The 72,089-nt window shown below is 37.8% G+C and overlaps 2 protein-coding genes across 2 annotated transcripts; one reads left to right on the forward strand and one right to left on the reverse strand.

The window, feature by feature from the left end:
• Nucleotides 1–38,982: 38,982 nt before the first annotated feature.
• Nucleotides 38,983–44,752, reverse strand: LOC121377823 (spidroin-2-like). Its single transcript, XM_041505955.1, has 4 exons — nt 44,720–44,752; nt 43,327–43,886; nt 41,798–41,850; nt 38,983–39,191 (listed from the first exon to the last, which is right to left on the reverse strand). The coding sequence occupies exons 1-4, from the start codon at nt 44,750–44,752 to the stop codon at nt 38,983–38,985; spliced, it is 855 nt and encodes a 284-aa protein (XP_041361889.1).
• Nucleotides 44,753–50,971: 6,219 nt separating this feature from the next.
• LOC121377922 (neuropeptides capa receptor-like) lies at nt 50,972–52,066 on the forward strand. Its single transcript, XM_041506053.1, has one exon. It carries the CDS (start codon nt 50,972–50,974, stop codon nt 52,064–52,066), a length of 1,095 nt encoding a protein of 364 aa, XP_041361987.1.
• Nucleotides 52,067–72,089: the final 20,023 nt, after the last annotated feature.

Here is a 72,089-nt window from a genome sequence, read left to right on the forward strand (position 1 = left end):
TATAAGATATATAATAAAATTGTCTTTAAAACTATCTAAAAATCTCAACGTTTCGTTTAAAAACTTTAAACTTCCTCAGGGGAATAAAACACAAATGAAATGAAGTTAAAAACAGACTGGCTATAAGTGAACAAAATATAAAACAACACAAACTAAATAAACAAAGGGAACTAATCAGGTAAATTGGTCATGATTGGGACTGATTAAAACAACAAAGGGAGAGTCAAGAGCTACCCAAAGCCACTGGGATGATTTTCATTTAGTCCATGTGGCCAAACTGAGTTCAGTCTGTGAATCCAAAGGGACTCTGCCATGTTGAGTTTCTTTTTATCCTGATTGGATACTTTTTCAAACAGGTGACAAACATAATAATGTTCAGTGTGGAGCTACATGAGGGGCTTTAAAAGTTTTATTGTATTTTATATTGTGACGGTGACCTGAACGACGCGTACTAAAGGGGGTGACTGTCTGACCTACATACTGCATGCTGCATTTAGTGCAAGTCAGTGAATAAATCACAAAATCTGATTGGCAATTCAAGGTGTGTCTAATGGGGAATGAAACATCGTCTCTGTTTAGAATGGCTTTAGAAACAGTCATGGTATCACATGATTTACACGTTGGTCGATGACAGGGTCTGCACCCCCAAGTACTACACATGTCTCTGTTAGGTTGAGGCTGTCTAAGTTTATTCATTTTGAGAATATTGTCAATAGTGGTGTTTCTTCTCTCTGCAATAATCAGTTGATTATTTTTCATCACTTTGGTCATGTTTTCACTGGTTTTCAGAATACTGTCTACTATGACGAGGGTTATTACATTGGACGAATAACCAATACACAATCAGGGCTTCTAGAATTTGTATAAAATCCACTAGCCATGGGATCAGTGATTTTTTAAAATGTACTAGCCACAATTAAAAATTCACTAGCCCTACTTTACTGTAAGTTAATATAATTTTACTAAATACTAGTAATAATCGGATATAACACCTAAAGAGGGAGATAGAGCTCAAAAACACTAACATTGGGAGATGGGCTGGGGGCAGGAGATGCATATTTACAAAACAGACTTAACTGCAACATTTGACCAGAAATAATTCACTAGCCGTTGGGCATGGCAATAGTAGTTATTTACTAGCCCAACATTGAATATCACTAGCCATGGGAGTGGGGCTACCATAATCTAGAAGCCCTGACGATGCAAGTGTAAAGTGCTTGAAGGTGATCATATTTGTATGAAATTCCTTCATGAGTGTAAAGTGACTTCAACCTTTAAATGGCCACGGACAAGGTCCTCCCAGACTGTCGGAGTGGAGTGCTTAGAAAGTTGTTTCATCTTTCTTGGACCTTTAACGGTTGAAGGACATGAGCCTTTTATTCTGCCACAGTTGCAGGATGTAAAATCCAAATATTACAAAATAAAGCTGGCAAATAAGGACATTACAAGCTAAGTAGATTGTGTGTCTTGTATGCAGCAGTGTGCATATGAATGACAGGCAATCTTTCAATGTTAATTATGTAATTACACCATTACATGCAGATTCAGATCAAATATTATTTCCTAATACAATTATGAATTATTAATTTTTTTTTAAGATTAAGAGCAGTCTCAGTTTATTTAACTGAAATCTAAATGTTAAAAAAAAATGTCCCCTCCTAAACGAAATTGCCATTTTCACACTGCATTGTTTGAAAGCTTATATTACTGCTAATACTAATGCAATCAACATTATTTTTAACTAGTATTCTAAAAAACATATTGAAATTTCTTTTCTAATTCAGTTATAGACATTCTGTTTGAAGATTAGTATTTAATGGTTTCTGTTTAACATAAATCATTTTTAAATAGAAGAATATTGCTAAAATATTACCAAAAATCATAAAAAAATCGTTGGCCTTATTAATGAAAACATAGTTAATCTCAACAGTTTCCTATTTAAAAAAACACCTCAGTTTATCTTTAGAAATGTATCACATAAAAGCTTATGATTATGCAGTACCTATGTGTCCTCATATTTTTATGCTGTGCATGTAATCATATCACTGATTACTTTATAAACCGTAACAGCTGTAGGTCCATTTTTTTTTGCGTACGCACCCCCATAGTCTGCCGAGGTCCATTCGTGGACGTTTGTGCTCAACAGTACGCACATTTGAATATTTCTGACGTCGTTGACATTTGAAAGTAAATAAATGTCTGTCACATTCACAGAAATATTCGTAAAAATAAGGTTAAAATTACCAAAGAAAGAAAGATGGAAATTAACCTACTCATAAACGCGGCACATTTCTTTATACCTTTTTCTATGATTTTCAAAGGCAGTCATTTGAATCGGGGAATCGGGAACTCTATTTACATGCCCATATCCACAGAGGTTCAGGCACGCCTATCCCGGGTCCGGGCTCTGACTTCGCCAGTGAGCGGACCCGGGACAGGAAGGGGTGGGGAAGGGGGTAATAATATGAAGAGGGTATTTAGAAATAGTGCTTGCCATAACATCAAACCGGAAGGACTATAAAAGATGTAAATCAAGAGGAGAGAAAGGCGGGGCCAAATTCACCAACCAAATGGCTGCCGATTCGCATAGGTCGATAGCAAAATCAACCGATCTGCCGATTAAGTTTTCGCCTTAATGTATTTAGAAATATCGTTGTTTAATTAAAAAAAGCCGACAAAAGGAGACATTCAAGCTTTCACTACAGGGTACATTTACGATGACAACGTGATTTAAATCGACGAAACAATTTTTACTGCAGTAAATCGAAGCACAAGAACCCGGAAGTGACGAACGTCGAATGCAAGCAAAAGAATATTTAAAACATCCTATGCTAACTTTTGTCAGAACTGACAAATTAAAATGTCTTGTTTGTTTCGTTTTTCTTCTTTTTCATCTTAATTTTTGTTGTTGTTTTATATTAATGGAATCCGGATATGCCGAGGAACAAGAGAATAGAAGGCGCGGCGACGACCCGGCCTCGATTTGTTTAAAACCGTGGCGTCTTTATTTTCGGTCTGACTGCGTTAAATTTATTGTTTTAAAAAAAAAGGGGGGGGAGGGGGCAGGGGGGAGTGAGCAGTAACATTAAAATACAAGGCATATGGGAATGCTATCAGTGTATTATCATTTTATGCACGAAAGGTTACAAAACTATAGCAGGATACAGACGCATGTGCTAAAATTATGCAAGCATGGTTTAGATTGTGGGATTGCGAAGTTTATGGGGGTATATTCTTACATAGCTGCACTGCTTTAACCAAACGATATACGGCACTTGCCCTATTTATGAAACCAAAGCCATACACGAAATTTAAAAAATAAAAAAATAAAAAAATCACAACTGGCATAGCCAGAGGGTGAGTTGGTGGGGATCACATCTTTGGGCCTCCAGTTATGTATACGAACATATTGGCCCGTCTTCGTTCTAACAAGACCTATTAGGGCTGTGTACTTTAGGTGCCCGATCCCCTCTATAAAACCAGGCTGTCTAGCACACCCTTTTGAAAAAGTTGGACACAATTTGGAATGAAAATGTGGTGCTCAGTTTGTACGTGCATTTTGTGTTCTATCAAAAATAATGTAAATCTTATGTAACTGTCACGTTATACAGTTATTTCAAATTACTGTACATTATATTAATCAATATGCATATTTACTTGCATAGGAATGCTGATGCACAGTAAAACAGAGTTAACATGATTAATTTAAGTTTTCCATAATGAATTATAGATTCTGAAGTCATACATACACATTGCACATTATAATCATGTTAATCATTGGAAAATATGTTGGCTTTGAGGGTGTAATTTTAATATGTTGAGATTATATAGTGCCACAAATTGGGAGATATATCTTGCTGCCAAGAAAAAGAAAAATAATTCCAATAACTGATGACTTTTATAATAACACAAGGAATATGCACACTTTAACAGCAATTCGTGGCATTTTCAAACAAAAAAGTAAGAAAAACTAAGTATTTTGAAGGAAAAGTAGGAAAAATAGGACAAAGACCAAAAAGTAGGATCGCTGGACAGCTTGTAAAATATTTGCCAATTAAGCCAGTACAACACAGTGTTTAAATAAATTATAAACTCATGTGTTGTGGCAACAACTGTTGGGAATCAAACTTGGAGCTTCTGGCCCCCACAACCCAATCTCGCCCCTCCCCCCCCCCCCCCCCCCCACCCCCAGTTATCCTACTGTCACACAAAATGTACTCACAAAGATTTATCTGTTCTAGGGGCATAGGCAGATAAAAATAGTACTAAATAATATAAGACAACCCACGCCTACAGAACAATAATAATACGAAATAAAAATTTAATGAAAAAAATGTATATTAAAAAAAAGAAGAAAAAAAAAAAGAGGCGAAATTATATATTACATTAGTTTAACATGAAACTAAAACACAGATTGCAGTTCACACAATTTGTTTAATATTTATTATGAGAATACTTCCTAACATTTTTTTTTTTCTCTCAAAGAGAGGATCTTTACATATTAATCCCCATGCAGTCTGGTACCGGTAAATACATTTATTCAAAAATGTATCTTTCTATGGCATCTATCTCCAAATCCTCGAAACTTGTACAGTCAACTGAGCAATTAAGGATTACCATTTGATGGGTGGTGTCAAACTGAATCCCAAGTCTTGGAAGTCTGAATTACTCCTTAGCAAGCAATATGTCAAACACACACACACAAAAAAACACTATTGTATTAAATGAAATTGTTGAAAGTATTTCATTTTCAGCAGCAATTTCACCCCCTGCCCCAGTTTTTCTTTCACATATCAGTTGAAACTGTTCTATTATTTCTATCATTCTGTTCTCAATATCAAGATGCAATGTAATTTGTTTAATAGTTTGTCTTCAGAATCTCATTTTCGACATCTAATCAATGACTCCACATCCAAAGGTTCAGTTGCTGAAATATATTTTTTTAAAAACATGTGGAGTATTTCACATCCATTTGAAAAAAGTATATTAGTCTGTAACTTAATTGCATATCATTGTATTAATTTAAAGTTTAATTTAATTTCAGGAAAAATTTTTTTTAACAGGAAACAAAATCAGTGTGACTAAACAAAGTATAAAATTAACAGTATAGCAGTACACTGAGGCCCGATTTCTCGTCGCCGGTTTAAACCTCATTTGCGGTTTAAACTCGGTTCAAACTCGGCTCATCTAAAATTCTCATTTCTCTTTGCAAATCAAATTCGAATCTTGGATCAAAATCTTCATAAACCATGTTCAAAGTAAATCTCCAAATCGGGCGTTTAAGGTCTTGATCCATGGAAATATGGCCGACTTAGATATCGACGATCTTGAAATATTGCAATAAAATCGCCATATCGTGAAACGTACTGTGTGTTGTTAATGTACAGTCTGGCCCATTTTACGCATACAGTGAATATGAATTCCTGCAACGATTCCATTTATCAAATTATGTTCCGCAATAAATTATAACTTATAAACAGTGGCCATAACATTACAGTCATGCAGCAAATACTATTGACATTGAGGTTTCTTGCAACACGTTCATTTCAAATAGTCCGTACAGTTTGACTATTGCAGCATCACATACATGTAGATAATACGTATAATTTCCATCTGGTGATGAGGTAGATCGTACCAAACAAGATATTTTCACATATAGTGAATTCACAGGGGTTGTAGCTGCAATACAATACACACGTACCATTTTCATTCGGTGTGACATCATCATCAAAGTTATTGGTAGAGGATATATACATTTTACCAGCAGGCCTTTAATTGTTTGGGATGGCGGGACGCAGCCCTTTGGAAAAACGTCCTCGTAGTGTTCGGTCGTTCTAGGATAGATCCTCATCGGTGGGCCATTTGGGTTATTTAGTGTTCTAGCCAGTGCACCACAACTGGTATATCAAAGGCTGTGGTACGGGCTATCGTGTCTGTGGGGTGGTGCATATAAAATATAACTACTAATGGAAAAATGTAGCGGGTTTCCTCTCTAAGACTACATGTTAAAATTACCAAATATTTGACTTCCAATATATTACCAGTATTTTTACAGACTCACTTTCATGTCTCTAAGCTATACAAATTATGAAGCTGGAACATTCCTTAATTGAGATGATACGAAGGTGCGTTTTGTTTATTATTTATTACACTGATCTTAAACATGATATTAACCAACATATTTTTTCAACTTGGCAAGATGATTGGAACGTTGCGGTTGCAAACAAGCGTAATTCTGTCAACCCAGTCCTGAGAGAGTGGCTGTCCTCCTGTGGACGGTGGAGAAAGAATGAAATAATCTTGTGACACATTCACTGACCATTTTTTGGTGGAGTGTAATCATGTTTAACAGATGCGAAAAGATGTATTTGGGAGACACAGTGTGATGGAATCATTTCGATTTCACATTTTGAAATTTTTACATATTGACTTTTATTTAAAATTTCATATATTTATCTGTCATATTCATATACACCACATTTTAACATACTTGTGATATTTATACTTTGCACAGCTCTTTACACTATTTTAAATTTTATATTGTTGTTGATCATCAATTCATACTTTTTTTTACAATTGTTTGACAGCCAATAGCCGAAGCTTTTTTGTGCCGTATCATTCATCCATTCCAAAAGCTCTAGTGATCTAGAGGTGTCGTTAAACAAAACACACTTTAACTTTCATTGTTTGGTTGTTCGGTTGTGGGTGTTTTTTGTCAGCGTTATATTTATTGATTATTGACGACCAGACATTTTCTTAATCCCTTTTGCTTCTGTCATCTGTTTTCTGTTTATCCGTGACTATATCCCGATGTTCATTAATTAAAGCAATCAGTATTTCCCGTTCATAAGAACTGTAATTGTTACAATGTTTTGCCATAACCTGATAGAAAGAAGAAACAATAAAGGGGTACATGAAATGTACGCAACATGGAACAGCCAGGTTTTGCTGAGCGAGATAATGAATTCGCACGTGAAATGTACGCAACATGGAACAGCCAGGTTTTGCTGAGCGAGATAATGAATTCGCACGTGAAATGGGATCTTTAATGATCGATGGTTTATATTGAACTAGGTTTGAGTGATCGTGAGCGTGGGTTTAAACCTTGCATATTTGCGCGGTCGACGAGAAATCGGCCCTAAGAATAGTAAACAATGTATTTAACTTTGATGATGTTATTTGATTTCTATTAGAAAGTTACACAAAACCATATATAAGATGACATGTGGAAGAAGAAAAATGCCAATGCTTTACTAAAATTTAGGGTATACAAATAATTATGAAAAACAAAACTACTGTCTCCAAAAGAAAATCATATTTAGGGTAGGTAATAAAAACAAAACAGATGTAAGTGCCTCATCTAGGTGGTTATGGGTTTGAAATGTTTTGAAATTAGGGTTAGGACATTACATTTCAAGCACATGACCATTTATAAACAACAGTTCTTTTACTATCATTTATCTAAACATTAAAAATATATATCTATTAATTTTAACATAATTACATAATTTTAACCTCGGTACCCTCTGAGCATAAAACAAGTCTTACCCATGAATGTCCAAATTTACTTTTGTTCTTTTGGTGTGGGGCTTTCTTGTAAATGTTAACAGAATATGTGTGGGACTCTCTTGGTGACAATACACTGAAACGGAAAAACTCCACACCAATACATGTAGTACCTGCTTAATTGCCATAGTAAACACAAATGTCATTAAGGTTAATAATACTTATACAATGAACAGAAGGTGCATGTAAATATTTTAGAATTTGTTCAAAATAAAATCCATTCTGTACAAATACAAGCAATAAAGGAATAATAAAATGTCTTACCAGTATTTATTATAAATCATCCAAGATTGGTAATTTATCTGCTGTCAGGTGAGGAATTGTTTTGATATGTATTATGGTAAAATTGGGTTGTTTTAATTGAGGGGTGGGGTGGAGGGGAACTAATACATAAGTTAAAGTTTGTTTTGTTTAAAGACACCACTAGAGCACATTGAATTATTAATCATCAGCTATTGGATGTCAAACATTTTGTACTTTTGACATGTATAGTCCAGAGTGCAAACCTGCTACATTTTCCTATTACTAGCCAGGTATCTTATATATACACCACCCATCAGACAGAATAGCACATACCACAGCCTTTGATATAATAGTCGTGATGCACTTGCTTAAATCGAATCAAACCGAGAAACCGTAACCGGTAGATCTGTTCCGAATCACAATTTTTTTTTTCTCTTTCTTTTTTGCTTCAAAAAATGTCAGGGTCTCTACATAAAATTTGCCTAATTTATAACTTTCCAGACAATACTTCCTTATCCCCCTAAAGCTCACAACTATATACTAGTAGTTACTCTCTCTCTCTCTCTCTCTCTCTCTCTCTCTCTCTCTCTCTCTCTCTCTCTCTCTCTCTCTCTCTCTCTCTCTCTCTCTCTCTCTCACACACACACACACACACCCACACACACCACACACACACAAGCACATACACACACACACACACACGCCTACACACATGGAAACAAAAAAGAAAAGAAAAAAAGCTAAGACTTCCAAACGTTCCAGCATGCTTGTTAATACTATCACTAACCCTAAACCTAACTTAAGCCTGAATTAACTGAATGTTGGAACGATCGGAAGTCTTGCCGATTAAATGAGTCAATAAATTCCATTACATTGGAGGGAAAGTGATTTTTAAACTCTTACCTTCGTTGAATTTTGATGGATATCGGCAAAACTTCACTTTCAATACCATGTGACGGTTTCGCAGGAAAACACTGATTTTACGTCAATCGTAGGTTCCGCATAGCTGTCATCGCTGTTGACACATGTCAGTAGAAGTATATGTTTACTATGATTATAATTCGGTTAGAGGAGACAATTATTTCAACTAATTTTAATGCTAACTATACAAAAACGTTACACATCGAAAAAATTACGTTGTCTAACCTAATGGCGTCCAAGCAAAGTTGGGCAATGTGGTCTTTGAACCGCGAAACATGATTGGTCCAGCGCGGTTGTCAATCACGTCGTACGGAGGAGTCAGTTTCCAGCCGGAGTCTAGTAATAATTTTATCAGTTTTAATGTCCGAATAGGTGTGACTAATTGAATTAACCTTAGGTTTAATTAAATAGTGGCATAGTCTTGTTTTACGGTCCCACTCTTGTTGCCAAAAAGTAATTAATTTATTTGACGCATTACTTGTTGTTCATAAACAAATTATTATACTCGCGTGTGAATCGTACTGATTTTACGAAACTCGTGTCAGGATTCGTGTATTACCCTCGCTCTCGCTCGGACAATACAATAATCCTGAGACTTTCATAAAATTAGTATGACACACAAACATCAGGTACCAGCCTTAAAGTCAATGTCTTAGCCACAAACACTTCACGTACCAGCCATAAAGCCGATGTCTTAGTCACAAACAGCAGGTACCGTCCTCAAAGTCGATGCCATTATAATTGAGTAGAAATGCATGCACGCTTAGGGCACGAAAAGTGAAAACAACACTGTAATTTAGTAGTTTTGTTTTGGGTATCAAATTTCGTGTACTAAATCAACACATGCCACACTTCATTAATAATAATAATACAAAAGAGCAAAAAAAAAAAAAAAAAACGCCGATGTTTTAACATGTCAATTAAACTTGAATTACTTGTGATTCTGTCAGTGATATTTTGTAATACAACTCAACAATAGATAAGCTGCCATGTCAAGCAACCACATTATTTGCTGCAGATTATAAGGTGCGACAATCGTGTTTATTGTGAGCCACGGTGAAGCAATTGGAAAGGCCTGGTACCTTAAAGATTCCTGCCTGCTCCACTTCCACTCAAGCAGTCTCGGATTGGGCCTCTTATTCCAGAACCAGATGCAGTATTTGATCCGTACAATGTCAAGTTTACTTCTCTGGCGGAGCGTTTGACATTCATTGTAACCCCTTTGGGATCGATCCCCATCGGTGTGCCCATTTGGGCTACTTCTCGTTCCAGCCAGCGAAACACAACTGGTATATCAAAGGTTGTGGTATGTGCTATCCTTTATATGGGATGGTGCATATAAAAAATCCCTTGCTGCTAATGGAAAAATGTAGGGGGTTTACTATATATAAAAATTACCAAATGTTTGACATCCAATAGCCGATGATTAATAAATCAATGTGCTCTAGTGGTGTCGTTAAATAAAACTAAAAACATTTCAATGTCGTCCCCAGTGCAGCAGAGCAGTACAAAGGAAATGAAATCCCATACGATCTCTTTTATCAGCGACAACTTTGATGCACACATCTATAAGAAGTGTGGGATTTACTTCCCTCAAAATCTGGCGTACACCGTCACACAGTGGTCCACCGACGTTTAGTACCTGTAGTTCAGGATGCTCGTCAATCTGTTGAAGATAATGTTCCTCAAGACGAACTCGACCTAGAGGTAGCCAAGCCTATGGAGCCAATCCATGTCTGCAGCAATATTTTTGAGGCCATTCAATGCCGGAGGGAACTTCAGTGAGCCATTCACTATTGCAACCATTCATAGTAATAAAATGGTTTAAATGTATAAAGTGTCTGTTTCTGTATTGATTATCTTTAGAATGTAATGTCTTTCGCTTTTGTTAATTCAACCCAATGTAACGACCCTACATTGAATATAGGTATATATTATTTTGGGGCTACTAGTAGAAGAATGGGAGAGTGTTCGTTTTTGTCAATTAAAACAACATTCAGTGAACCATTTAATGAATCATTGAACCAAGTTCTTTCAGTCTTTTATAATATGGGATTTGTGAGGGGTGAGGGCATAATCTAATTATAATTGTAAGTCGGTTTAAATACGAGTATGTTCACAATTTCATTGCTATTGGATGCGTATGTGTACAGGGTGTGTGTTTGTGTGTGTGTGGGGGGGGGGGGTGGTGGTCTCACCCACTGCGTATGTCATGCGTGTAGGGGGGGGGGGGGGGTACAAAATATTTAGTTTTCTGCGTACGTACTATATGGACGACCCCTAGTGGCCGTACACCTACCCATTAAGTAGTTAAAACTCGCTCTGGGTGGGAGCCGGTAGCAGGCTACGAACTCACTACCTACCAGTCGTATGTCCGATGCCTTAACTACAACACCACCAAGGCCGGAGACCAATTGCTGCGATAGCCATTAGTAGGCAGCTAATGCAAGATTAGTTTAAATTGAAAGAAGACATAGCCAGGGCTTCGAGTGGTCGATTGTATCTTCAAATTACAAACGACGCGAAGTTCACATCCTCCAAAATCTGATTTCAGATTAATGGTAATTCCAATTCAATTCGCGGATATTTTCAAGAAGCATTTGACAAAAGATGGGTGTGTAACTCCTGCAACATGTGCAAGGACCTGATAATTAGAATAGCATTAAAGCATTATTGAAAAGGAAATGGGTCTGTACGAGTTATTGCATTTAACTACAGTACTATTGTCACGAGTTAACAGAAAAGGCGCAACATTAGCTTCGTCGAAACCAAAGTGCAAAAAAGTGTATTAAAGTAAAAGTAAAGTTTGTTATATTTAACGACGTCACTAGAGCACATTGATTTTTTATCTTATCATCGACTATTGGACGTCAAACATATGGTCATTCTGACAAAAAAAGTGTATTATGCTTAACAACACATATAAAGAACATTGGTTTAGTTACCATAGGCTACTGGACGTGAAACAGTTTGTAAGTGTGACACATAGTCGTAGAGAGCCCATCCGCTACATTGTTTCTGTTAGTAGCAATACTGGACGTGAAACAGTTTGTAAGTGTGACACATAGTCGTAGAGAGGCTATCTGCTACATTGTTTCTATTAGTAGCAATACTGGACGTGAAACAGTTTGTAAGTGTGACACATAGTCGTAGAGAGGCCATCCGCTACATTGTTTCTGTTAGTAGCAATACTGGACGCGAAACAGTCTTTAAGTGTGACACATAGTCGTAGAGAGGCCATCCGCTACATCGTTTCTGTTAGTAGCAATACTGGACGTGAAACAGTTTGTAAGTGTGACACATAGTCGTAGAGAGGCCATCCGCTACATTGTTTCTGTTAGTAGCAATACTGGACGTGAAACAGTTTGTAAGTGTGACACATAGTCGTAGAGAGCCCATCCGCTACATTGTATCTCTTAGTAGCAATACTGGACGCGAAACAGTTTGTAAGTGTGACACATAGTCGTAGAGAGGCCATCCGCTACATTGTTTCTGTTAGTAGCAATACTGGACGTGAAACAGTTTGTAAGTGTGACACATAGTCGTAGAGAGGCCATCTGCTACATTGTTTCTATTAGTAGCAATAGGTCGTTTATATGAATGCCAAGACATCCTGCACATAATGATGTGTTTGATAACAAATATATGAAGTTATCTGATGCAACACCAAATGTCATTCGAATATTTAGTCTTCGCATTAAGCAGTTTTTATCAGTGTCCAACATTTGATTTATTCGACAGTTTGGAAACGCCTTCATATTTTATTTTGCCACCCTGGTGTATTAAACCACAGAAAATTGTATTTGGTCTTGTGCATCTAAAGAAAGATCGCACAGATGCAGTTATAATATATAAACAACATTCCAAGAGAGGTACCGTGAATACATCCCTGTTTAGACCGACGGATCACGGGATTGGAATTCTGTGTCTTCTGCTTCAGTTTCGCCACGAAATGCAGTAATGTCCATTGCCCGATTCAACATCAATTTTTACTTCTGAAATTTAGGTAATCATTAAAGCCCTGGAACCGATTAAGGATTCATGTGCATCCAAATGCATTATCTTTACTGACTCACTTTCGTGTTTCCAAGCTCTACATTACAGTATAACTGGAGTATCCCTTAGTTGGGATGGTGATACGAAAGTGTGTCTTTTTATCAGTTGCCAATAAAGATGTTATACTGTGTTGGGTACCTAGCTATGTTGGCATTAAGGGCAATGGAAAGGCAGATTTTGCTGCCAAGTCTGCTTTGAATTTGTCCCATGCCAGTGTTGGTGTCCCCTACAGTGATTTTGGCTAGACGATTAGGTCGGTGCGGTCGCGAACAAGCTTCATTCTGTCAAGTTACTTCTGGAATTGTCAGTCATCCTACAGGCGATGCAGTAAGGATGAAATAGTATTGCGCCGTGCCCGTGTTGGTCATACGTATTTGACGCATTCATTTATTTTATAAAAGGACCCTTGGAGGGGGATAGTTTTGGTGCTATGGGATTTTGAACGTCCCATAGAATTAAATAAAAAACAAAGGTTGCGCAATTTCTATGAAGGAAATTGGGCGCATTTTTTAACGGTTCGCCAGAATATAAAGGGGAGCTACGTATAGTTCTGAACCATTTTTATTGGGGTGGGGCAGCTCGCTTTTGTTGGAATTAAACGAGAATGCTCTTATCTGGATAACAACATTTACTGTCAAACAGCTATATACATATAGGTTTGCAAACGAATCACTACGCATCTTTACACGGATTACAATTAATTGTGAGAGTAGAATGATGGAAATACATTGTAAAAAGGTCTCAGGTTAGCACATTTTGCCCGAATATCTGTATTATTTTTGTCCGAATTTGATCTACAGTGGACACTCTAGTATTTCTCCGATAACTACAGTAAAATTATAGCATCCACCCAAATCGTTGATCATTGACTTTCCAGTAGAGGCTATCGCCAAACAAATGGGGCGATCTTATCAATATAAAAGTCCATATCTCCTTTATCAGCTATCAAAGATTGTTCACCCTGTAGACTTGGAAAATGGAACAAATTAATCGGAAAGACCAATCCCTTACTTATCGGAAATCGAGTTTCTGATTTACTGGGACACTCACGGATACTTGATTGATTATGGCGGTCGGGCGTTGCATTACAACAAAGTTGTGGAGAACACGTGTTTGATGATAAGTAATGGCTAGGGCCTAACCTATCTGTTTACCTCGCCCTCGGGATCCCGGCGGGTGATAAATCAGCTGGAAATCTTCACAACAACGTCATGAATGTCCAAACATGTCTTCATATCGCACACGCAATTTCTGACTGACACCGGCAAATAACAAAATTCGTATCCAGTAATCTAAAATCCAGAATTTGTATATCCCACTGGGTAGCGTTAAATTACATTTTAACTGATAGTGAAAATTGCAACATACACGTCATACCTAAAATTCATTTTGCCTGAGTCAATAGCTTTATTTATTGTTTTAAGATCGCATGTAGATAGACTGCCAGATGTACTTCGACATAACGTTAGACATTGATATAGTGACATTTATATATAAACAAGCATTCTGAGAGTACCGCTAAAGTAATACACGTTCACTAGAGAGCCAAACGTGTTTCGTATCTCCCAGGTTCAAGACATATAACTCTGTGAAAAATAGATAAATTGCCAAGAGATTCAAATTTTATCTGTAACAGTACACGATAAAGTTAAACAAAAACGTATAGCTTAATTCCTTGAGACATTATGAACAAAGAATACCGAAAACAAAAACAATTATGTCAAAAAATTGGAAAATCGCCAAGAAAGTCGAATCTGTTCTGTAACAGTACATGATAGCTATTAAACAAATGCCAGCTCAGTATCTTGAGGCTTATCAAAAAGGAAGTCCGAAAAACTAAATGTGGGGCAGAAGAAAAGACAGACAGTCAGAACAGCAGACGCAACTGGTTCCGCAACAATAACAATTGGAGAGAAGATTCGGGGACCTGGCCGACAATGAGGTGGTTTTCCTCTTCATCCTGTGTTGAGTGCGTCGTTAAATAAACCATTTCCTTCCTTCCTCTTCATCCATACGTTGAGAGGGTACAGCAGAAGAAGCCGCTGCCGTTTGGGTCTCTCTGGGACATGTAAACGTATTTGACGTCAGACATCGGATTGTTATGGTATTAGAGCGGGAATCTTTGACTAGTCTTTGGTGGACAGCGATTGCGAAAACATTTACATAACTTGGTCCCTGACTAATAAGGCTAATGACCGTCCAAATATCAGTCTAGATCTCTAACAGTCAGAGTACTCGGGCTACATAGACGAGTGTCACAGTGACAGCATTTCCGTCATAGTTGACTCTAAAGTGTGACAGATTACCAAAGCTGGCCAAAATAAGCCCTAGGGTGGAGGGTAGAGATTTACTGAGACTGACTTTCATCTTCAAAGTATTTTCGTAAGTGTGTTTTTGCATTTGTAGCAAAGGATCTTATATATACACTATCCCACAGACAGGATACCACATACCACATACGGCACTGGCTGCAATGGGAAAACTCCCAATGCGCGCACTGGCGGGGATTGACCGCGAATCACGTGAGTGCTTTACCACTGGTCTACTTCCGACCCCATCATAAAAAAACGCGAAGACTACTCAGGTTAGTATTCAAAGCGCATGACAGACCTAACACTTACCTGAACGCAAAACCGTAATACATAGTCATGTTTAACGACACCACTAGAGCAGGAAACCCGTTACATTTTTTTAATATTACATTGTAGTAGCAAAGGATCTTTCAAATACACCATCCCACAGACAAGATAGCACATACCACGACTTTTGATATACCACTCCACTGGCTGGAACAAGAAATAGCCGAATGGGCCCACTAACGGGGAACAATCCTAGACTGACTGCACATCGAGCGAGCCCTTTACCACTGGTCTACGTCCCACCCCATAAAGCCGTATTTCTGCACAATGCAGCGTCGAGTGGGCATTTGGCAAAATAATGGTTGATTCTATAAATATCTATCTAGTGCCTCGTCTGTAGGACTGCCAGTCCCAAGGAGATCCTTCGCTGGATTTTGTGTCCATCTTCTATCGCCAAAAACAGGACTGCCACTCTCACTCTAGTTTACTAAATTAGAAATTTTTCTTGGACTATGTGTGTCTACGAACGACTGTGAGTAGTGTGGAATCCTATATGGAGTACATCGTCCACTATGGTATAGATCGAACACTGACGGCTATCTGCTGGTGATATAACGCAGACAACAGTACACCAGTCAGTGCTGTCAGTCAATAATACGTATTGTGTATTTTATACCGTATCCGATATCAAAATTGTATCTCTGCACAAGGCAGAGTCGAAAGGACGTAAGTCAAAATCGTGATTGCTTTCCATGATCCACTATCAGTGCTCATCTTAAGGAGGACCGCCATTCTCCTATGAAATACGTAACATGTTTCTCCCCTCTTAAACCGCACTAGAGAGGACAGTCACTGTCAAGTCATGCTTAGAAACTCCAAACTTGCAGATGATAAAGCGAAATGGACTATACAACTGCGATGGCATGCATTAAATACTGGCACAAACATATGCAGGAGTAGATACAGACATTTTCTAGTGAGGGGGCACCTATTGCATTCAAAGGTATACTGACCTATTATAGGGTATCTTCCACAATATTAAGCTGTGGAAGATACCCTTCACTAATTTCTAATAAATGCACTGTATTCATGTAGGCCAACTAAACATGGATTGTGCATGGCACTTTGAAACGTTGAGGAAATGCACAGCCCCAGCACCCTTTTTGAACTGATTGTTAACAAACATTACAAGAATAGTAGAGTGCAGAGTTATATATTTGGAACTAAAACAAAGGGTCTGTGACTTTCTTCTTTCTGATTTTTGTACCGGCCTCGGTGGCGTCGTGGTAGGCCATCGGTCTACAGGCTGGTAGGTACTGGGTTCGGATCCCAGTAGAGGCATGGGATTTTTAATCCAGATACCGACTCCAAACCCTGAGTGAGTGCTCCGCAAGGCTCAATGGGTAGGTGTAAACCACTTGCACTGACCAGTGATCCATAACTGGTTCAACAAAGGCCATGGTTTGTGATATCCTGCCTGTGGGAAGCGCAAATAAAAGATTCCTTGCTGCTAATCGGAAGAGTAGCCCATGTAGTGGCGACAGCGGGTTTCCTCTCAAAATCTGTGTGGTCCTTAACCATATGTCTGACGCCATATAACCGTAAATAAAATGTGTTGAGTGCCTCGTTAAATAAAACATTTCTTTCTTTCTTTCTTCTTTTTGTACAATTACTGATTTTTTAATAATGAAAAATATCTTCGCTGTCGGACAAAAATGGTATAACTCAAAAATATACTTTTACAGAAGGAACATAAAATAGAATACATTTCTTAATTTTCTTCTTATATAAATTAAACTATCTATAGGAAACTGTTTGATGAAAAGCATTTTAGCACCTCTTTCATGTCAGAGCACTGGTTTGTGAGATACGTCATTTTATTTGATAGAATAAAATTAGTTTGTGTTTGTATTATTTATGCCAGATAAGAATTTTTTTTCAAAAGCAGTTTGAATTGGTATTAATGAGTTACCCCATTATTCTTATAATCCAAAAAGTACTCATGTAAGATGAGTAAACCGGCCTCGGTGGCGTCGTGGCAGGCCATCGGTCTACAGGCTGGTAGGTACTGGGTTCGGATCCCAGTCAAGGCATGGGATTTTTAATCCAGATACCGACTCCAAACCCTGAGTGAGTGTTCCGCAAGGCTCAGTGGGTAGGTGTAAACCACTTGCACCGACCAGTGATCCATAACTGGTTCAACAAAGGCCATGGTTTGTGCTATCCTGCCTGTGGGAAGCGCAAATAAAAGATCCATTGCTGCCTGTGGAAAAAAGAGTAGCCTGTGTGGCGACAGCGGGTTTCCTCTTCAAAACAGTGTCAAAATGACCATATGTTTGACGTCCAATAGCCGATGATAAGATAAAAAATCAATGTGCTCTAGTGGCGTCGTTAAATAAAACAAACTTTACTTTACTAAGATGAGTACGATATTGAAATAATTCCACTTTTTGCCAAGGACAAACAACCTTTAACGAATATTACATAGCAAACTTTCTATAACGCACACATACATGTATACTTTACATATGACATGAAGTTCAGTTGGGAAACTCTTTATTAGGTATAGGTCATTTCACGTTTAAAATATTTATTGACAAAATAGAAGAAAATGCCACCTTGTTAAAAAGCACGAGTCCAGTTACACCCCATTTCGGTCAGATGTATGCTTTTATATCATGGCAGAATAAACAGGTGTAAAATTGGGACATTTTGATTGGTAGAAGTATTCGGTAGCACATGCCTTTGAATAGCATTGTTTTCTACACTTCTCGAATTGAATGCGAGTTTGGCAGCGTACACAATCCGCGATTGGCTGCGCGGATATTCGTGCATCTTCAATAAAACCCACCAGCGAGCGCCTGTATTCTGGATACACCGGGATCGATGATCGGAGTCAGAGGGACAAATCGTGAATCCGCTGTTAGCAGTTTGTTTCTGCGACTGGCGAGATATTGGCTGTTAGGATCGCTACTACACTGGTCTAACGACGGCGGCAGGCACTCGTCGTAAAGGCTATAGAGAGGCACTCGTCGTGAAGGCTACAGACACCGACTCACACATACGAGCTTGGTGAAAATTCATTTACCTGGCAGGAGCATCTCTAATGGAATCGGCGTAATACTGATTAGAAGTTTCTGTGGGATTTGTGTGTGTGAAGTGTTTTTTTCTTAGAATTCGACACCTTGTTCAAAGTGAGTTGAGTACAAAACAATTATATTTTGTATAATTCTGTTCTCAATAATATGCATATGAATATAAGGAGAAGTGTGTTTGTGAGTGTGTTTGTGTTTCTGTATGTTTCTGCTCTCTCTCTCTCTCTCTCTCTCTCTCTCTCTCTCTCTCTCTCTCTCTCTCTCTCTCTCTCTCTGTGTGTGTGTGTGTGTGTGTGTGTGTGTGTTTTACGGTCTCTGTGTGTGCGTATGTATGTGTGTGTGTGTGTGTGTGAGAGAGAGAGAGAGAGAGAGAGAGAGAGAGAGAGAGAGAGAGTGTGTGTGTGTGTGTGTGTGTGTGTGTGTGTGTGTGTTTGTGTGAGTATATGTGGGTCTGTGCTTTTGTATTTGTAGGTCTTTGTGCAAGCGCTAACTCTTTAAGTTGCGTAATTTAGTCACTATCGTTTGCTAATACAACATCTTAATAAACTCGTGTAAACTTACTAATAAGGGTTTGATTCATGGCTATCGTGACCCGTTTGAAGTGCCCTTTTCATTGACGTTTTTTAATTCACCATCCATAAAATATTGTAAATGGTTAGCTTCGCGACGTATCGTCAGTCGACATATAATGATATTTTCCAATCACAACATGTTAGATATTCATATTAACGGCCAAAATCGTGAAACATAATACCGTAACGCTTCGCTTTATGTCAACAATAATATCGTAACATATCGCTTTGTGTCAACCATAATATTGTATCGCTTTATGTCAACAATAATATTGTAACATATCGCTTTATGTCAACCATAATATCGTAACGCTTCGCTTTATGTCAACCATAATATCATAACGCTTAGCTTTGCAAAGCATAATATCGTAACGCTTCGCTTTATGTCAACCATAATATCATAACGGTTAGCTTTATCAAGCATAATACCGTAACGCATCGCTTTATGCCAACCATAATATCGTAACGCTTCGCTTTATGTCAACCATAATACCGTAACGCATCGCTTTATGTCAATCATAATCTTGTATCGTGTCGCTTTATGCCAACCATAATATCGTAACGCTTCGCTTTATGCCAACCATAATATCGTAACGCTTCGCTTTATGTCAATCATAATAAAGTACCGCATCTCTTTATGCCAACCATAATATCGTAACGCTTCGCTTTATGTCGTTCCAACAATTTGACGTTCGCTAATTTTCGGCAATTGCCGACAACATTTAACACAATTTCGCTGTGATCACTGAGTGGAGCAGCTCACTGTATGATCGTAGGAAGTTGAACGATATATAAAATGTAATGGATGAATATTTAACATCCCAGCGCAAAAGTACGTCGGCTATTAGGTGTCAAACAATGGGGAAATTTATACATTAAATGAATTGATGATCAACATCAATATAAAACTAAAATACAGTGTAAAGAGCTCTGCAGCAAAACATAAATATCACAAGTATATTAAACAAGTTCAGTATATAAATATCACAGGTAGGTATATTAAATGTTTTGAATAAATGTCAAAATAAATTGAGGGTGCAGTCGACATACCCAGATGAGGCGGCATAAAGATGTTATTTTTTGTTTATATTCATAGTAGGACACAAACATATCTCGAACCTTAAGGGGACACTAACCATCCATATTGAACATGTTCACAAACACATTAAACAGATACAACATTTTGACCAAGAAAACGTTATATCGTGGTTCGGAATCATTTATTTATTTATTGTTACTTTTTACTGTTCTATTGCTATTACTTGCTGTTTGAGCAGATAAAATGTTAATAGTGAATACTGTTAAACCACCGGTTACTTCTGTTTCTTTTATTTTACTTTTTTGACCTTTCAGTTTATCTAATTGTTTTTTACAAACGTTTACTTTAATTAATTTATTTATTGATTGAAAATTGCAGTCGCCATTATTGTACAAATTAATGTGTGTAACTAGGAAAGGGCCTCATATGTTGGATAACGTGTGCCCAATCCTTGTGTGTGTGTGTGTGTGTGTGTGTGTGTGTGTGTGTGTGTGTGTGTTATACAATAAAATATGTTTTCAATCAAAACATTACATCCAGAGTCCTTCAGCGTGATCATGTACGCAACCCAAAAAGAGTTTTTCCCGCTTTTAAAATAAAATTAAAACTTCCTCACAAAATGAAGCATGCTGTTAAAGTTGACACAAGTTGTTATTTGTATTAACTTTGGTTGCAATTTGTTTAAAGGTGCAAGTATTCGTATACCTGTATATAATAATTACTACTAGTCATAGACATGTCCCATTATAGTCAACTGATTAATATTTGAAGTCATTCTGAATCTATATTGCCATAAGGAAAATTCACAGTGGAAATAGAACAATTTGTTTGAAAATGTTGCCCTAAATACAGAACACTCTGGCTCATGTATATCAAATAATGGCATATGTAAAGTTGACAAATGTTTATCACACAAATATCGAATATACCGAATGATCTAATCCAAGGAACATCTTAATCTTAAGCAAGATCTATCCATTGTGGCAAATATAATTTCCAAATTCGAAGAAGTTAATGCTATTAACAAACTTTACAAAGGGAAAGTTGATGTAAAGCCTTTAGTAAAAATCGACTTTTGACAGCTATCTTTCATATTGTCAAACCACTGTAAATACTGGCATATTCTACACTGTATTCCAAGAAAGCTGCTGGATACCAAAACACTCGGCTCTGTTATGAACCGAGAAAACGCGAATTACTTGAAAAATAAACAGAATCTTTCATTTCATTGAACTCGTTTAGATTGACATAGTTTTGCAGCTAACGTTATCCAGGTACACAATTGGCATTAGCAGCGTAAGTGCGTGTGTGTCTTACCAGAAGAGGAATACAAACCATGACTTTGACCATAAAGATTGGAATAACGCAAAGGTATTTAATGCTCACATTTGTCCTACACAGAATAAGTATGTGGGTTTCGCTTAGATTACAGTCACACGTGCCATTGTGCTCTTGTTATCTGAACGATTCATCATTATTTAAAAGAAAATAATTAAGTAGCTATTTTTGAAAACCTCGTATGATGTTTTCTTGATCTTGATTTCCTCTAAATATTATACAGTGCAGGATCTCTCATTGGACTTCCCGGAGCCTTTTCAATCAATTACTACATCAACCATTAACATATGTTTACAGGTTGCATATTTACGGAGTAAAAGCAGCTGTGGGTGTAATTGGTAGTAATATGTGACATTGATTATTTGTGCAACTGCTATTACCCATTGACAATAAATAAAAACACTTTTATTTGTTGTTATGCAGTATATACCAGAGGTTGAAACTAATGCGGGGTACCCCCACAAAGGGAACTGCAATTTTCAGCAAAAATGACGGTTGCTATTTAAAACATTAATTAAATCTCGTAAATGGTATGTGACCCATCATTTTCTTGCAGGTAGATTAGATGTGAGGTGCAAGTTTTATTAGTAAACATTAACAGTATTGGCAATAGGAATTGATTTGGTCTATTAGAAACTATAGAATATATTCACTATATTATCAGTATTTTATAGTGTGTGCATTTACTGTTATTTGACAGTATTAATTGCTTAATTAGGTTACACTCAGGCATGGGAGTTCATGATGACCTTGACCTTGGCATTCATTTACTGTGCACTGCTGAGAATAGACTTTGAAAAAAAGTGTGTTGATGAATTGGGAGATTTTGGCCCATATTTTTTAGTTAAAATATTTAAAAGCTTATTTGTCCAAGGTGATGGACATGTCATATAACACTAATCTTATTTAGGATAAGAAGTCTAGGCAAGATGAATTAAGCTATTAGTAATAATTTATTTGTATTTAAAAAAATAATGTTAGCTGATATTAGATTAATCTCTTAGATCTCCATTAACAATGTGTATTTGAATGCAATTGTCTCAGGAATGACTATATTTAAAGAACCTGATTTCTGCTGTAATTTTAATTTACATTTTAGGTTGGTGAATTATGTTTTAGGCAAATATGGAATTTTTTACAATTGTTTTTGTGAGTTTGGCAAAAACATTAAAATATACAGAAGTGAGTTCTGTGTAGCCATTTTGCATTCTTGTCTTTATTTGTACACAGATATAAACTTGGTAATGATAGCTTTAGCTCTATTCATTAAATCTTGTCCATACATTCAGTCAGATTTCTATAGTAAAGGGTATTTGAAGTATATACCAAGTACAAGATGAATTTTGGCACATTTGCTAATCTACCTAGGAGTGTGATGGTATCATCTTCCATTATTACCACACTTTTAAAGCTATATTTTCCATATTAGTATGTAAATGATTTGTTACATTACATATTGTAGTAATGCATACAATATAAATATTATATTCAGTTAAAACAGAAAACAATTAAAGAAAAATGACTTTCGCACACGTTTGAAGCTTTGAATGTGCTTTTTTATGACAAATAAAAAATAAAAATGTGGAAAGCTAAAGATAACTCTAGATATGATACATGTCTGTAAACACCAATCACAGGAGATTATAAATAAAACATCAACAGATATATTGGTAGCTGTCAGTGGATTTAATAATACATATATGAAAACCAACTAGGCGGATGGATTTGAAAATATTGCATTCAGTGACTTGACATCAAAGCACATTCCATACCTTGGGTGTTTTCCCCACCATGATGTGCACCACATTAATTTACTACTATGTGTTGATGTAGTGGTGTTCGTTTCAGATGCCACATGCAATATGCTTTTTTTCTAGTGAAGTTCTTATCATATGCCCATTGAAGTCTTTCAAAACACAGGATCACTGCAATAAATGAGTTTTAAGGGAATTATTTATTGGAAATCAGAGTCTCTGACTAAACATGCACACACGACATATACAACTAAGCATACACAAACAACCCATAGTATGTATCTTCAATAGTAGTACTTTTATTTATTATTTGTTTTAAATATGATACATTGCATTTGTATACAACTTTGCATAACACTGATGCTTCCTGAGGTGTACATTAAATCAGGTTTAACCCTAGGAACTTTCAATTATATCGTCACATCATATCAGAACACAAAAGATCCTGATAGTCATGAAAACACCCAATTGGACACTTTAAAACAAAACCCCATCTTTTTTGGGGGTATAGGTTGCATAGTACCAAAGAAGAGAGTTCCGTGTCAAAGTTCGACGTACACCGTCAAACATTTACGGAGTAAAAGCAGCTGTGGGTGTGATTGGTAGTAATATGTGTACAAATACTATTACCCACTGACAATAAACAAATACACTTTTAGTTGTTATACAGTTGTTATGCAGTATATACCAGAGGTTGAAACTAATGCGGGGTACCCTCCAAAATGGAACTGCAATTTTCAGGAATAATGACGGTTACTATTAAAAACATTAATTAAATCTCTTAAATTTTATGTGACACACACACACACACACACACACACACACACACACACACACACACACACACCCCCCCATTTTCATGCAGGTAGATTAGATGTGAGGTGCCACACTTTTTATTGCTGTACGCCCTGGTTGTGTTGATACGCTGCTTATATCAATTTTATTAGTAAACGTTAATATTATCGGCAATAGGAATTGATTTGGTCTATTAGAACCTACATTTGATCCCAGCCTTTCACCAATGGAGACCGGCCTCGGTGGCGTCGTGGCAGGCCATCGGTCTACAGGCTGGTAGGTACTGGGTTCGGATCCCAGTCGAGGCATGGGATTTTTAATCCGGATACTGACTCCAAACCCTGAGTGAGTGCTCCGCAAGGCTCAATGGGTAGGTGTAAACCACTTGCACCGACCAGTGATCCATAACTGGTTCAACAAAGGCCATGGTTTGTGCTACCCTGCCTGTGGGAAGCGCAAATAAAAGATCCCTTGCTGCTAATCGGAAGAGTAGCCCATGTAGTGGCGACAGCGGGTTTCCTCTCAAAATCTGTGTGGTCCTTAACCATATGTCTGACGCCATATAACCGTAAATAAAATGTGTTGAGTGCGTCGTTAAATAAAACATTTCTTTCTTTCTTTCTTTCACCAATGGACCTCTTTAACATTCCCATTGCGCAAGCGCGCGAAGAGCAACGTCCCTTGCCGAATTCGACTGTATACAACTTGGGGGCATGATATCGACAGTTAGAGCCGCAGTCAAGGATTTTAACAACGCAAAATTAAAAGATGCATACAATAAAATTATCTTAAGTGGAATGGATTTGCTACTTTTAACAATTAGAATTATAGTTATATATTCACGCGGATTTCCAGTGATGTTTAATTCTCCACATGTATTAGTATTTAAAATTTAATAAAGTATGCCTCCCCTTTCCCCTAAAAACAAAACCCTACCTCACATAGACCTTTATCACAGCTCTATTTTCCCCTTATCGTTTCCATTAAAAACGACAGTCGTACAACTACTAATCAATGTTATGTGTTTATGCACAAATTATCATTTATTTATTATTTATTTGTTTATTTATTTATTATATTTTATTTTCACTGTCATTTATATTAGATACATACAATTTCACTTGTACAACTTCAAAAGTACATATACAATACTACTGTGTGTACGCTATAAAAGGCGAAGTGTAATTGGTCGATATTTAAATTGTTATTTATAGATGAAATGTCATCTGGACATGGGAGTCCACGCAATGCTGCTAGATCTACTGGTGAGACCAGTAGAGCTCATTTTAATCAGATTGTCTGTCTGGCAATGGTTATATTGCCCTGTAGGCTACTTGAGCAACTGACATCGCCATTCCTGGTGACAATTCACTACCGAATACACTGAACAAGACCATGCATTATCGTGTTACATTGTATTGTGCATTAAATTCTTTTGTTTTGGGTGGTTAGAGAGAGGAGTTTGTTAAATTACTTACCCACGCCGGATGAGGGGGCAGGGATAGAGGAGGGTGCAAAAGCGAAAACGGAACAATGGTTCAGGATCAAACATGACAAAATAGGGTAGGTCATGCAGTTTAAAAAAACAACTAAATTATTAATTTATTTTTGAATCTTCATTCACCTCTACAGGTCGAGATAAATTTTCACTAACTAATGCTGATACTAATAATACTATAGTACATATGGTGTACATAAGTATATATATATATAGTGTGTGTGTGTGTAAATATATATATATATATATATATATATATACTCATGTACACCAAAAGGGAGAAGAAACCATGTCAGCCGCTGAGTCAAAGTTCGAAGTTCAGCGAACTTTTGATAGAGAAGTGAACGCCACAAGTCCTGTGATTGGTGATAAATCTGGGTAAAACATGTATGCAATTTTATTTCATCTAGTACCACTGGGCCTTGTGCTTGAAACATGTATGGGGTACCTGTTACAAAAGTACTCGAATTGTGTGCGGAAGTAGGGTAGTCATAGACGCAACCCGTTATCTCAGAAATGAGCTGCTTGACCCCCTTCAATTTTTTCTGACTCACTTTAAGAGTGAGGGTTGGTAGTATTTATATCCATGGCGTTTATGTCATTTGATACGCTGCAGGTAGGAGTTTTAGCCACACATCTTACTATTGTCGTCTATGGGATTTGATTTGGTAGTATACACCCTATAGGGGTTGGGTTCCTTGAAACATTGTTTTTCAACCTTATATAAAGTGTTCTGTAATTGATCAGAAATTTGGGCTAGTGCTTTATTTTGGTGGGCTAGTGGAATTTACAAACCCACTAGCCATGTGGCTAGTGACGTTTTAACAAATGTGTCATACCCTGTTTTATTTATCTTATTTTATTAAAACAAATATTATTATATTTCTTTCTTTTATTTACTTTTCACTATGGCTTATATCTGTCACATACAACTTCGTTTGAAATATCTGGTATTTACGAAGGTTAAATTTTGTTTTTTAATTTACATGCATTTTTTTATTTATTACTAAATTGATTTTCTTTCTTTCTTTAATTCTTTATTTACACTTCACCATCATTTATATTAGTCATATACTTCATATGAAATATTTGATATTTACGAAGTTTTAAAATTATTTATTTATTTATTAGGCCCTATTTCTTCTTTTTCATTCAACGTTTTAATTATTTCGGCTTAAATTCAGGCTTGGCCTGTTTACTTTTGTTGATAGTCCGTCGTCCGAGGCATGGTACTTAATATGTTTGTTTCCAACATTCAAACGACGTACCTTATGACTGCGCATAAGCCCTCATGAGTTTATAATAAAGAGACCATCCTGAGTTTTTAGCCATATTATCAAGCTGTCGGCTAGTCTAATCTGTCAGGCTAAATAATCTTGCTTCGAATATAAATAGCTCTATATGCAATATAAATACATTTCTGACCATTCTCAGATCGGTACCAACCGAGAAGCTGGAGGGGGTGGGAACTGTAGCCCCACTTTTATAAACCCGGTTTAAAATCCCCCACCAACTAGTTGTGTCCCTCCACTACAGATTGTGCCCCTCCCCCACCCCCGACTCCAGATATCGTCCCCACGGGCCTGATTGTAATGGTGTATAGTACCGTAGCTCACATTTCATATGTATCATTTAATTTTATTCCAAATACCGAACGAAATGTGAAAAGAAATCCCGACAAGAATCCTGAATTTATTTATCTGTATAATGCTTTAAAAATATTTAAATCATGTAAAATACGATAAATATCTGCATACATGCACGCGCGCACACATTAATATTATTTCAGCCCATATCCGATTGTGTACGGATCCGAACCGATTTTTATTTCCTGATAAGCAATCATTTACAAATGTCTCCAATAAGTCTTTGATGGATGTCGACAGAAGTTCCGGGTTCCCTACTGATAGAGTAATTAATCATGGGAGATATTCACATTCCTATTGCGTGGCCTCCCATTGTCTATGCCCCCCCCCCCCCCCCCCGAACTTGTACACAGGGCTATTTTTTTCGAGATCTCGCGTGAATTCACGGTTAGCGTCCACGAGTTGCTCCCCGAGACGGACATGCGCAGTGGAATGTGAAAGAGGTCTATTGTACAATAGTCTTATTCAAACTGAACCACGTTGATATGCCGGTTTTAATTTTCTTTTTATTGCATACCTATTCAATCTGACTATTGTGATAAAGACATTTTGAAACCGTGTGATACATGCATCGTGTATCGCACATATGTGCGATCTGCAGCAGAACTTTTAAATGGGGAATTCCATGTTTATATTTCACTGGGGATGGCGTTTTTTGTTTGTTACTTATGCCATATATGAATTGCAAATTACGTCACATCGCATTTGAAACATTACACAATATTCTTAACCTTAATTCTAATACAACTGTCATATAAGCCTCTTTCCCATTTGTTAATTTTCGTGATAAATCGGACGATAGATGTACGCTGTCAACCAGGATTTATCACGATGACAAAATTCCGAGACCTCGTCCGATATGCTGTTACCTAGCTTCATGCATGATGTTTTCGTATTAATTTCGCGTCTTCCATTATATTTAAACGTTGTTATAAATAATTTTCCAAAATTTTTCTAACTTAAGATGAAAATGATGTTATTGTTCTTGTTTATTATTATTAATATTTCGTACCATTGTAATTTCTAACACTTCGTTAGTAAATGTTTTCTCACAAATGGATTGTGTGAAACTCGACAAAGTGTCAAAACACTAGATTCAGATCGCAGTGTGGCTTTCATAAACTATGAACTAAGAAGAAGATGTTAACATCATTTGATCATGTGATTGGTCAACTCGGGTCAAAGTCAAGTCAGTTGTTCTAACAGTAAATCGACTGTCGGGCTCATTCGTTGAGTACAGGTAAAGCTAGGATACAGAATATCCGAAATAATGGAAGTGTGCAATAAATGACAGCCAGAGTTGTTGCAGGAAAGTCTTCATAAGAAGGAATAATGACCAAGAAATAATGGACACCACGGGCGGATTTACATCCAATGAATAAGTAAACAAATACGTAGAAGATTCTAAGACAGCAGACGGAAAGTACCTAGACGTACATATAGCTAGTGACCTCACACTGTCAGTCCAAGACAAATACAGGTTATAACAAATACTGGCTGTGGCAATTACTCTGCTGTACCTTGATACCATGCACAACTGATGAGTTAGTGAAGAGTACTTTGGTAGGGTACATATTGCTAAAGATGGGCTATTCTGGCGTACAGAAATGAATGGTCGTGTTCATAATGAAGTAATGCGTAATCATTTCAGTTCATTTCTGGAGATAGTCTTGTTGAATTAATAGTTCGTTAATGCGTGAATATGATTTAACTGACGTTTTATTTTTATAATATACTTTACTATTATATAGTAATTTTATTCAGATAAATATAATTTAAAATGTGTGCTTGCGTCTCGCCTGTACATTAATATTGTTATTATCATTAATTATTTTTGCTGTTATTGGTGTTGTATGTTTGTTGGCTTCTTTTTTTCTTTTTTTTTACACCAGTTTGTTTGGTATTATGCAATAAATGTAATTGAATTGACTTGATCTCAGCGTTCAGATATTATGTTTTCAGCTTCTAAACAGCTTTGGCTTGTGATTCGTACACCTTGACAATTGACTGTTTGGTGCCCGTCATGTACAATGCATGTATTTCGAAGTCGGTTAGGATCGATTCCCGTCGGTGGATCCATTGGGCTATTTATCGTTCTAGCCAGTACACCACAACTGGTATATAAAATGACGTGGTATCATGTCTGTGAGATAGTGCATATAAAAGAGCCGTTTCTACTAATGGAAACATTTAGCGGGTTTCCTCTCTAAGAAATTTATGTTGAGGCCTGACACTTGCGCATAATTGTCTGAAATTGACAGTGTATTGTATAGAGATTCTGAGGAGCTATTAAGATAAAACTTGATTCACCTGCATATTGTGATATTAAGTATTCTTTCCCATCTATAGTAATACCTTTAATATTAGATGAATTTCTGAAGATTTTGAAGAGGATTTCAAAATAAATATATACGGCGACAAGGGATCACCTTGCCTACAACCTCTTTCTAAGTTAAATGATTCAAAGAGAAATTCGTTTTGTATTACACTTGATCGGGAATTATTATATAATGTTTTAATCAATTTTTAATAGAAGGAAGGAAGGAAATGTTTTATTTAATGACGCACTCAGCACATTGTATGTACGGTTATATGGCGTCAGACATATGGTTAAGGACCACACAGATATTGAGAGAGGAAACCCGAGGTCGCCACTTCATGGGCTACTCTTTGCGATTAGCAGCAAGGGATCTTTTATATGCACCATCCCACAGACAGGGTAGTACATACCACGGCCTTTGATATGCCAGTCATGGTGCACTGGCGGGAATGAGAAATAGCCCAATGGGCCCAACGACGGTGATCGACCCCACACCGACCGCGCGCTGTACCACTGGGCTACGTCTCGCCCCCCCCCCCCCCACCACCATTTTTAATAGACGTCTTAAAGTTAAAAATGTTTAGTGTGTCTTGCATAAAAAAGGAGAATATTGAGTCAAAAGCTTTTTCAAAGTCAATTAATAATAGTAGACCTGGAATATCATTTATTTCAGTGTAAAACATGATATCATCTATTAATCTTGTATTTTCTCCTATATATCTATTCTTAATAAACTCTGTTTGGTCTTTGTTGATTATTTTTTCAAGAACCTTTTTTTTATTCTAGTTGCAATTTAAAAGGATTATAGGTCGCCAATTTTTAAAAGAATACTATAAGTTTATTAGGTTTAGGAATACATATTATAATACCTAGCTTGTGTACATTAGACATTTCTTTGATACTATAACTAATACCTATAACCAACTACAAACTGCCCAATACCATACCAAACAAATTTAAAGCAGTCAGCTGTGAAACCATCTGAGCCGACCCAGACACTTATCATTTTTCATATTTTTAAGAACAGATAAAACTTCTAAATAACTTATTTCCCCGTCTAGCTGCTCAGCTTCCTTATATTGGATTTAGAATTAACGATAAAACTACTCCTGAATGATCTGATCTATAACTATTTTCATTTAACAGATTTAGAATTAACGATAACACTACTCCTGAATGATCTGATCTATAACTATTTTCATTTAACAGATTTAGAATTAACGATAACACTACTCCTGAATGATCTGATCTATAACTATTTTCATTTAACAGATTTAGAATTAACGATAACACTACTCCTGAATGATCTGATCTATAACTATTTTCATTTAACAGATTTAGAATTAACGATAACACTACTCCTGAATGATCTGATCTATAACTATTTTCATTTAACAGATTTAGAATTAACAATAAAACTACTCCTGAATGATCTGATCTATAACTATTTTCATTTAACAGATTTTCAACACAAGACATTAGTTTATAAGATAGCAAGAAATAGTCTACCGAGCTCGTTTAACTGGGTTTTTCCCTCCAAGTGAGGGTGCACTAAATGGATCCTTAAGATCAAATGTTTCTGTGAAACGTTTCTTCTGTGATTTTGGGTGGCTGACGTTTATATAATTCTTAGTGTCTAACATTTGATTTAATACTAAATTAAAATCTCCACATAATATATAACTTTTATTTTTGATTTCTTCAATATATTAATGAATATTTAGGAAAAAGTACGATTATCTATATTAGGTCCATATATATTAACAAGGGTAATTGTTTTGCCTTTAATAGTAATATCTACCACATTTTTGTGTTATGTATCTCAAGTTCGAAATTATTATTATATAAACTTGCAACTCCTCGTGTGTTTCCTGTATAGAAACTGAATAAACACTTGTAACCCCACTGAATCTGAATATAAGTTTCCAGTTCTTTTTTAAAATGTGTATCTTGCAGACAGTACATATTGAATTGTTTATTTAGAAAATAATTTAATATGCCTTGCCTCTTGTCCAGATTCCCACAAGACTTGACAGTTGAGTGTTATAATTTTCAAACTAGCCATAGTGTCCATCTAAAGTATAAGATAGTATATAGCTTGCTTGAAAATAATGAATAATACAGATATAAACGACAAGGAGATGAGAAAAGGATAAAAAACAAATAGTATATTAAACGAAATAAAATACAGGATAAGTAACAAGTAAAACATAAAGAATAACGCAGAGATAGAAATGTGACATTACACTATGTGATCAGTAATTCGCGCCAGTTCGCGCCTTTTGTCACATTCGATTCAGATTCAGTGCATTTCTCTTTTTTACTGGTACCATTCTAACCAGACCCTAAAATACGGTCGCCCAGTGGACTACCTTTTCAAAATTCTTAGTCGCCCTTAGCCAAGAAAGTTCACCACGTGCGATTGGGCGACTGCTAATTTTTCAACCCTGACATAGGTACATACATGCACATATACATATAAGCACATAAAAGTGTGTACACACAGTTAGGTTGACTACCCGCTCACTTACTGGGCGAGTCGAATTCAGCACGCGCCCAACTACGTTTCATTACTAAGACAAGCTCGTAGGAAGCAGTAAGGCCGGTCAAGCTTCGGCGGAGAATATATGGAGTCTTTAATCTTACTCCAAATGTAATATCGCCAAAATCAAGACATAAAATTCTGCTTCCAAATTCCACAGAATGCAACAAAAATCATATATTTAAAGCAAAATGTGGGTGTGTGGACATCATCTCAAACAGTATATGACTCGTGGAGCCTAACCAATAGTTTGGAGCTTCCTATGGGCTTGTTGCACAATTACATAGTATTCGACACCTTGTGAATACACATGCACATAACATATTTAAACAAGAGAAGTTAATATGCTCACACAACCCTACAGATTTTGAAGTACGCCAACATTATGTACCTTGTTTAAATTATCCTAATTACACCGGAGTATATACACTGGCAAGCACGCGTTTGTATACGCGGTGCATATGAGTTTGCACACACGCGCGCCCGCATGCACACACACACACACACACACACACACACACACACACACACACACACACACACATACACACACACACTAATGTAAGTACGTACGTTTGCAGCAATACTCACTACCCACACTCGCGCACCCATGAAACGCTTTACGCAGCTGTACAGTAGTGCATTTAACTCTGAAATAAAGCAACGCATGACCATGAGTACAAAAGACATATATATATATAATTTTCGCCGATTTTGCAGTGCTTGAATCTTGTGAATTCTTGACACAAATTTTCCTATTATTGGTCATAACTTTCCAATGCGGTGGGCGATATTTATTTGTCACTTTTATACCAATATTTGCCAAAACCTCCTCTGTTGTTTTTCTTTCTATAGATTGTTTTGCAGTTTCATATTTGTCACGGTCTTTAACACCGAAAATTCGAACACTATTAATTATCTTTTTACATTCCAGTATTGTTTGAGAACACGGCGGAATGAATATCACCTTGCAACTTTTGGTATTTTTCCTTTAACAAACAATTTTCTTTTTGTAGTTGGTCCTTTCCGATTTCTAATGTCAAAATGCGAAGTTCCGGCTTTTCCATTCGTTCGTTCAAATGGGCTAAAATGTCGTTCTTTGTCACATCTAACTCGCTCTTTAGATCTTCCTTAGTAATTAGTTTTTTGTTGATAATACTCATTTAAGACAGTATGCTTATAATATCTAGTGCAGTGGAGTCTGGGGATGATTTTGTTTGGACGTAGTGCGTGGGAAGTGTTTGTTCTTCCGTAAAGTCTTTATCATTGCCTACAGTTTGCTTTATTTTCTTGGTTTCTGGTTTAGATATATTTTTCTTAGGCCTTGTATCACCTTTTGTATTCACCTAAAAACTTGAGTCACTAGTAGACATATATCTTTTATCATCATATGTCGCCATTGTTTATGTTTATTTTGACTTAACTTTACCGTATTAGCCGTGTAGAGCAATAGGATATTATATTATCTCCTTTAACCGAAAGCCCATCATAAGCGTGCTGGTGATCACTATTTCATGTTTTAACTCAGCATTGTATCATGGGGTAACCTAGAAAGTCTTTGTGGTTTGGGTCGGGGCTTGTGGGTCCTCTTACAAATGGTATCATGTTTTCAATGGCTGCCTACACTGAATTCGTTTGTCCGTGTGTTATGTTAATATTCCAGTAGTTTACCTATTTTCAAGGACAGCGTTTAAAGCAACAGTTCGTTACACTACTGTGTGTACGTTCTTGTCACATATAACGCTGTGGTGTCGTCGTCGAACAATACTACTGTGTGTACGTTCTTGTCACATATAACGCTGTGGTGTCGTCGAACAATACTACTGTGTGTACGTTCTTGTCACATATAACGCTGTGGTGTCGAACAACACTACTGTGTGTACGTTCTTGTCACATATAACGCTGTAGGCTCGTCGAACAATACTACTGTGTGTACGTTCTTGTCACATATAACGCTGTGGTGTCGTCGAACAATACTACTGTGTGTACGTTCTTGTCACATATAACGCTGTGGTGTCGTCGAACAATACTACTGTGTGTACGTTCTTGTCAAATATAACGCTGTAGGCTCGTCGAACAATACTACTGTGTGTACGTTCTTGTCACATATAACGCTGTGGTGTCGTCGAACAATACTACTGTGTGTACGTTCTTGTCACATATAACGCTGTGGTGTCGTCGAACAATACTACTGTGTGTACGTTCTTGTCAAATATAACGCTGTAGGCTCGTCGAACAATACTACTGTGTGTACGTTCTTGTCACATATAACGCTGTGGTGTCGTCGAACAATACTACTGTGTGTACGTTCTTGTCACATATAACGCTGTGGTGTCGTCGAACAATACTACTGTGTGTACGTTCTTGTCAAATATAACGCTGTGGTGTCGTCGAACAATACTACTGTGTGTACGTTCTTGTCACATATAACGCTGTGGTGTCGTCGAACAATACTACTGTCATAGAATAATGCTACTGTGTGTACATTCTTGTCACATATAACGCTGTGTACGTTCTTGTCACATATAACGCTGTGGTGTCGTCGAACAATACTACTGTGTGTACGTTCTTGTCACATATAACGCTGTAGGCTCGTCGAACAATACTACTGTGTGTACGTTCTTGTCACATATAACGCTGTGGTGTCGTCGAACAATACTACTGTGTGTACGTTCTTGTCACATATAACGCTGTGGTGTCGTCGAACAATACTACTGTGTGTACGTTCTTGTCACATATAACGCTGCGGTGTCATCGAACAATGCTAATGTGTGTACGTTCTTGTCACATATAACGCTGCGGTGTCATCGTCGAACAATACTACTGTGTGTACGTTCTTGTCACATATAACGCTGTGGTGTCGTCGTCGAACAATACTACTGTGTGTACGTTCTTGTCACATATAGCGCTGTGGTGTCGTTGAACAATACTACTGTGTGTACGTTCTTGTCACATATAACGCTGTGGTGCCGTCGAACAATACTACTGTGTGTACGTTCTTGTCACATATAACGCTGTGGTGTCGTCGTCGAACAATACTACTGTGTGTACGTTCTTGTCACATATAACGCTGTGGTGTCGTCGTCGAACAATACTTCTGTGTGTGGAAGTTCGTCCGCTGCGTCCTCCCTGTTCAAACCACGTGACAATTCCTTCTTGCTGCAAACTTGAGAAATAGTTATATTTACATTGTATGCATTCTCCACATCTAATACAATATTATAATATATCCTCTTATGTGACATCATCATGACAACTCCTGCCATTAAAAACAAACTGAATGTCCAAGGCAAAAAAGTGCCGTAGAGAATTAAAACCTCCACAGCATTGATGACTGTCGTGTGCAATTGCAGGGGTTAAACATCACCATTGGTCAGTGTGATAACAATAAAGTCAGATATTAAAACCTCCACAGCATTGATGACTGTCGTGTGCAATTGCAGGGCTTAAACATCACCAGTGGTCAGTGTGATAACAATAAAGTCAGATATTAAAACCTCCACAGCATTGATGACTGTCGTGTGCAATTGCAGGGGTTAAACATCACCATTGGTCAGCGTGATAACAATAAAGTCAGATATTAAAACCTCCACAGCATTGATGACTGTCGTGTGCAATTGCAGGGGTTAAACATCACCATTGGTCAGTGTGATAACAATAAAGTCAGATATTAAAACCTCCACAGCATTGATGACTGTCGTGTGCAATTGCAGGGGTTAAACATCACCATTGGTCAGTGTGATAACAATAAAGTCAGATATTAAAACCTCCACAGCATTGATGACTGTCGTGTGCAATTGCAGGGGTTAAACATCACCATTGGTCAGCGTGATAACAATAAAGTCAGATATTAAAACCTCCACAGCATTGATGACTGTCGTGTGCAATTGCAGGGGTTAAACATCACCATTGGTCAGCGTGATAACAATAAAGTCAGATATTAAAACCTCCACAGCATTGATGACTGTCGTGTGCAATTGCAGGGGTTAAACATCACCATTGGTCAGCGTGATAACAATAAAGTCAGATATTAAAACCTCCACAGCATTGATGACTGTCGTGTGCAATTGCAGGGGTTAAACATCACCATTGGTCAGCGTGATAACAATAAAGTCAGATATTAAAACCTCCACAGCATTGATGACTGTCGTGTGCAATTGCAGGGGTTAAACATCACCATTGGTCAGCGTGATAACAATAAAGTCAGATATTAAAACCTCCACAGCATTGATGACTGTCGTGTGCAATTGCAGGGGTTAAACATCACCATTGGTCAGTGTGATAACAATAAAGTCAGATATTAAAACCTCCACAGCATTGATGACTGTCGTGCGCAATTGCAGGGGTTAAACATCACCATTGGTCAGTGTGATAACAATGAAATCAGATATTAAAACCTCCACAGCATTGATGACTGTCGTGCGCAATTGCAGGGGTTAAACATCACCATTGGTCAGTGTGATAACAATAAAGTCAGATATTAAAACCTCCACAGCATTGATGACTGTCGTGTGCAATTGCAGGGGTTAAACATCACCATTGGTCAGTGTGATAACAATAAAGTCAGATATTAAAACCTCCACAGCATTGATGACTGTCGTGTGCAATTGCAGGGGTTAAACATCACCATTGGTCAGTGTGATAACAATAAAGTCAGATATTAAAACCTCCACAGCATTGATGACTGTCGTGTGCAATTGCAGGGGTTAAACATCACCATTGGTCAGTGTGATAACAATAAAGTCAGATATTAAAACCTCCACAGCATTGATGACTGTCGTGTGCAATTGCAGGGGTTAAACATCACCATTGGTCAGTGTGATAACAATAAAGTCAGATATTAAAGCCTCGGTGCGTTCAACTATTTATTTTATTAAAATATTCAGAGTTGTTCTCGGGTGTGGTTAAAAGGGCACTACTAGAAATTTCAAAGCATCATAAATATATTTATAATTAGTATTGTGTTTTATAGATTAAATAGAGTCATATATCAATATATTTATAATTAGTATTGTGTTTTATAGATTAAATAGTCATATATAAATATATTTATAATTAGTATTGTGTTTTATAGATTAAATAGAGTCATATATAAATATATTTATAATTAGTATTGTGTTTTATAGATTACATAGTCATATATAAATATATTTATAATTAGTATTGTGTTTTATAGATTACATAGAGTCATATATATCCACATTAAATAAAGTGTTAGAAACTTACCAACTGACAAATCTAACCGCTCCTACACTGACGCCAACAATGTAAACAACGAATTTGGCAAATCTAACCGCTCCTACACTGACGCCAACAATGTAAACAACGAATTTGGCAAATCAGTTCACAATAAATTACACTGTATATACCTACAATGTCACAATGGCCATATCAGTTTCAGTTATACATCTCGGTAGCCAGGGGTATATTTGCAAGAAACTGGGACCAGTAAATCTTCAAAAGGATTATCCCTTTTATTGTCCAAGTCTTTTTGTTGTATCAGTATAAAGAAACCCACATTGACGAACAGACATCCAGTGTATTTTATACATTTTGTTGTGTATACACTGTCCAATATTAACAGAGTTCACATATCCACAACATACATCTTCCTTGTGAAAGTTATTTTAATGTGACAAACCCTAGTTTTAAACGCTACAGAATATTTCTCACTATTAGAGCCGTTTGTGATAACTGAAATCAGAGATCACATAGATTTTATTATTTGTATTAAAGGGACAGACCCTAGTTTCAAATCGTGAAATTTAACACTAAGTTTAGTTTATCTACAAACCTGTAACACATTTGGATAAAGTTGCAATTGAGTGAAACATGAGTCCGTGACTTTGAAATGGTGAAATACCCTCTAAAAATCGACTAATACTCGACTCCATAACTGTTACTTCTCGGAACCACGTGCCTTTTAAAAAAATATGAGAAATGCATTTTGTGATACATGTGTATTAAAAACACCAGGAAAATAATGTCTGATATCTGTTATCAAAAACGACTCTAATAGTAAAGAAATATGCCTTAAGCTAAGATTCCTTTTGTCTGGTTGCGTTTGCGACTCCGTTTGCGGTTGCGTTTACAATACGTTTTTATTGAATCCATTTGACGGCAAAGTATGCGTTTATACAGCCTTTTGGTGCTAATCTACACGTGGGGGAAAATTACACATGGGATTCCCCTAAAATTACCGCACGGCGAAACGGATGAATCGCCCCACGGAGCGATTGAAATAAGCGCATGCGGTTTCGGATAACTAAACGCAAACGGACCGCACTAATGGAATCACCCTCACCTGGAACAAGCTGGCTTGATTTAAACCGCACCGCACCGTAAACGGAGCCGCAAATGCAACCGGACAAAAGGAATCTCAGCTTTAGTTTTTAAAAAGTAGTGTATGTCCCTTTAACCGTACATCCGAAGTATCACAAACTATTTTCTTGTTTACATAGTTTTGGAAAGACACGTACTTCTGATGTTATACAGGTTATCAAAGAAGTGGGAGTATGTGTCTTTAAATAACTTCCATTGCAAAATCTTTTTTTCGATGGTATCTTGGGACATATTTTTTTTTCTTCGTAGTGTTTGGTCTTGCTTTCGAAATAGTCACGACTGATGTCTACTTCACGTTCCACCATGTGACGTATGCCTTCGTTTTCCAGATTGGCCGACGGCTCTTCGTATTCCACCTCACATGTTTTAAAACGCATGTGTCTATGCAAGTAGCTACCATCTTTAAAGACCAAACCACACGTACCACAATACTGCATCCTCTTGACTTTTTTTTTCAGATAGGGTTCTACCTCATCATCTCCGTAGTCGTCCCTTTCGTAGGCGGGTATACCTGGTAGTTTTTTCAGTGGTTTTCTTTGCATGATTTCTCGTTTTGCGTTCGTGCTTTTATACAATTCAGTCACATAGGTCTCCATTGGGGCGAAGGCGCCACTGTTCGAGCGTGGTCGGTTTCAAGTCTCCCAAGAGATGTCCGTAGGGCCTGTGGGTAGCTTCCTCAAAGCGTTGCATGAAATGACAAGTGTTTTCTGGTTACATCTGCCTTGCCAAGGTTCGGACTTGTTGCTTGTCGATGGGGTTGTTGCACAGAGCCAAGTAATGACGGTTTCTCCGCTGTGCCGGGTCCTTGCTGGTTCTGACTGACGGCAGTCACCGAGAGGTTTCTGTGGTGACTTTCTTCCGTGAACTGGTCGGCGATGCGAGAATCTTATTGACAATACACATTGTCCAGCACGGCGAGATTCCTGATTCTGAGATCCAAATGCCTTCAACAAATTTCAATCCGTTGAGACGGTGGGAAGATTTTAGCATCACTTAGCAGGTTGTATACTAGAATAGAATAGAATAGATGTTTAACGACACCCCAGCACGAAAAATAATTTTTTCTTCCCACGGACTTGGGAAATTACCCATATTGTTGTAATTGCGTTTTTGGAGCAATAGTGTTAAAGTGCCGTTTTGTAATAAACTGAAATAATTCCGTTTATTTGTTAAAATTGTTAAAAGTCGGAATGGGAATTTGTTGCCCATGTCCTGTTACGGATGGACAGTGATTTTGAGAAGTTAACATTATTTTAAAAAACGACACTGTAAACAGCCCTATGTTTTATATATTGAAACATTCACAAACATGTTAATACGGTAACACAAAAGTCATGAACAATTAATTCCTGTCGTAAGCCATTCCCAATTGGATTAATTTTCTCGTTCCAGCCAATTCACGACGACTGGTCTATGAAAGGCCGTGGTATGCTTACAAATCAGTGTGCCTTGGTGGTGTTGTTAAACAAAATCAACTCTTGTTTACGCCATTGCCACGGATTGGACTAGTAGAACATCATGTTTGAGTGATGTCGGTGAGTGACTGCAACCATACTTTATTGAAACTTTATTTATTTCCGTACGTCGTCAAACGACAGCATATGAGGAATTATTGTACAATGGGTATTTACAATGACAAGATGACAACAGGAGATCTTGGTAGAATATATACACACATAATTATAGGCGTACATTTTTGCAGGGGGAGGGGGACGAGGCTGGTTTAAACGAACATGCGCGAATCTGAATAACAGTTTTTCATATTGACATTACTGCCAAACGTCTATATAGTGTATAGGGTTGCAAACGAATAATTTGTCCATGAATCACAACTAATATTGCGGGGGGGGGGGGGGGAATACAGGGTAAAAAGGTCTCAGATTAGCACATTTTGTCCGAATATCTATATCGTTTTTGCCCGAATTTGAGTGTTTGCTCCCACCCCACCACCCCACCACCCCACCCCGTTTCGTACGCGTATGGATATAATTGAAAATAGCTATACGCACGACGTATTTTAATGATATTTAGTGATAGGGGCCTATTGGAGATGCCTGTCTCTGTTTTTACAATGTTTAACTATGGCTTGTCGTGTTAAGAAAAATATGACATAGCGGCTTTAACTGTTCGGAGGTAAGCGGAAATCCCCATTTATGTTGGTAATCCGCGGTGTAGGACAGAGTCTCGATTGTTCTGTTATATAATGGCTGTTCATTAACACTCTGTGTTCGTTGACATGACACAAGGCAAGCCGATTAGAAGCTCAGTGGCAGAGCTCCTGGGAATTATATTTTAAAAAGTAATAAATTCCCAATGAGCGGGGAGGGGGTGGGGTGGGGCAACTACGTAACCCAAGGTACCATTCTGTATAACTATTGAAATTTTGTACGAAATTAACTAGTTATATGAAATGGTACCTGAACATACGGTGTCGTTAAACAAAACAAACTGTTTTTCTCTCTCTCTCTCTCTTGTGCCCCTTGACTTACGAGAGGGCGAGAAGTAGCCTAGTGGGTAAGCCCTCGGCTCATGCTCGGTCGGTTTATGATCGATCCGCATCGATGTGCCTATTGGACTATTTCTCGTTCTAGCCAGTGCACCACGACTGGTATATCAAAGGCCGTGGTATGTGTTATCCTGTCTGTAGGATGGTGCATATAACAAAATCCCTTGTGACTATGCCTACTAATTGAAAAATGTAGCGTGTTTCTTCTCTAAGACTATATGTCGAAATTACCAAATGTTTGACATTCAATAGCCGATGATATTTTAATCAATGTGCTCTAGAACAAACTTCTAAACTTGGCTTACGAAGATGGGGAGTCAACCCTCAAAATCAATCCCCTGCACACGCGCCTCAAAAATTCTATAGAGTAAGAAAAAAAGTATTTTATAGATCCGATCCAACCATACTGGTATCGACATCATCTCGAAGTCTATAAATAATAATTTCTTGTTTCACTCAAATTCAGTTGTGACTGTTTTTCTTCGTGCTGGGGCGTCTTTACATGGTCATTAATCATCATTAATTACCTTAATTAGCATTAATTAATTACAATAATTATCTCAATTTTTAACACGCACTGACGTCCATCTCATTTTCGCCATCGCCTCGCCACACAATATTCTATATTTGGTATCCAAATAGGACTTGTTATCGTCCACCATTAATATAATAACAATTACACACTGCGCGCCCGTTCTCTTAATTGGGGTGTATAATGAACACAACGTTACCAACAGGATACCGTTGACGTCATTAATTACTGTTGGGGAAAATTAGCTCAGTTATATTTTGTATAATAATAATAATAATAATCATAATAATAATAATATATTGCGGGGTTACCGGAAACGGAGCGGACAACGGTTGGGAGAGGTGTGGGGGTGTGGGGGGAGGCTAGCAATAAGGGGCGTAGGCGGTTTCGGTCGTAGGATAGCTAGGATCGACTAGTCTACCCCCCCCCCCCCCCCCCCCCCATTCTCCACACTGAAGTCGTCGATGGGTCCGTCTTTACCTCCAACTAAATCTAACGATTCAAAACTGTAAGGAAAGATATTTTATTTTAGAAGGGAAAAATTTATATTAAACAAATATATAATGAATATTGAGGGATTGCCAGAAACGGGAGGGCATCTAGCCTTCCTATCTCCCTTTCCCATCCTCCACACTGAAGTCTTCGATGGGACCGTATAATATAAATAAATAATGAAAACAATCATTTGTGGTTCAACATATTCATCAATATTTAATGCACATTATTGCTTAATATCAACAACTATATTGGTATATTTAATTGATAAAACTGTACAAATGTGACGGCTATTATATGTAACGGGCGCAGCCATTTTGTCCATCCCACTGAATCCGCCATCTTGTGAGCAGGTAGTTATATAATACTGAATGCATATCATCAGGTATTTGTCTTAGAACTGAATACACGAACGTACTGGTCTGTTCATTTTGTGCAATGATGATACAGACATGCATCCAAACATTCTGTAATAATAACCATCCCAGTTAGCCAGAAATAAGTACCTGTATACATTATTTTCCTATACACAATAAACCATCATTGTCAAACTGGCTACACAACCAAACTAAATAACTGTTCATCTGTGTATGATGTTTTGTCCATGAAGCAGCGGTAGAGTTGAGAAACCTACATACTGAAACGATAAAATTGGTATATTCGTTCAGTTGCCTCCATATGTGATCTGTGTTTGGCATATGAACTTAACTATTGGTGCAATGTGTACGAGTGAGCACGCACGTCTTACTTGCAGATCCTGTACACAACCAGGAATTTATGCTTTGTTTGGGTGCTTTCGGAACATCTCCAGTGAGGAGCTTGTACACGAACCTAGTTTGGGTGCTAAACATAATGAAAGAAAGAAATGTTTTATTTAACGACGCACTCAACACATTTTATTTACGGTTATATGGCTTGCTAGACATGCAAAGCTTTTTCTGCAGTAAGCTATTAAGATTAAATCAATGCCAAAACATCCTGCACATAATGCAGTGTTTGATAACAAATATATGAAGTTGTTTGATGCGAAGTCGAATGTCATCCCAACATTTGGTCTTCGCATTAAGCAGTTTTTAGCAGTTACCAACATTGTTTTAACCAACATTTTGGAAACGTCTGAATATTTTGTTTGGTGTATTAAACCACCGAAAATTGTATCCGATTTTGTGCATCTAACAAAATATCGCACAGATGCAGTTATATACAAACGGCATTTAATGGAAATCCAAGTGAGGTGTCGGTAATTACATTCCTGTTTAAACAGACGGATCACGGGATGGGAATTGTATGGCTTCTGGTACAGTTTTTTCATTACTACAATAGACACAATAACTTCCATAACATTGCCCGATTCAGCATCAATCATTACTGCTGAAATTTGGGCATTCATTTATTTTAAAGAAGGACTCTCCTCAGTGTGAACATTTTCAGCTGACTGTGCGACACATTTTGGTGGAGTGTAATCATCTGGACCCCGTTCGGCTGACTGTGCGACACATTTTGGTGGAGTGTAATCATCTGGACCTCGTTCGGCTGACTGTGCGACACATTTTGGTGGAGTGTAATCACCTGGACCCCGCTCGGCTGACTGTGCCACACATTTTGGTGGAGTGTAATCACCTGGACCCCGTTCGGCTGACTGTGCCACACATTTTGGTGGAGTGTAATCATCTGGACCCCGTTCGGCTGACTGTGCCACACATTTTGGTGGAGTGTAATCATCTGGACCCCGTTCGGCTGACTGTGCTACACATTTTGGTGGAGTGTAATCACCTGGACCCCGTTCGGCTGACTGTGCGACACATTTTGGTGGAGTGTAATCACCTGGACCCCGTTCGGCTGACTGTGCGACACATTTTGGTGGAGTGTAATCACCTGGACCCCGTTCGGCTGACTGTGCGACACATTTTGGTGGAGTGTAATCACCTGGACCCCGTTCGGCTGACTGTGCGACACATTTTGGTGGAGTGTAATCACCTGGACCCCGTTCGGTTGACTGTGCCACACATTTTGGTGGAGTGTAATCAGCTGGACCCCGTTCGGCTGACTGTGCCACACATTTTGGTGGAGTGTAATCAGCTGGACCCCGTTCCACGAAGCGACCTTAGCACTACCATTGCCGTAAATTACTATCAAAATTTACAATAGTTACGAGGCAGTAACGTAGATGTCAAATGGCTGTTAACGTTTTGTGTAAATTTTCATTTCAACTTAACTTTCGTACTTATATCCAATTAAGGTTCAAGCACGCTGTCCTGGGCACACACCCCCAGCTATCTGGGCTGTCTGTCCAGGACATTGGGTTAGGTGTTAAGTGATTAGTTTGTGTAAAAAATATAATATACACAACATACCTTTTATGAAACTCGGCGTTTCGATGAAAAACATTATACGTCATACGACCTTCACACGAACATTCGGGAGATAACTCATATGTCGTATTCATTCGGCAATTATCGCTTAGCAAATAAACCGACAAAGTTACTTCATGGAAGTCCAATACCAATGGATACATCCAAGATGTTCTGAGAAGTCGGTAACCAATTTATTATTTAACTAATTCGCACGTCTTCACAACGAAGATTTTAAACATTAAAGGGCATTTACGACTACCCAAAAGTTACTTTATGGAACGGCTGTAAAACTCACCTTAAGTCACTACAATTTGTTCGTGGAACGACGCCCTGAAGCCGACGAGAAACGATACACTTGGCAAAAGAAATGTGTTGGAATATTTTAAATTCCACCCAGAATTAATTTTAAAGTTATTAAAGATTTCTATACAAAGTTTTAAAATATACTTACATAGATATTTTCACCACTCTTTACAGCGTTATGTGGTTTTACATAATAATATAAATAATAGTTCCAAATACTTACCTTTTCTGTTACCCAGTAGCTGATGCGAGGCATTTATTATTACCAATCTGATGTGTCATATCGTATCCTAATATTAGTCTTTATTTAATGGTATGGAGAAAATGTAGTCATGTTATTTCATTAGCATAAAGTGGATCATGGACAAAACATGATACACCATTGGTCAGTTATTTCGTTTTGTTTTGCAACCAGTTTACAATGGTGATTTATTTTATTTCTGGCTTTCTGGGATGTCTGTTTCATCATTCGGCACAAATCTGCACATTTCTTTAGTTTTCAGACATGAGACCTGATATGACGCGTTAAGTATCACGTAACCACCGGCGCACCTCAGGTTCGGCCACCACATTATGGCATATTTGGTCACTAACCGGCGATGTGCTCTAAATATGGGTTAGAGCAAATAATCGACCAACAATTCAAATATGGACATCATAAGGTTATTCGTTGGGTTTTCAGTTCATGTTTGCAAGAACCAAAACATAATTGCGGTTAATCATATAATTAAATGTACATATATGCATATTTAACAATACATAACTGAATTTGTATTGTTTAGCTTTAAATACGCCTGTAGTGTTGTTTGTCACGTGTAAACTTCATTGATACTTATGTCGCGTAAGAATGCACTGTAAAGGCATATACAGCTAAAATAGGTCCCGTGGGAATTTCATGTTTATTATTAGAACCAATAATATTTACAATCACTATTGTATACAGATTCAGAAAAAAAATGGTTCCAATTTTTTCTGATTCATATCAATGTCGTTTTGAAGGTGACCACTAATAATCTGGTGTCGCTGTATACTGTGTTTAAAATATTGACATGTAGCATGGTAAAAGAAAAGACAACGTGTAAACTACACAAACACATGAATAACTGTTCGTTCTGTTGTTGTTAGGGGCGCATATAGAAATTTGAAAGGTGGGGTGGGGGGACACATATTTTAACTACTAGATATTGTGTAATATTTGGTTAAATTCACCACAATGTTTTCACAGTTTCTTTTAAAAAGGATCTGTACTCAAAAGTAGGGGGTGCGCGTACACCTCTCTGCTATTGTGTACAATGTGGACATTGACGAAAGCGCAAGTAGGGGGTGCGCGTACACCTCTCTGCTATTGTGTACAATGTGGACATTGACGAAAGCGCAAGTAGGGGGTGCGCGTACACCTCTCTGCTATTGTGTACAATGTGGACATGGACGAAAGCGCAAGTAGGGGGTGCGCGTACACCTCTCTGCTATTGTGTACAATGTGGACATGGACGAAAGCGCAAGTAGGGGGTGCGCGTACACCTCTCTGCTATTGTGTACAATGTGGACATGGACGAAAGCGCAAGTAGGGGGTGCGCGTACACCTCTCTGCTATTGTGTACAATGTGGACATGGACGAAAGCGCAAGTAGGGGGTGCGCGTACACCTCTCTGCTATTGTGTACAATGTGGACATTGACGAAAGCGCAAGTAGGGGGTGCGCGTACACCTCTCTGCTATTGTGTACAATGTGGACATGGACGAAAGCGCAAGTAGGGGGTGCGCGTACACCTCTCTGCTATTGTGTACAATGTGGACATTGACGAAAGCGCAAGTAGGGGGTGCGCGTACACCTCTCTGCTATTGTGTACAATGTGGACATTGACGAAAGCGCAAGTAGGGGGTGCGCGTACACCTCTCTGCTATTGTGTACAATGTGGACATTGACGAAAGCGCAAGTAGGGGGTGCGCGTACACCTCTCTGCTATTGTGTACAATGTGGACATTGACGAAAGCGCAAGTAGGGGGTGCGCGTACACCTCTCTGCTATTGTGTACAATGTGGACATTGACGAAAGCGCAAGTAGGGGGTGCGCGTACACCTCTCTGCTATTGTGTACAATGTGGACATTGACGAAAGCGCAAGTAGGGGGTGCGCGTACACCTCTCTGCTATTGTGTACAATGTGGACATTGACGAAAGCGCAAGTAGGGGGTGCGCGTACACCTCTCTGCTATTGTGTACAATGTGGACATTGACGAAAGCGCAAGTAGGGGGTGCGCGTACACCTCTCTGCTATTGTGTACAATGTGGACATTGACGAAAGCGCAAGTAGGGGGTGCGCGTACACCTCTCTGCTATTGTGTACAATGTGGACATTGACGAAAGCGCAAGTACGTTTGCTGGAAGATCTTGTCACTATGAAATGGGTAGTAGGCAGTTCTTTACACTGTTTTTGTTTGTCTTGAATTTTTATATTGATGTTGATCATCACTGTATTTATTTGCATTACCATAGTTTGACACCCAGTAGCCGATGTATTTTTCGTGCTGGGCTCTCGTTAAACATTCATTCATTCATTCAGACTACTAATTGGAGACCATCTGTAAAGTATTTATTTTTTACAATCAGGGAATGTTTCATGACCACTCCCCATGTACACTTTTTGTACATTTGATCAGTACTCATCCCCTTCCGCATGTTCAGGCGGTGGCTGGAAAAAAAGGTCACAGAAAAAAGATCACAATTTAGTATAGGAAACACAATCACAGGAAACAAGTCACAACGTTTATATAACAAAATGTATGGGTTTGCAGAGTATTGAATGTGGCTAGATTAGGGTGGGTTTGTAGAGTGACTTCTGGTGTCTGGACTGTGACTGTACCAGCTTACTGATTAGGGACAATTGGAGTAAATGTTTTTGTTTTTTTAAAAAGGTGGCTTCAAGTCAGCAGCAGACCGGCCTCGGTGGCGTCGTGGCAGGTCATCGGTCTAAAGGCTGGTAGGTACTGGGTTCGGATCCCAGTCGAGGCATGGGATTTTTAATCCAGATACCGACTCCAAACCCTGAGTGAGTGCTCCGCAAGGCTCAATGGGTAGGTGTAAACCACTTGCACCGACCAGTGATCCATAACTGCTTCAACAAAGGCCATGGTTTGTGCTATCCTGCCTGTGGGAAGCGCAAATAAAAGATCCCTTGCTGCTAATCGGAAGAGTAGCCCATGTAGTGGCGACAGCGGGTTTCCTCTCAAAATCTGTGTGGTCCTTAACCATATGTCTGACGCCATATAACCGTAAATAAAAATGTGTTGAGTGCGTCGTTAAATAAAACACTTCTTTCTTTCAAGTCAGCAGCGTATAAAATGTCCCAGGTTAACATGTGTATATATATAAGTATATATTAGCGTATAAAATGTCCCAGGTTAAAATGTGTATATATATATATATATATAAGTATATATTCTCCAGCTCCCTCTAGTATCAAAAGTATCTTTCGTATGGATATTATTCATAGCAATAAGGGCGATAACAAAATCTGCTATGATCTGGGTTCGTGTACACAACTCGCAAACAAATGTTGTGGTGAAAATGCGGAAACAAAATCAAGTTGTAGTTGCCAAGCGTTCACCCGAAGTGTTGATGCGAACGATTTAATCCCATGTTGGGTTTTTTCCTTCTCAACTAGTGCCCTCGCCTGGTCATCAAAGGAAAAGTATAGCCGTTTTCTCTTATTTGACAAAATGTTTGACATCTAATAAATACAAATGTGCTCTAATTGTGTCTTTGAACAAAACAAACTTTCTAGCTTTCTGTTATTCCAGCGCAAACCATGTGCCAATATAGTTGGTAATGACAATTGTGGTACACTGCTTTTACTTGCATGCTGTATTAGGGTTGAAAGTACGTTCCGTGCTCCGTGGGTGCTGGTCTGGTTAAAGCAGAGAAAGGACAGAAAGCACAGAAAGCAGTATTAATTAGTTTATTAATTGCCTCCCCCAGTCGCCCAGTATGTTTTCTTGCTCCAAACAATAACGAAAATATTTCGTCGCAGCAGTCAGGGGAACATCGACAATGAAAGACACTTGCCACGTGCTAGACTTCAAGACATCACATTGGCATCCAGATATCGAAAAGTATATCCAGCGTCAAAAGCAAACCATAGCTACATACATACATACATACATACTTACTATATATATATATATATATATATATATATATATATATATATATATATATGATCGTTCTATCTTTTGTGGAACGTAATTGGTCTGATTGGTAGCGTTCCGGCCCAACAATTGCGGGCGATTGGGTGCCACAGGTTCGGGTCTCAGTAACGGCATGAGGAAATTTGTGAAGGAAATAAAGGATTTTAATATCCCCTGTGCCAGTGCGTCATTGAATATATGTATGTTGAAGTCAAAACCCGACATACATACAGTAGAGATATTCAAAATATTTTAGATAACATGCATGCTAAGATAATGCAAACACTATACATTAAATATAGTTATTTCTCAGATTTGTGGCATTGTATAAAAATAAATGAAAACTGTTTCATTGTATGGATATAAGTAAGTTGTTAAGTTTGATGACAGACTGATTGGAAGTTTTCTCATTACATTATCTTAGAATACGACATTTACCTATCCAATACCTATCCGTACCCTAACGTAATTAAAACGAATTATTATTTAGTAGTAAGCATTGGATAATAAAACTTTACGAATATATAAGACGTTTTCAAACTATTGGTGAAATGATATAAATGTACGTAAGAGTTGTGTGTTGCACTATTTCTTATAGGTGGACTCGAACATCACATTGTGTCGCTCACGGCGCTCACGACGCTCACGACAATAGTTTCAATACACTGCCGTGTGTGAATCGTCCCACCGACGACAATTGTTATCCTACCTACGGCAGGGTTTTTTTTTCAAGTGAGTTATGCAGTAAATCAACATAACTGAAAGGTTATTATGCTGTGTGTAGACATATTACAAAAGTACAAGTGTTAAATACTGGCAGATAACATTCACCAGGCCTATACAGTTTGCTATCAAAGTAATATCTTGACGTTAATTGAAATGGTAATTTTTACGTTTATCAACAAATGAACAAACTCGCGTTGCTACGGCTACACCAATGAGATGACTTGACACTTTAATGAAAATAACGGAACTTACATTAAATGTATATAAATATAACATGTTCATAATGTTCTAGTGAAAGCATTAATCCAGCATTGCTTGCTCACTTTGTACTGTATTGTATATTTACCTCATGAACTATGTATGTGGTCTGCGCGACTTCAAAATGTGAAACAATGGTATACTAGACCTTGTTTACTGCAGTTTTAATATGCGCTTGGACGTTCTTAAAACAAATGTTCCATTAACCAATTTTTCAAAAGCATTTCTATTCTGTTCTTTTTAGCTTTCAACGATTTTTTGTTGTAAAATCATCAACATAGGCTAATTATATTAATGTTGTAACGCAAATTATAAATGGGTGAAAAAAACAAAAAACCCCACTTGCGTTCCTCTCGAAATATATACAGCGTTATCACGGGTCTGCATTCAACTAAGAAACGCTTGACAATATCTCGTTTGTGAAAGTCCACCAACGGTGGTTACGTCTACAGACGGGCAGCCAGTCGTATCAAGCTTGATTCCATGGGCAGTCATCCTCACGCTGTCACAGACACAACTACAAATAATGTAACTAATTAAGCAAACAACTAGTTGAAAGTAGTCTATCAAAATATATCTTTGTTTATTTTCTCTTAAAATAGCTTAAAATATAAACCTTTCTGATAAAAATTCCAAATCAAATCCCATAGACAACAATAGTAACATGTGTGGCTAAAACTCCTACCTGCAACGTATCAATCGACATAAACGCCACGGATATAAATACTACCACCCCTCACCCTTAAAGTAAATCACAAAAAAGTGTGTGTCAAGCTGCTCATTTCTGAGATAACATGTAGCGTCTATGACTACCCTATTCCGCACAAAATTTGAGTACTTTTTTTTACAGGTACCCCATACATGTTCCAAGCACAAGGCTACTTGACACAATGGTACTAGATGAAATAAAATTGCATACATTTTTAGCCCAGATGAAAATTTTTTTTTTTACAACCAACACACTCACATTTATAACCAATCACAGGACTTGTGGTGTTCACTTCTCTATCAAAAGTTGGGTGCACCTCGAACTTTGACCCAGCCGGAAGTTATTTGGTTTAGTACTACCTTTAATACACAATGTTTCTCAAAGAAAATGTCATATAATAAAAAACGGTCTGTTTCAATGAAAATGTCATATATTATGTGTTTCATATCTTTTCAGTACAAACACGACTACAACAGGTGGACATGGAACTGCAATTCGCACTATTTTCCTATACTTGAACAAATTGTGCAGGGACACCTACTAAGAACTCGCAGATCTAAACAGACGTAACGCATCCTGGATTACGTGGTGTCCAGTATGACGGAGGTGTACTCGTGCGAAGACTGCCAGCCAGTCATAGTTACCCCGACCGGGTTACCCAGTCTAAACGGAACCGGAAACGGGAGCACGTACATGTTTTCAATCCAGGACCATATGACGTATAGAGTAGCGCATATACTACACACGTATGTTCTTCCAAGTGATATATTCATCGGTCTTATGGCGAATTTGATTTCCATTCTGGTATTCACGGGTAAGGATCTACGGAACCTGTCGTCTAGCGTCTACGTTCTGGCGGTGCTGATCGCTGACAGCGGATCCCTGATCACCATGGTGGCCGTGTGGCTGGAGGTTCTGAAATACCCCATCAATCATATGCAGGGGATGTGTCAGTTCTTCGTGTACCTCACCTACATCTGTAGCTTTCTCTCCGTCTGGTATATGGTGTGCATCACGGTAGAAAACTACATCACGTTCTGTCATCCGACCAGAATCAAAATCATGTGCACCCAAAGCAGAGCCCGGATGGTGACCATCGCGCTGGCTGTTGGAGCACTCTGTTTGTATAGCGTCTCGCCTTTCATCGTCGACGTGACCAGCGACCCCAACTACCCGAACTACTCGCCAACATGTCGGCCCAAACCGTCGTACATCGTCTTCAATGACATCCTCACCTACATTGACTCTGTGCTCACTCTGCTGGTTCCCTCAGTCGCCATCCTCCTCATGTTGACAGCCATCGTGGTGTCCATCGTGTCGTCGCTTAGGAAGAAGAAGAGAAGGATGGTGAAGGACCAGCCGAGAGCCAAGAACAAGGCTGACTGTCCCCAGGTGAGGGTAGCCAAGATGTTGTTCGCACTGTCCTCCACGTATCTCATACTCAACCTACCGAGTCATGTCATACGACTGTTCTTTCTCCTTCGGCCCAATGACGTCACGCAACCGAACATAACGATGGAGGAAGGCTTGATGATGTTGATATTCTTGTATCTGTCCTATCTTAATTCGTGTGTCAAGTTTTTCCTCTTGTTTGCCTTCAGCGCCAATTTCAGGAAACGTATTCTTGGAACGTGTGTCTTTAAACGATGCCAAGTGTATATCCCGGTGTCTACTGGTGCAACAAAGGTGTGATCACTTTGACTGTCTCTTGTTCCTAAGGTCGACGACAGTCACTTTTCGGACCCTTATTTTGGCTTCGTACACAATAAATAAAACATATCCAACGTAATTTTGTGATATGATATATTTGACAAAAGGTACTTTTTATATCTTTCATCTTTTAAAACTTAAAATTAATATTTTGTCCAGAATTATGAAAAAAAATACTGACCTGTAAACAGCGTTGTCTGCTTGTTATAGAATTTTGATAGGGGGGTCAAGGTTAGTAGACCACTTTTTATTTTAATGTGGCGAAGCATTGTAATAATATAGCTAATTTTCAATTTGAATGACGTCAGTATTCCAATGACGTCACTTTGCATCTTCTTACAAAAAAACATAAACTGGGTACATGACGTTTTCGTTTTAAGAATGCTGGAACAATTACAATGCAAAATTGCTATTGAAAATATTTTGTTTGTACATTACTAATGCAGCTGAATGTGTTTGTAGAAAATTGTGTGATTCAAAAATTGTACCTTTCACGAAATATGGATAAGATATGTTATATTTATTGTGTACGAAGCCAAAACAAGGGTGCCTAAAGTGATTGTCGTCGCCCTTAGATATTTTCAAATCAACTCCATATTCAAATATGGTTTATAAAATAAAAGGGAATAAGTAGGGTTTCATTTCTGTTGTTGAGAAGCCAACAGCATGTTCAAATGTATATCTGTTTCTGAAGACCTCTGCGCTGAAAACAAATACTAGTGGTAAAATGGTGACATTGAGGGTTTTTTGTGTGTGTTATGATAACAGGTGCAAAATAAAATGTTGCAAATTCATGAGTTAAAAACAGTAAATTGTTTCTTTGTTATCATAATATTATAGACTACTAAGGCTGAATACACACAATGACAAAATAGTACGTGTGCTACTCAAAAGAAGTTAAGAATCACATAATGTAATGGCTGTTAATTTTACAATGTTTCAAAATGTTGGTGTGTACAAAATTTATAACAATAATGTTTGGTCAATTGTATGTATCAACAGCATGCAAATCAAGGCTGGAGACACGTGAGGAAAATGTCACAACACTTGTGAGTAATCAGGGGTCAAAACCAAAGTCCTACACAAACCTACCATTTGAGTAACGACTGAAACCACCATTTCTGTAACGAGTGAAATCACCATTTGAGTAACGAGTGAAACCACCATTTCAGTAACGAGCGAAACCACCATCTGAGTAATGAGTGAAAGCGCCTCTCGCTCGCAGACTGTGAACACAGCGTAGTCGTATGCTGTCGGAAACGTCGAAATACCTTCTGGGATATAGCATTCTACTATGGCTGAAGGAGATGTCCCAATTGTTGAACATTTGCAAGTTGTCTACGATTGTCTCTCAACTCGTGCAAGGCACAGTTACTAGGTGACGAATGTGGTGACAATTCTGCCCAATTCATATGTTGAACAGAATTGTGTGTGAGGACATCTGCTACAACCCGGGTATGTTGGGGGTCAGGACCAATCTGGGCTATAACCTGCCACTCTGCCTGGAGGCATTGTCCTAATGTTCGAACATTTGCAAGTTGCATATGATTATTTCTCAATCGTCTGCTCAATTCGTTTCAGGCATTGTAAATAATGCTGGCCAATCTATGTGTCTGGTACTATTTAGTGTCAGGAAATCGGCAAATCTCTAGACGACGATAGTGATAGTTTCTGGCACAGTTCTTTTCTAGATGTTTTTTTTTTTTTTTCTAATACAAGTCTCAAGATAAACAATCGTTGGAGCGAGCGTTAGCGACACAAATTCCACATCTTAGACTGTAAACATGTCACCTATATGGACTTCAATGAGACCTCCTAGAACAAAAATCATGGCATTCTTTGCCGGCTGCCATTTTCATTTTCTATGGAATAATCTTCAAGATAGATGGAAGGATGTGACTAAATAGAACAACGTTATGACATGACTTGATGTATAAAACAATGGCCATGACGTCATATTAAATACGTCACATACTTCAGAGACTACCACCTCTCTTTAGAGTATCCATAAAACAAAAATGGCAGACGGGGAGAAATTACATGTTTTTGTTCTAGGAATCCATGTCATTGTAATGCGGTTTTCTTTCTTCTTCTTTTACGATTTGTGTCTAGACAAAATGTGCGGGAAATCTAATGGTAATCAAAGGTAGAAGAGTAATTTGTCGTAGTTGTTAACAATGTACTTCGGACTTTAACTGCTAGATTAAATATATCGGCTCGTGGTGGATTCTGGATTGTCTCGTCAGAAACCTGTGTACCGAGGGACGGCGGAAGCAAGTCGACATGGGGGAGTGGGGCTGACTGAGACCGAGACGCAAAACAAAGTTTCTAGGGGGTTAGTGGGTATGCTCCCCATACATTTTGAAAACTAGATGGCCTGAACAGCAATTTCCTGCATTCCACAAGTACAATTTATCTCTGCCTTAAGATGTACTACCAATATTTTTTTATTGAGAATTATCCGCCGTGCTTCGTATCTGTTGCGATGTCTTGGCCCCTCAGATGTCTGGTAGTGACATTCCACTGAGGTACTGTCGTGTTTAGAGGATGTCGGTCTTCGAGACGTGATGCTCATTTGGGCCTTCCAGAAACAGGGCGATTCTGAATGATACTGGTCACTTTGACACAGTCTGCAAATAACATGTTGAAAGATCTTCTTCAGTCTATCGAATAGCCTTTTCCTAATGCATTAATGTTTATTGGCGTCAAGGTACAACTTAAAACGAGTGAAACATCTTCATAGTATAGTTGTGTGTGCCAAAAATATGCAAGGAGAACACTGGATACACGTGTTCTTCAAAAACGAGGTCATAAAGTGCGAACAATATGTTGTTAGTGGATTGCATTACATTTGGTTTGGTGTTTCAGTCTGACAATTTAAAACAAATAAACAAAAAAAACCTCAAAAATCCAACAGTAAACAAAGCAACAACAAAAACCCCTCACCAATCCAACAGTAAACAAAGCAACAACAAAAAACCCTCACCAATCCAACAGTAAACAAAGCAACAACAAAAACCCTCACCAATCCAACAGTAAACAAAGCAACAACAAAAAACCCTCACCAATCCAACAGTAAACAAAGCAACAACAAAAAACCCTCACCAATCCAACAGTAAACAAAGCAACAACAAAAACCTTCCAAATGTTTAGTTAATGAAGATGATTTGCATGATCCACTAAACTGTATTATAGTTGTGTTCCATTTAAACAGGAAATAAATAAACAGTTATTACAATCAATGCTTTGTTGTCAAAGTAGAATACACTGTCATATATGAAAGCTCGTGGGACCTTTAATTTGTGTTGAGTGGTGTATATAATGAAGAAGGTAAAATTAATTTTAAGGTACCAAAACGTTGCATTGCCTGTTTGCCATTTTTGTTTCTATTCCAAGTCTCACATACTCTTCATCTGTGTTCCCACTTGCCGTGAAGTAACGTGTTTTATTTAGTGACACTAATAGAGCACGTGTTGATATTATATACTGAGAGTCGTAAATAACGCAGTATGAAGTTTAATTAGGATTTATTTGGTAGAAAATGGATATGACAATTCCAAATGTATATATGTCAAAGAGTGTGTATGTGACTCCATTTTATCGTGCAACCACTGTTTCTATTGGCCTATTATGGTGAGCGATTAAAAGAAAGTCATAAACGTATATTAGCAGATTAGGACTTTTTGACGTCACATGCTAATATACAGTACAAAATCGTACATCATCGTACAATGTCGCTGAAATAGCAGAAATAATTACTGTTCCCCTTATTTTTATGGACAGCAGGATAACAATAATAACTAGCTAATGGCGTAGGATAATAACTTTATCCTGTTCAGCCCGAATTCTTATCTTACCTTCACAGGATATCCTACGTCATTAACTAGTTGTTCTCTATAAACAACTTCAGCTCTTCTCAGGTTTTACATGAGCATTAATAATTACATGAATTTGAGACGATGGCCAATATCATGTATGTGCATCATTTGATATCAGATCAAATGGTGGACACACACGCAATTGCTGGCAATCGCTGGACATGGATTCGTAGAAGATCGTGCCTGTAGAATGGCTGCCCGTGATGCTATAAAGCTCGAGTCAGCTCGCCAACATTTTGAGGTGGGTTTACTTGTCCCTGAACTCAACGTCTAATTTCAACCTACACTTGCTCCCTTGGATTCATATTAGGTGATAATGATGTTATTGTTACGAACAAACGCCTGGGTAAATCTGGCAGTGTGGGGTCTGGCATTATCGTGTGGGAAAAGTTAGGCTTTATATAACGACACCACTAGACCACACAGGCGTACGGGATCCCACTTTTTTAGGGGCAAGCTTGTTTTTGCCCGAATTAAACAAAATTGCCTGAATGTGGATAACAAGATTTTTGTTTTCATATTAGCAGTACTACAAACAGCTATATAGGGTTACAAACGAACAACTACGCATCTGTACATAGATTGCAACTCATTATGAGGTAGAATGATGAAAATACATAGTAAAAAGGCTCTGCTTAGCACATGTTCTCCATTCTGGTACCTTCTAGACAGCACATTTATTAATTTATCATGTAAAACATTTGGTAATTTTGACACGTAGTCATCAGTGGAAACCCGCTACATTGTTCCATTAGCAGCAAGGGATTCTTTATATACACTTTCCCACAGACAGGAAAGCACATACCACAGCATTTGAACAGGTGTGGTACCATCCTACAAATAGGATAACATATGCCACGGTCTTTGATGAACCAGTCGTGGCGCACTGGCTGGAACAAGAAATATCTAAATGGGACACTGATGGGGATCAATCCCAGACGGACCGCGCATCAAGAGAGGAAACCCACTACATTTGTCTAAGTGTTTCCAGCCTCGGTCTGCGACACAGGTGTCAACTAGCCAAGATATGTTTCGTTTGCATTAAACACATTTGTACTCTAAAGCCATGACTATTGAGGACCGCTTAATGGATTGAGATATATCGATTTTCTGATAGAATTCACTATGAAATGAAGACAAATGATGCTTGCGGTTTATTGTTTCAGTAATCGTGTCCAAGCAGACGTTGCTGCCATCACCCATGTTTACTGTTAAAGATAAGTGTTTTGGTGATACTGGCTCCCAACGAAATACGATCCATGGCTGAAAATTAAAGTGACAGAAATGAAGGAATGAAATGAATATCATGTTTATGGCCATTTAAATCACTGAATTCGCGAGATGTCTTGAAGCAATATGCAAATCCTGTCGCCATTTTCTTCACACAATATCTAACGTGCCGCATCTTTAGACGTACATAATATTATGGCGAACATTAAATTTGCTATAGGGGATGACAAATCTATGCATGATACATCAGATACCACAGGAAAGGAAGACTGTTTTATGTATTATGCTATATGTAATAATCTATGCTAAAGAATAGGTCTTTAATGCACAACTATAAGCTGACGTGACGGAGCGAAAAAGATAAAACTTGTTTTGTTTAACGACTGCACTAGAGCATATTGATTTATTAATCATCGGTTACTGGATGCAAAACATTTGGTAATTTTGATATATAGTCTTATAGAGGAAACCCGCTACATTTGTCCATTAGTAGCAAGGATATTTTATAATCGTTACTTCTCAGGCGCACGTGCATTTTTAAAAATATGAAAAATGCATTTTAAAAACACCAGGATGACCAGAAACATTTTGGATGTAAGGAAATGGATAATCTAAACAACAGAATCTAAGTAATATCTGATTTCAGCTATGAAACGCGGCTTTAACAGAGAAAAATATGCCTTAGTATTTAAAAACTAGGGTCTGTTCCTTTAATAATTATTTAATAATACTCTTGTGAAAACATATCTGACAAAGCGATCGTCGAAAATAAACTTCAAACAAAACACAAATCGACCTTGAAGTTAAACTTTAACTTACACTCAATGACAGGACACTATGTCACCATTTTTGTAAGTTCGTTCTCAATCAGGTTTAGATATTGTATCGTCAGTGAACTGATCAGATGCATTGGTAATCACAAAACAAACACAAAAACGACGAAGCGACACTAACTTCGACAGTTGTAAGTTACAAGGGATATAATTGAATCCTGAACTTGTCCACAAAAATATAAATATGATTTCTATGTTTTCACTGTAACTAAAATACAATGAAAACAAAATCACCGAATTTCACTTTTATGGTTTCTACAGATATGTATATTTCATAACTATGTATATCATTTTTAAAATATCAGTAGTCCTAGCTCCAACACACATTTTTGAGGCATACCTGACATGGTAAGCCGCAGACTGTTTCTATGCATTTCTGAATATAATGTCATCACCTGAAACCATTCAGGGTGGTCGTACTACATTTTGACATTGGCTTGTTACTTTTTTTCATTATCACTGTTAGAGTATTGTGGGTAAATGTATAGCTATTTTAATCTAAACTGATTAAACTAGAAACAATATAAATAATTAAATAATAAAACCAACCATGCAACTCAAATTCAAAGCATAAACAACTTTAGAATTGCAATCCAGGGACCCTATAACCCCAAATCGTAAATACCCCCCCCCCCCCCCCCCCATTTCTATTAATTTCAATAATAAACTGACCTAATCACCTTCAGTAGCATAACCTCCTACAGAATGACAAGGGTATAATTGTAATCAGTGTCTATAAACAATATGGACCTCGGTGGTGAATTATGTTTCATTCATCGCACTTAATGGTGATTGGTACTAGGTTCGTACCCAGAGAAGAAAAGACCAGTGAAGATTTCTATAATACACTTACATGATTGGGGGAGAGGATCAAAATTGAAATGTCAGATCACTCAAACTGATAAATTTCCGTTTTGAATATGCACTAGTAACGTGTATGTCCCCCATTTGAGGCAATTCATGATGTACAGCGTCTCCTCGTTGAGTTAACAAGTCTGTGAAAAAAGACTGTGGCAGATTGTTTCCGGCACGCACCGAGGCTGCTTCCAATTGTTGAAGAGTCTTTAGCTGTATTCCTCGCTCAACATGTCCTATCTCATCCCAGACGTGCTCAATAGGTGCCATGTTGGGTGAAAGGGATGGCCATGGCAGTAAATGGACTCTGTGCTGTGCCAAGAAAGCCGTTGTGACCTCAGCTGTGTGGGAAGGTGCATTGTCATGTTGTAAAAACTGCAATCTTGGATTAGCTCTAACCACTGGTAAGACCTGGTCCTGTAACACATCGTCTCTGAGTAGCATTTCACTAGCTTGACCAAGTTTTAAATATTCCTTTCTTTCCATTCCTTTGTCTGTTTTATTACTTTATTTCAGTTAGAACCATTTCAAACAAAGAAGACAATCAAATAAAGGAAGAAACATGTTTTAACTTCAAATATAATGCAAACAAAGGTAATGCCTGCAAAATCTGATGACGGCCATTTCAGATTATGACATCACGTGGCAAAAATAAGAAACTGTACGGTTGGGTTTATATTAACTTTTACTCTGTAGCACAACTAAATGACAAATGTAGACATCGTATTTCACATGCTTAAAGAAACAAAATGCATGTGGTCACTTTTGTCGTAAATCAAAAAGGGGCGTGGCTTATTACATCAGCAAAACATTTTGGGACTGATACAGGAATTCTATCTTAATTATTTTATTTTTCACTCGGGTGTGTGTGTGGGGGGGGGGGGGGCGTGCATACAGGATTATTCCATCGTTATGTGGAATGCAGTGCTTTAAAATGGGATACACTGAAAGTCACAAATATCGTTCAAAATAATGGGATTCCAATTATTTGATTTTAGTACCCTCACCCTAGTTTCATTCAGGGGATGTGGTGTACAGATGATAAAATAGTGACAAAGCTTCTGCAGCTCGCCGTGTCAGGTCCAACTGGAAACAGAGCCATACAGAATCAAGAGCTTGGACTAAATGTTTTATAACCACAATATTACTCGTATTGCTGTTAAAGAGTATTCCATTTTAGTACTGTATAATGAATATACACATACATGATAGGCTACGTTTACCAATCAGTAGAAAATCATCTTTGAAATGCTCTATGCCCACATATAGCATAGCACATGCCACAACACTTGAGATACCAGTTGTGAAGTAGAGAACCAATGACGAATATATCCTAGTAAACCAACCACAGCTGAAGGGATTTGAACGAGGTGCCATCTGTGTGAGAGTGCTGACATACATACATACATACATACATACATACATACATAGATATATATATATATATATAGATATATATATATATATATATATATATATATATATATATATATATATATATATATATATATACATGTTAAACGGCCAGACGAGAACGTAGATAAAAGCGGTCTTCAAAAATATATGTTGCTTTCCGTTTTTACCGTCTGTACTGCTAATTATTGGATATGTGTTTATGGTTTATTGTAAATCAACCTTTAACAATAATGGAATGTAACTGGAATGTATCAAATGTACCGTTAGATAGTATAGCAAACTATTACATTAAAGGGACATTCCTGAGTTTGCTCCATTGTAAGATGTTTCCAACTAATAAAATATTTCTACGACCAAACGTACATATAAATATATTTTCTTGTTTAGAATATCAGTGTCTGTATATTCAATATGTTTCTGATCGTCTTAATATTTGTAAGAAGCGCAAACTGGACTTTGTCTTTAAATACTTTCGTACGTACAAAAAACATGTAGTTTAGGAAATAAAATGAAATTTAACCTAGTACAAATATTAGAACGATCAGAAACACGTTTAATATACAGCAACTAATATTTTTTCAAAAATATATATTTGATATGTAATTACAATCGTTAAAAAGTCTCTATTAGTAGATAACATCTTTAAAATTGCAGCAAACTCAGGAATGTCCCTTTAAATGAAAATCATTTGTATGAATTAAGAATCAGTAATTTCTTAGATATTCTACTGGACTCCCATTGGTTGATTTACTTCCGCGTCAGTGACCTTGTTACGCCCATTGGTGATCAGTTTACCCTGCCCATTGTCCACATCTATACGAGTGGCACGCTGTCAGGGTCCACGTTCGCCCACGTCACATCTTCCTATCGTCGCTAGTTAGACAACGCCTACTATTCGTGTGCTGTATGGACACGATCTGCGACTGAAATTGCTCGTGGACTGTGTGTGAACTCGGCATCTGACAAAAGTCATACACTGATTGCTTTTATTGGACAGAACTGTGATGTGTCACTTATAAAGTAACTTCACGAATGAGTTTCCCGTTATGGTTGCTAAACAAATATAGATCGATCGATTCTATCGCTTTGTGGTAGTCCTGTTTAATAGTATTTTGGCGTTAATATTTTATTCACTTTTGAAAGATAAAGGTGGCATGTCAATAACTAAAGATGGGCGGTATTACCTGTATACAAGGATATAAATTTTTAACTATAAGTATCGCGATACCTTTAAGGCGTACCAGTATATTGCGCTTTATATATTTGGTACGTCTATTGGTGAATTCGTATTATATACTGGTATTCAAGTTCAATAGTTTCGCTTGTTTGAAACGAATCTAGATTGACTGATGTATTTTTTATTAGTATCGCTATTCAGGTTCCTGTATCGTAATATATCGCAATACGAAAATACAGGACCTAAAGTAAATTCAGCCAGCTGTTTGTGGCCAACGTTCTCTAAACTGGTTTTAATGCTGCGCAGTACATCGAATTGCCACGTCGAGAACCAGTCAAAATAGTTTGGAAACGTTTTGCGAAAAGCGGCTAGCAGAACTTAGGCCGGGCAGCAGCTGACTTGCTAAGTCCCCAGAATTGCCATAACCGTGCGGTGGCCGCACAGTAGAATACGGTAGCCGTGAGGCGATCTCAAGATTTTTTGCTTGTCGCAGGGGTTTACGATTTTTTTAATTTGACATTAAACTTTTTTTCGGAAATCGCAAGGTCATAGGCCGCAACCCCGCCGCATGTAATATCGCAAGGTCACTGTACGGTGGCCGTGAGGTGTCCTCAAGGTCACCTCACGGTTTTTACCCTGTCTGGTGTGCCTAGAAAATCGTACGGCAGCCGCAACAACCGTGAGGCCTCCTTACTGCCTCCGTGAGATGGCCGTACGATGTTCTAAGTAACCGTGCGGGCGCCTTTCGATTGCCTTGCGGTCGCCGTCAGGGCGCCTCGCGGTTTGTGAACTAGCGCCTTGCGGTCTCCTCACGCATTTTGATTTCATGACTTTTACGATTGCCGTGCGGACCCCGTAACATTTGTGAACACTGCTTCCGCAGCCCGCAAAGCCGTACGATTTGTAAAAATCCCATCTACAAACCGCAGACCGCAGAACCGTGCGGCGGCAGCATCATATGTAACCGAAGCATAAAGGAGTCCGTACGGACAGGAAACAGGACGCCAGTGACGTCTTGTCCACCTGGGCTAGGGAACGTGTTTGCAGTTTAAAAGAGAGACGGAATATCCCTGTTGGTGAAATCTCGGCACAGTATACGTACGAAGAGTCCAAGGAATAACCTGTGGTGTCACACTTTTGGTAATTTGATATAAAAGAGAATGGAAACATTTCCAATAGTTGATCAACTATGACGAAATTGTTGATGTCCGAGACGGCATGTCATGGGTCTGTGAATTCATATTGAACTACTCCCATCTTATCAAGACATTGTAACATCCTTTACATCCAAGATGGTCACCACTGTAGTAGTCAGAAGATGAAAATTGACATTTATCTCATTTTACTATCACCTATAGCAAGACTGTGATGTTAGGGATTGAGTTTGTTTTCATTCATTAAGAAATACATTTACAAAAGATACTAACAGATATCATCATTTAAATCCAAGATGGCCCCAAAAATGGTCATTAGGAATAAGAACTCAGTGGAGCAAGGAATTCAGATCTTGCATTCACTTTCCACAAAGAAATATCATCATTATATGAATCATCTAAAACAAGGGTGTTCAATCCATTAAAAAAAAAATATATATCTACAAGTAAAGGTGTCTAAAATGTCATCTAAAGTAATAAAGTTGGTTTTGTTTAACGAAACAACTAGAGCACATTGATTTATTAATCATCGGCTATTGGCTGTCAAACTAAAGTAATAATTATTATGCTGATCTCTATGTCTTAAGAGTGCACCAATCTACTTTTAAATTATCTAGAAGCAATGTTATATCATATGTCTATGCAAATCAGGATGTGGTAAATAACTGTCGCAATCAATAACTGATGTTTTGGTAAAGACTTGAAATCAGGTTTTACCATTCCCATTTTTTGTCTCTTGATAATGGACACATACATACATATATATAACATTTGACTGACAATGACAATTTGTCTCAACAAAATCACGTCACGTTTTCTCGCTGTAACATGGTAATTACTAGTATATGTATCCGGTTATTCCGTTAAACGTATAATATTACCAAAAAGAGTAGCCATCTCAAATACCAACAAAAGAGTTTCTGCCCCACCCCCCCAAAAAAATAAATAATAATAATAATAAAATAATAATAATAATAATAAAATAAATAAATAAATAAATAAAATAAAAATAAAATAATAATAACAATAATAATAATAATAATATATAAATAAATAAAAAATTTAAAAAAAATAAAAAAATAAAATTAAAAAAGAAGATTAGGTGGCCTAACACTGTATAAACATAAAATGCATCACCTTGAAGACCAACATTACCTAGTCGGCGAAATTTGGTTAAAAACTTGTAATGGAATCGGACGATGTGGAATAATTACTTGTTGGAGTGTCATCAAAAGGTTCGTTTTGTCACCGATCAACGTCTGTACCATCTACATATAGCCTTCCTGGTTACTGATTCATATCATCATCTAAGTCACCGAGTTTAATAGGTTTAAATGCTTCAGCCAGAAGTTTGGTAACTGTTGCTTTTGCAACCCTTTATATTATAGCAACAGTATTATAGCCTGGAAGGGCATGGGTTATCAAATGAGAAGCAACCATTTGCTTTGCTGTTTCCCCATTGCCCAATGCAGTTTTTGCTAGTAGCTCTATCATTTGGACAGAAATCGAAGCATTTCTGAAATTATGCAACCAATTTGGTGTAGCTTTTTAACAAAACAATACCCTTTCTGAATATAAAATGTGGATGTTTAACAGAACAGTTACTATATAATTTTGTGTAGCTGCCATGGGGCAAACGCTAAAACAACTGCTACAATCCTTTTGTCGTTATTTGAATCCTGTTAATATACAGCTACTAAGTTCATTTGGTGATGGCCGATAGCCGCCATGGCAACAACTGACTTGTGCACAGGTGTCTTGGAACCAAGCGTGCTGAAACCTTTATCATACCCAGTTTATTCCTTACTTTTCTCGTGAGAAATGCCTACAGTGTCGGCTATGTGGTGTGTGGGGAGTCGTCCATCATCCTTGTATTTTATTAACATTTTCCTTAGTACTGACAGTAGGAGATTGTCCTGGTCTTGGATAATTTTTGGCCTTCTCTTCTCCTCTTGAACACCGTTGCCTACCTCTTAACTGTTAACAGTGACCAAGGAAGGGTCATCATCCCATAACGTTGACACCAATGTCGCATGGATGGCTGTTGGAATTAGCCCTTTCAGTTGGAGATACTTGATGACAGCGCAAAAGCCAGTTTTGTCCATTTTTATCAACAAAGAATGCCTAGTAAGTTTGATGACTGTAGATATGTGTTACAAACGTGTGTATTTGGTTCAAATGCAGCCTGTGAGCATAAGACATGTTATACTTAATACACGCAAACTTGTATAGGTGTACAAAGCATCATTCGTAGTTAATACGAGAACATTTCAGCCACCGGTGATTTGCGTGCATACGCCCATATATCACAGCAATGTTGGCATTGTGAACTATTTGATATATGTCAAGCAACTTTATATATAGATTGTTTAGGGGAAAAGGGGACTGGTTTACCCATAAAACGTAGTGGTTGGTTTCAAATGTTTATGTTATATGTTACTAAACCAATACTGCGGTCATTAAACCAATACAGCGATCATTAAACCAACACAGCGGTCATTAAACCAACACAGCGGTCATTAAACAAACACAGCGGTCATTTCGTCGGTTTGGAATCCATTTTGGAATCTTGCAGGCCCTCGGATTTCCCGATCCTTTCCGGTACCGAGTCGGTAAAATCCCGGAACCGAAATTTCGTTTGTTATGATTATTATATTGAGTACGGCTATTCAGTAAAATATAATATATGTAATTAGTTTTTTAAAAACAAGTCTCCGATGGGTTTCCATGATCACAAGGCATGGAACTGAAAAGGTGTTTCCCGTGAAATTTGAAATCATATGGCCTGATGCAGTGATACCGGAATTCAAATGTTTGTCATATAGAAAACCCTATATTTGAAGTACAAATTATTATTTTGGGAATATATGTAGAATGTAAGATATGGCAACTTCTTACTCTTGGCGGCAATTTTTATGGCCATCTTGGATTGAAATGATGATGCAATATTTCAGTTAGCAAGAGGCCATAAAATCCATTTAATAGCATACAAATATCTTCCCAGTTGATGTAAAATGCGATAAATAAACTGACGATCAAAAGAAAGTATACCAATTAGTTTTATTATAAATAAACACAATACACGTTCATGAAAGGTTAGATAGGTTCCAGTATTGTTCGTTATAATGCAATCAGTGACGAATAATCGCACATTGCTGCGTTTGGGCGATGTCGCACGTGCAAAATGAGTTTATTTATCAAATTTATACTGCACGAGAAACATGATACTCGTGCACATAAGGGTATAAAAAAAGGGTGCCATTGCTTAGATCATGCCTCAGTCAACAGTAAAACACCAGAGAACATGGCAAGGCTAACTGCTGAAGAAAGAGAGAGAGAGAGAGCTATTGGCATGGTGCAGGTGGGTGCGAGTTATGCCCATGTGGCAAGAATCCTGAATTGCACAAAATTGACGATCACCAGGTTAATGCAGCGTCACAGGGTGACTGGCAAGACTGCAAACAGACCACGAAGTGAAAGACCCCGCGTCACAATAGCCAACGAGGACAGCCATCTCCGCATCTTACACTTACGTAACAGATTCCTCACTGTGACGTCATCTGCAGCGACTGGCCTTGGACATGTCATCAGTCGTCACACTGTACGTCGTCGACTACGACAGCATGGTATCAGGGCCTATCGACCATTCAGAGGGATGACATTGACGAGGCAACATCGACTTCGACGTTTACGTTGGGCACGTCAGTTTCAACGTTGGCAACATCAGAACTGACAACGTGTACTCTTTTCTGATGAGAGCAGATTCCAGTTATTCAGAGGACTCGGATATACCGGCGTGCAGGAGAGAGAACAGCCCCGTGCTGTGTTCAGGAGACTGAACCGTTTGGTGGTGGATCTGTGATGGTTTGGGGCGGTATTTGTGACCAACAGCGGACAGACCTTATTGTCATTGACGGAAATCTTAACGCACACCGTTACATCAACCAGATTTTACGTCCCGTCCTGTTACCGTTCTTGCAACACCATCCTAGACTCTTGTTTCAACAGGACAATGCCAGACCTCACACAGCTCGTGTGGTGCAACAGTTCTTCGCCGCAAACAACGTCAATGTTTTGTCACCCGACCTGTCACCGATAGAATATTTGTGGGATCATCTTGGCTAGCGAATTCGACGTCGTCCTAACCCTCCACTGAACAGGACAAGTTGGTACAGGCACTGAGGCAGGAGAGAAGGGCAATACCTGATGTCGTCATTAGGCGCTAAACAAACTGTCCTACGTCGGGTCCATGCTTGCATACTTGCACATGGTGGACATACACGCTATTGAAACATGTTCTTTGTGGTCAAATTTATTCACCTTCGTTATGAGTGGTCCTTTATGGAATCGCACATTTCACCCCTAGTGCTGTTGTGCACTGTGATATTATCATTTTATGGGTTTTATTGAGAATACTCGCGTTTATTTATCGCCAAATTATTATACTTTTAAAATATAACATTTGCATCAACTTGTGTTTTGTGTTGTTTTTAATACTTTGAAAACATAATTGGTATACTTTCTTGTGATCGTCAGTTTATTACGATTTCCTTGTTATAAATTACGATTTCCTTGTTATAAATTACTATTTCCTTATACATTGGCGCCATCTTGGATTACAATGATGAAGCAATGCCTTAATTAACTGGGAATAGTTCAAAATGAAGAAGGAAGAAGGAAATGGTTTATTTAACGACGCACTCAACATATTTTATTTACGGTTATATGGCGTCGGACATGTCATTAAGGACCACACAGAAATTGAGGGAGGAAACCCGCTGTCGCCACTTCATGGGCTACTCTTTTCGATTAGCAGCAAGGGATCTTTTATATGCACCATCCCATAGACAGGATAGCACATGCCACGGCCCTTGATGTACCAGTCGTGGTGCACTGGCTGGAGCGAGAAATAGCCCAATGGGCCCACTGACGGGGATCGATCCCAAACCGACCGCGCATCAAGCGAGCGCTTTACCACTGGGCTACGTCCCGCCCCCAGTTTAAAATGAATGCTGACAAGTGCTTTTCAGTTTGTGTGGTTATAAATAGCTATATATTGACTTACAGATTAATACAGAGAAACATAATTATTATTTTTTTAGAAAAATATTCCCTCTCTACTCAAATTCATTACTGACCTTAAGCTACCTGCAGAAAGGTCCATCATGCTGTTTTAAGATCCAGAGAGCATAGGTCAGTTTGGTGCCCTCGGATGGTACTAATTGATCAAATCTGGGGTCTCTTATTGTACCTCTGTGACTTTGACATATACAACCTTTAGTATACTGATTCTCTGTTTGGACATCATAGGTTACTCCCTTGGATCCTTCGTATTTATTTGGGTACTACTTTACATCTAGTACATTGGTGGTTACAAATAATAACCGTCTCACTTTCCTTCATAGAAAGAAAAATAGCAAGAATTATGTGGAATTAAGGTAGAAGACCACAGTTATTTGTGAATCTACAGCTGAGATTTATGCATTCCAGCCCTTGGCATCCTAAATGCCCACCTTTGGTTCTAAAATAAAGAAAGACAGAGGTATTTTTGGTCTCAAGGAGATTATAACAAGGGTCCTAATTATAAAGAGGACTTATTTTAAATATTTTTAGTTTATGTTACTGTGTTACTTTTATCACAATGTGTCGAAACTGCATCATTTTGGATGCATTTTTTACAATGTTCACACCCACACAAACCACACTCAAATGGGAATTGGCAGATATCATAAATATATTTAAGGAAACTTTTCAAATTAAACCTTACAAAAACACTCATTTTTAAATAAAGATTTAGCTATTAGGTTTTTTTTCTTCACAAAATTAGCTTCTTTGAAAATTACGCAAAATGATCGCGCCCCACTTTTGTCACAAGGAGAAACCGGTTTATGAATACCAAGCCTCATTATAGCTAAACCGTTTGCACTGCTGGTGAAAAAACAATTGCCTTTTTTGAAATAACTCCTTGGCAATTACTAAGCTTAAGAATTTACTTCCTATTCCAAATAATTAGTGTTCAAACATGGATCTGTGCCAAACCAAAAAGCGAACACAAGGGAGCTAATTGTATACTGCTACCTAAATATGTCACCTACCATACAGATATTCGATGTCACTGATGGTTGCTTCCTTGAGATGCTTATCTCAATGCATGTTTAAAACAATTATTTAATTTTTAAATATTAAATTAAACTTCTTTTTTTATATACCACAAATACACAAATAAATAAATAAACAAGAGGCCTATGGACCTATAGAGTTCTGTAGAACCTCATTTTTCATAAAACGCATTCTTCACGCGTGTGTGAAGTATGCAATCGCATTCTTACCAGTTTGCAAATGTGACAAATGCGTTCTGGATTTGGGAGAGTCTGTTAACAGAAATGCATTTTTGACAAGACGTGTATTTTAAAATAATTAAAATAATAATAATAATAAATAAAAGCTTGACTGTTGAAAATTAACATGAAAATCATGGTCGCCAGCAGGGCCAGTTGAAGAAAACTCTTACTGGCCCTTCTCAAATTCAACCAGTTATCACAATGCAATTTATCTGCAGTCAAAATCAAAACTTGAATGTTCTTTTTTTAACAATAACCATGTGTTCGTCGTATATAGTCAGACATGTCTGAGTCAAAAGGAAACCGATGAATTGGCATGTAACTTCATAATGAATAATGTTAAAATTGATATAAAAACCCATACCAACTGAAATAAAAACCCATACCAACTGAAATAAAAACCCATACCAACTGAAATAAAAATAAGTAGAAATAAAAGTGCTTGTTTGCAAATTAGGGTGCGAGATTTAGCTCAGTAAGTCGAATGCTCGCTTGAGGTGCTTGCGTCGCAGGTTCGAACCACCTCAGTGGATCCATTCAATTAACTGGGGGGGGTTTCTCATTCCAACCAGAGCACCACAATTGGTCAAAGGCCGTGGTATGTGCTTTTCTGTCTTTGGGAAAGTGCATATAAATGATCGCTTTCTGCATTAGGAAAAATGTAGCGGGTTTCTTCTGATGACTACGAAAGTAATAATTATTATACTGACCTCTATGTCTTAAGGGTGCAATTGTGACATATATAGTCTTAGAGAGGAAACCCGCTACATGTTTTCCATTAGTAGCAAGGGATCTTTTATATGCACCATCCCACAGACATGATATCACATACCACGGCCTTTAATATACCAGTCGTGGTGCACTGGCTGGAACGAGAAAAGGCCCAATGGGTCCACCGACGGGGATCGATCACAAACCGACCGCGCATCAAGCGATCGCTTTACCACTGGGCTACGTCCAGAATTCTACATAAAACCTTCTTTCTTTTAAAACGAAGCATTTTATTTTACGACATTGCCAATCGATCAATGAACTTGTTTAAATGCTTACATACAATTACGGTTCAAGCACGCTCGTTCTGGGGATTTACTCTGACATAGCCCGGGTTTGTACTCAAAACGAAAGATAGAGGGCTGCTTTTGGAGGGCTATGGACAATTTGGAATAACAATTATAGAAAAGAAAACCTTAATAAAACGTTAACCGACCAAAGAAAGAAACATTTATTGATTGGCCGAAATTTTAAATAGTTTGGGGTAGTGCTTCAACGATAAACCAGCATACCGGTGCAGGGGCGTCGGAAGGAATTTGATATTGGGGCGGCTGAGAGGGTGAGTGTAGGAGGGGTGTGCGATATTGTTAGAATATTAAACAGATTTTGGAGGGTCGTATAATTCCGTACACCATGTCAAGAAACTGAGTAACGAATTTATTTCCGATTAGATCTCTGCTTATATAATTAAAGAGTCAATTTTTTAAACAAAGTACACACGCATTTTGAGTTAGTAATATATTTCAATAACATAACATGTTATCAAATTCCTCAAACTTTATTTTTTATTTTTTTAACAAATAACCATGCAAGGTATTTGCAGCTTTTTGTTAGCTGCATAGGTATTAAGAGTATTAACACTCCAATGTCAAAAGCAGAAGATTTGTAAACAAAGGGTGACAACTCTTATCGCCTTATTATCTTGAGGGTTTTTTTAAACGTTTATGATTCTGCTGTAATTGTGTCGGAAAAAAATAATTGAACATCCGCAACCGAAACAAAATATTTTTCGGCTTGTAATAATTTGTAGAACCTGTAAAAAAAATCATGTCGTTATTAGTTAAACTATTTCATGATAATAATCCTCAGTTCTAACACGGTAACCGATGCCGGAATTATACAGGTTAGCATTAGCTTTTAATACACGAACAACTACAATATAGCGCATCTTAGGCTAAACGTGCACAAGAAATCTTCAAATAAACTACAAATAAAATGTATCGAGTTCTGCTATTCCCATCTATAATGAATTCAAGACGTTTAACACAGGTATCCACTGAAGCGTACTGTTTTGCGTATCGCGATGTTTACGTCAAAAGTTGCGACCCACGCTAAAATTCCATGTATTTGCTAATGAAAAATAAGTATATTTTCTGAAACCTTTAGCATATTTTTATATTTATAAAAGTAAACAAAATAAATTACGCCGATTCTTCTTTTATATGACATGGAATATGGGAGATTTAGTGCGTTTTTTATGAGAAAAACGAGTTAAACAGATTACAACCGACGTAAAAATTGCATGTAATTGTAACACAAACGTATGGGGGGAGAGAGAGAGAGAGAGAGAGAGAGAGAGAGAGAGAGAGAGAGAGAGAGAGAGAGAGAGAGAGAGAGACTTACTTTAAATAAAAGACAACGAATCATCATCTGACCGTTTTTCCATCAACGAAAATCAAAGTTAAAAGTTCATTTAATGATACCACTAGAGCACATTCCCTATTGAATATCAAAGGTTGGATAATCCTGACATAGTCTTAGAAGAATATATTGATTGATTAGCATTCATTAACAGTCCCTTGGGAACGCGAGGACGGAAATGTACGGTTTGATTTTACCTACTATATACATGTGTATATATATATATATATATATATATATATATATATATATATATATATATATATATATATATATATATATATATATATATTGTGACGACCGAGCGTCTGAATGTTTTGTGAATGGCTGGTAATAAACTCCCAAATAACTATAGAAGGCAAAGATGACACAACAAATTTGTAAAGTTCAATCATTTATTATGTAATAACAAAGGTAAATAGTTTTCCAACAGTCTCAATAAAATGCTTCTTGCGCTTCACTATATTATTCAATATATTTGCTATCAACAAGCACTTTCAGGTCATACACATTGACCAATATGTCATTAAATATTACTAAAAACTAACATTGTCTCATACCGGAGTTATGTGAGCGCCAGTTTACAATTATGAAAAAACCCAGTATTACTTATAAATATACTGGGTTGTCACATTATATATACATATATATATAATTTGTGTCCCTTCCTCCCCCCCCCCCCCCCCCCACATTTACCATAGTTTGACAC

Source organism: Gigantopelta aegis, chromosome 1 (assembly GCF_016097555.1).
Source record: "Gigantopelta aegis isolate Gae_Host chromosome 1, Gae_host_genome, whole genome shotgun sequence".
In the NCBI taxonomy this organism is placed as follows: domain Eukaryota; kingdom Metazoa; phylum Mollusca; class Gastropoda; order Neomphalida; family Peltospiridae; genus Gigantopelta; species Gigantopelta aegis.

Excerpts from the sequence above, each read along its gene's own strand:
- LOC121377823 (XM_041505955.1), bottom strand. The coding sequence starts at position 44,752 with ATGCCTCGCATCAGCTACTGGGTAACAGAAAAG. Across the intron at positions 43,887-44,719 it reads GCTACTGGGTAACAGAAAAG|TCAGCCGAACGGGGTCCAGC; the intron begins GTAAGTATTTGG and ends TGTGTGGCACAG. Across the intron at positions 41,851-43,326 it reads CCACCAAAATGTGTCGCACA|TTTTGAATCGTTAGATTTAG; the intron begins GTCAGCCGAACG and ends CTTTCCTTACAG.
- LOC121377922 (XM_041506053.1), top strand. The coding sequence starts at position 50,972 with ATGACGGAGGTGTACTCGTGCGAAGACTGCCAGCCAGTCATAGTTACC.